We start from the raw sequence: 72,089 nt of genomic DNA, 5'->3' as shown, positions 1-72,089 counted from the left end.
TCGACCTCATTATATCAGTTTGACACATACGCTTCCGACACGACATGGTCACTACGTTTCTTCCGTGCTTTTTTGTTTCGGCCACACGCGCAGCCTCTACACTCGACCGTTGCTCAAATCGTGAGATATTAATTCATAAATTTACATTACTGGTCCAGCTCATGCAGCATTAATATCACGGATACCCTCGATGGAGTCTCATTAATGCGTGGGCGTCCGGTTAGTCAAATAGCCGCGTTTCTTTGCGTTACGCTATCTCGTTACGGGCAGCCGCCGTAGCACGCAATGCGTGATTACCGAGCTTAAGTACCGCGTCATCTTCATAGAGACTTGCCACCGTCACGTGCAACATACCTTAGATTTGGCGCATATTGATAAAGTAGAAAGTTATGCAATCACTTAAAAGCAAAAAAAAGCAATGCGAGGAAAATTCAGCATGTCCTCTCGAAAATGATAAGGTATGAAATCAATCTAGTGTAGTCCAAGTGACTTGCGCCGTTTCTAGGCTCAAAGCGCGGCGATCTGCCTCTAGACACCCCTTGACGACAACTAGCACGGTTCCGAAAATGCCAAGATACACTACCGGAACTGCAGAAGGGCTCTCTGTTTGCAGAGTCTTTGTTCTATAATGTGTGCCGGGGATAGACGGCCGCGGTTGTTTCGAGTCTCCCTATAGCCGCTCCCTGGTCGTGAAAGGCGAGTGCCGGCTGTACCGGAAACGGACTTCTCGGCAGCGCACTCGACGTAGCTAGTCGTGCCCGGCCGTCACTGCAAAACTGTCGACCTGACCCCGGAAGTGGTCCGGGACGCGCAGCCTGCAGTGCAAACGCGGTTCGGCCTGAGGCTGCGGCGCTTCGTGATCGTTACTAGCCCGCGGTAACTTCGCCTGCAACCAAAGGGGCGAGTTTGTCACAGGGCGTGGGCCCACGTGCAGCCCCCCCCCCTTTCTCGCGGATGCGGCAATATCGGTCATGGAGCGTGACAAATGTGTTCACGGCAATTTATACGGCGCCATCTGTTTGCGCAGTGACGGAAAAAAGAGCTCCCGTTTTACTGAGTAAAGACGGTGTGTGCGCAAGAGAAAAAAATTAAAGGATAAATTTGTTCGTAGTTGAGAAATTGTCATAATGTTTTGCGTGGAGCTAACATCCTTAGTAATGCCCTTATTCGTCGACCAAAGGCTATCATCATCATAAACCGGCCACCACGCTTCATGTTCTCTTCTTCATCTCTGCTTCGCTCCTAGAACACGTGCGCCGATTTGGCCGGCGCGGAACAAAATAACTATGATGGGTGAGACAATGAGTACAGAGAGAGAGCAAAAGAAGAAACCGAAAGTGATATCAAAAATGAATAGGCTTGCACTGGCCACGCAAAACTTCAACAGCGAAGCTGGTTAGATCTAATGGCATTTCTGTGTTAGTCCTAGGTTTGAACTTACCTCATTATAGCTAGACATTGGTTATTGCCAGGCTAAAACTTTCGGGGTCTCAACTTTACTAATGTTGAGCCTGCGCATTGCTTACCCTAGGCTTTTTCTTAGTTTATTCTGGTTAACCTCCCTGTCTTCTCCCTTTGTCTGCTTCTTTCCTTCCATATGTCCATTGGATCAACTGGCTTCATTGTTTCAAGTCTCGCACGGCCAGTGCAAGCTTCTTCATGGTATTAAGTTTTACGGAGTTAGGCTCGACCCCACGACGATCGGTCCTCCGTATCTGACCGGCCATGAAAACTGGATTGGTTCGTCGCCGACGGCTACGTTCTCGAACGGTGACACGTTGAGCCTCGCGATAAGCAGCCTCTCTTTCGGGAGTACGGACCGACATCGGGTGGCCCTTGGCCATAACTGCCTCGGCAAGACGAAGCGCTGCTCTTTTGGAGTAATCCATGCGCAGTAACTCACGCTAACGCTATTTATGACGTATTTTGTGACGTACACGGTTGTTAGGCGACCTTAATTTTGAACTTTGCGTGGTCCCTACAGAGCTGCTGAGCTGCGCATGTGCGGGTTGGCGTGACGTCATGACAATGAGACGCAGCTGTGCCAGGTGGTGCGCTGCTGTGGCAGTCGTTATGGCAACAGCATGGCGTAGATTTCTCTGGATGACAGCTGTTTTCATGATTTGACTAATATTTTCGCGCTTAAAAGAGAAATAGAGCAATTCTTAACCTAAAAAAGAAACTGGTGGTATGGTATCATTGAAACTTGCGTGGGCACGACTTCATGGCGAGTGTCGTAATAATTTGGCTAGCCAGGCACGCTAGCAGAGTGGAACAGAAAAGCCGTTGGGCTTTACGGGACTTGTGAAGTAACAAAACTTCGCAAATCTTGGCAATACTCGGAAAACCAAGGAACACTCAGCAAAACTTAAAATAATTTAGCGAAAGCTGGCACCAACTTAGCCAAGCTGGTACTAGCGAGCAGATAACAAGCTCCACTGTCACCTCGCCTTGCGCGACATAGTGGAAGCTGTCTACATTTTTAACACAAATTTTTTTATGCCGAGGTTCACCACGGCTTCTCTACTGACGTATTTCCGTCGCAGATATGACGTTCTAAAACTTATACGAAGAAATTACAAAAAAACGAGAACAAAAGTTTATTAGCAAGGCGGAGAATCAGCGACATCTCGCTCCTCAGCGCGCGGCTCAAAGCACTAGACCAGAACGCGCACATTGCTTAGCTTGTTCACAGCAAGCTATTTATATACATCATGTGCCGTTGGTGGTCCTCAGAGCTCAGTGACTTCAGCCCGTTTTCGTCATCAGTATTGCGAGGGCACGAGAGTCGCTCGCTTTGTGTCGAAAGGTCGAAGCACCGCGCAAACCCATGCGTTGCAATGTGTGCGCGCCTCCACATAGTATGGTCACTGGTCAAAGTCCGTATAGATGTTCTCAGGCGTGGTCACTCTCTCTCACGCGCGCGTATCTCTGAATTTGAGCGGTTCGTACCTCTAGTGTTTTCACCGCAAGTTTGCTTTGGAGTTGCAGTGGTTGAAGAGAGAACGAAGATGACTTCGCTCGCTGCCGCGGCCGCGTTTACAAAAGGAGCGCGCTGCTCACACATAAATATGTAAGAATTGTGACAGTTAACGCTCGTTCAGATGTATACTTGTGTGTTCGGTTTGCGTCTTTCTTTCTATTTGAACAGCGTGCTTTGAGAACCGAGCTGTGACAGTTGTTTGTCCGCGTTCGTCCTGTGTGTGCTCGTTTTGTTTGTGCTCTCTGCTTAACGCGTGCGCTGCAAGTTTCGAGTTTCTTGCCGTTATTAGCGTGACCTTGCAGTTCGTTCCAGTAGCATTCAATCTATTGTCCTTGTGGTGAAACAACGCACAATCAACACTCAGCTACGTATGTGAAGACGTGTTTCACTTTCATGTAATACCAATTCGTTAAGAAAGAAATTAGCCACGTATTTTCAAACATATGAACACAAGTCACCTCGTGCATGCAAAGTAGGTTATTTACTACCTTGCCTGACATGAGTAATTTTAACGTGTGAGAGTTAAGAAAAAGCTGACATCGGCAGCGTTACCTGACGCAAACAAAGAATAAATGTCATGGTCCCAGCAAGAATCCAACCCCAGTGTTTTGCGTGGCTAGACAGTTTTCTACCACAGAGCCACGCCATGTTTCGGAACTAATTTGCAAACAGACCCTAATGTTAGTCAAACGTCAATTGTGGTTGCAGTGCTGGTCATGCATCCAATTTTATAAACATTGCATGTGTGCTCTTATGATACAGCCGTCCCGTCTCATCAGCTTAACGCTAATAGTAGTTAGGCGCCATCCGCTTCAGCTTATTTATGTAGCAGGGTGCAGGGATACCATCCTCGCGAGCACCAAGGCTTCATATCAGCTTACCCCTTTCGGTGTTGCAAATATCCACGTTGCTGTTGGCATCGTTACGCAACTGTAAACAACTGGTTATATAAAACCATATGCGGCTGTTTGACGTGTGCCTGTGAGTGCATTTGTACGTATGTCTTTATAGCACGACTTTGTAACGTTTAGTAAAACAATCACAACAGTAAAACAATCCCAACAGAGTCATCCTCCATCAGCATGCTTCGCATAACATCGATTTCCAGGGTACGTGGGATTTGCCAAATTTTATTTATTTATATACTTATTTATTTCAAAATACTTTAGAGAAATCTAGAGGTATGTAGTCACTTTCACCAGCCCCGCGATGAGATTATTTGATTAAATTGATATGTAGCAACAAACATGTGAGAACTTCGAAGCAATCACGATCTCACTTACGAAAACAGCGATATTGGGATTTTGCGTTAATTTTTAGGTTGACTAAAACGAATAACTCGATATTCACAGGCAACTTTTACCGCCCTTCCCCCCCTCTCTCTCAAAGTAGATTTTAGCAAAACATATTATAAGGCAAAAATTCTTTGAGAGTGGAACGTCCGCCAATATGGCACAAGGTCCAATTAAGTACTTTCCGAGGAGCGCTACAGTACATTTTGATAAATACCGTTCTCAGGTGGTACTGATATGCTTCCTTCTGTGAATATACAGTGCTTGATCTGTTTCTCTCTCAATTTACCATTCCCTTATCACCCTTGTGGAGTTGCAAACCTAACGGTCTTTCAATTACCATTTTAACACGATGACGTTAAAAAGCTCGTTTCGCAGAAATGTCGGCGTCAGCGTATTTGGTTGTAAGTGAAAAATCATCTTGTGCGTGATCAAAAATCGAGAAAGATACAAATAAAATAAAATTCTGGCTCGAAGTGGTGACTGGACCCGGTTAGTTTGCGTTGCAAGTGGTGTTCTACCACACAGCCACGCATATGCTTATGCGTCTAGTGAAAATAACTTCCTCTGCTTCGAAATGCAGTCAAAGTAACTTTCATGCTTCAGAAACACACGCGTCTTGTATACGTGCGTCACAATACAACACAAAATGTTGCAGTAATAATGCATGGTACAAGCGTACATTATCCATGGCCGTCAGAACATGTGATTATCTTCGTGGTTCAAAGCCGGTCACCCACTACACAAAGCACACACGTTACTGCGCCTATTCCCTTAGGGCCGCGTAGCGGGTACATAGCAAGTTGGAAAATATTTCATGCACTAAGCCTTTGAAGTACGCACTGGAGACATGATATCGCTATCGTGGTACACTCTTAAAGGCGAAGAATCTGGATCACCCAATTTTCATTCTCCCTTGCTCTTTGACGCAACTCAGATGAATAACAAGAAAGAAGGAAAGAGAGGTGGGGGGAGGGCGTCTGCCAGGGCCCTACAACTATTCGGCCACTAATGTATAACACTGGCTGAAAGCACAGCCATTTGTTTGGCTGTTTTATTCATGCAACGTTGTAATAGTCGAGTGGTCACAGTAGCAGTTGAGCAGAAAAGGATAATCATTGACAATTGAAGTTTGCTTATATATTCTACGCCAGTACCTGTGAGGGTGGGCGAAGTGAATATATGAATATTGTACACGTATAAGTGACGTCCACGCATGGTTATCCACGTTATCACAGTTTCTTTATCATATTGTTACGGGGAAGAAAGTATATGCGCAGGATATATTTGCGAACGAGTGCGCACAATGCTGCCGCAGTCCACGCGCACTCTGCTCAGCCCCTCGTCTTCGTCATTCTAAGCTACCTTTTCAACCCCTGGCAATATAATATGCTTGTTGGGGCTTCACGTCTCATAACCACGATACGATTATGAGAATCACCGTAGGAAAGGGCTGCAGAAATTTCGCTTTTCGGCCACCTCAGGTTCTTTACGTGCACCTAAATCTAAATACATTGGACTTAAGCATTTCGAATCGAAATACGGCCGCCTCAGCTGGCATGCGATCCGCACTCGATCACTGACGTTATCGTGTAGTTGAAATGTCACAAGAACATTCCTCCCAAAACACTTCGGTCGCATTGCAGAGTAATGGGAGGACGCGGTAATATCAGTTGGTCAGGGGTTTCCTTACTCAGCGAGGCCCTCGAAGACCAGGTGTGGGCCGTCTAGCAGGCCAGGGCCGTCGCCGAGGACCTCGGAAGATGTTCGTCGTACGATGTGTACCAGCAGCCTAGCCCCGGGCACAGCAACAACCATTGGACAAATAAAGTTCATTCAACTCAGCTCAACTCCTGCCTGTGTTTCCTGATTAAATATTTCAAGTTTGTTTTCCATCATAAATAAAGAAAGAAGCAGACGCATTGAAGATATGCATCACTGGTGAGCGCTAGTTCAGAGGATAGAAATTGCGTTTCTGCCGTTTGAGCCTGACTGTAAGGCCAGCCTTGGCGTTCCACCCCTCTTAGTAATGTAACGGGTACAGGTGTCTTCTAAGGCGTTAGTCCCGTGTAGCAACACATCTACGGCGAGTTACAGTTATACGTGACTTGCCATTGATTTGATTGATATGTGGGGTTTAACGTCCTAAAATCACCATATCATTATGATAGACGCCGTAGTGGAGGGCTCCTGGAATTTCGACCACGTGGGGTTCTCTAACGTGCACCCAAATCTGAGCACACGGGCCTACAGCGTTTCCTCCTCCATCGGAAATGGAAACGCATCAGCCGGGATTCGATTTCGCGACCTACGGGTCAACAGCCGAGTACCTTAGCCACTAGACCACCACGTCGGGGCATGACTTGCCATTAAGCGACTGTGGTACAGAGCATATCAAAATTCTTGTAAAATAATTGCAATAGTGGACCTAGTCAAAAGAAAAAGCGGCCATTGATTGGTACGTAGTCCGACTGCTCAGGCATCACAGACCACAGGTATGCGTCACACATTCACACACGCTGTTTCGTATTATTATTATTGTACAATATAACGCCGGTCAACTTTGTCAACTTTATCCCAGAGTAGTGTGGTGCGCATGGTGCTTGTATCGCTGCATTACAACGGCAGGGCAGCGCCCGAAACAGGCCGCACCAGCCCATGGCACAGGCCACTCAGACGCCTATTCCGAGCGCTACCCTTTCGTCATGCATCATCGGCACATCTCGGCGGAGGTCCTGGGACGTTTGCACTTCTGTCAAACATCTTGGCGCGCCGGTCGCCGTCATTCCGTTTCCCTTTTCTTTTGTGTTTCGCCTTGCAGAGGCTGGAGGCGAGTGATGCCGCCACCCGGAAAACGTCACTGGCCGAAACCATGACCTTTCGCCCTAGCTCATCAAGTTCGTTCGGAAGCCGCTGGTGGGCTCCATAGGTGGCTCCCCATTTGCGTCGTGCGTTTATAAGCGGCGAAAAACAAACAGCTAAACGACATCATTTGAAAGTAGTTGCCATTTTTAAGCCGAGGGCAAGCAAGCGAGATATGCTTCGCGCAGACCGACGACCCGGTGACCAAAGAAGGGCGAAACGCTGCGTGCACGTGTAGTTTGAATCTGCCCCTTGCTCGTGCTGCCTCGGTGAGCCAAATCGAGGAACGAGGAAAACAAGCGCCTTCACAAACGAGAGATTCCCCTCCAGACGGTGTGGCCGGAACTGTTGGTGATCCTGCTTGGCAGGATCTTCCGTCTCACTGTAACCACTATGACACTTTCGTGTCGGCGCTGTCGCATTGCGATGCGTTTACACAAGCTGGCAATCAAGTCAGCGGCATGCCATGAACAGGTTCCGTAATCCGGGAGTCACCGAGAGCTGCATATCACATACAATATGCTGCATTTATTTTGAAACTTTACTTTTTCAGACAGAAAACAAGTCTATAGGGACGGTTTTTTTTTTTGCGATGCCTTCTCCTATTCCAATGCCTCTTCCGGTTTTTGCACTTGGCAGTGTTTAGATCGACGGGCCCCCCACGTTATAAACGTGGATGATAATTCATGCAATGTAACATCTTAAGATCACCATATGATAATGAGAGACGCTGTTGTGGATAGCTTTGGGATATTTTGACTATTTGAGGTTCCTTAACGTTCATCTAAATCTAAGTACACGGGCCTCGAACATTTTAGTCTCCATCAAAAATATGGCCACCACGGCCGGGATTCGATCTCACAACCTGCGGGTCAGCAGTTGAGCACCATAAGCACTTTATTCTTTATTTGAAGTATACTTGCAGCGCCCGAAGGCGTTATAGCAGGGGGGTTACAGATTCGAAAAAAACAAATTTTCATTTACAGCAGACTTGACTATCGCTACGGGTCATTATGAAGAATATATGCCGACCGTGACCACTGGATAGGATAAGAATACAATCAATCATAGCACGTATACAAAATACAGGCCCAGATGAGCAAAGGACGACTTATGGGCAGCGTCTTCTCGTCCAGTTTTTTTTTTGCGTTTATTGAATGTTGCATCGAAGCTACACAAGTTGCATAAATAACGATGAAGAGGTTGCGTTGTGTCCTATGATGCTGCACTGCTAATTTGCATGTTCTTCGCAAGACTCTTTTTTAGAAAGCTTCAAATGTCTCATTGAACAAAAAACTGCACGTCCGTCCCCGCAAGACTGCACGGTGATCCTACTGACCACGTCCCCACTTACACGATTACACTATCTAAGCAGGGGAAAAGGAACTCATTCTGGCGCACTTGTGCTACGTGCGGAGCGAGGACATCATCGCTGCGCCACGTCACCCTCGCTCTCAATAGCCTGTGTTATACGCGCGCGCGTTACTTGACCGCGCAAGGCGTTGAAATTTCAACTCGGTGATCCCTGTAAGTAAAATTAGCGTGTGAAAATACAGAATAAACTTGAAAAGAAAATTAGGAAAAAATGTTCGTGGTAGCAAGTTTAGAACTTACGACCCCTCGTTCAAAGCCTCCCAGTGGTGGTCTATAGTGGCTAAGGTATTCGGCTGCTGACCCGCGGGTCGCGGGGTCGAATCCCAGCTGCGGCGGCTGCATTTTTGATGGAGGCGAACATGCTTTAGGCCCGTGTGCTCAAATTTCGGTGCACGGTAAAGAACCTCAGGTGGTCAAAATTTCCGGAGCCCTCCACTACGGCGTCTCTCATAGTCATATGGTAGTTTTGGGACATTGAACCACACTTATCAATCAACCCCTCTTTCAAAAGGTGTGTATCCTGCTCATTAGGCTAAGTATGCGCCTTTTAAATTTCAAGCTTGTGCATTCTACACTATGACATTATGTAATTTGGACCGAAATGTTGATGTCCAGCTTGTCAATGGACATTTCGGTCCAAGTAGCATGTTGTCACAAAGCAGAGTGCACATGCCCGCTATCTAAGAGGCGTTGCATGCGGTCTCTAACCCAGTGGGGCTTTTAGTTGCAGCGCATGCTTGCCGGCCTTCGTTACCTATGCTGCTGACTGGTGCTGCCTCAGTTTGTCGTTGCGCATGACCCCTATGGCATGCGCCGTAGGCACTACAAGCTTATGATGATGCGGCCTACTTGCTTGGGTAATACGCTGCTTGTTGGCTCGGGAATAAAATTACCATTAACATTAACGTAAACCTTTCGCATTCACAACTTATAAGAAGTGCTTAGGTGTCATCGCACATTTATGAGTCGCGTAGCCATTGTTTTGGGTACTTTGGTTCGAGGTACAGTCACTCGACAAGACACTGGTACTATCTCAGGAGACGTAAAATCTCATTAAGAGACCACAAGCCACGAAAGCATCGAGTGCAACCAACTATATAGAGCTAGTGGAGCTTTCGAAGTTAATCAATAGGCGCTAGGTAGCCGACATCAGAAGGCATAATATGGAGATCATTGAGCAGGCTGTAAAAAGCGGCAGTAGCCTAAAAACTGTGAAGGCAAACTTGTGCATAGGCAAAAATCAGATGTATGCATTACGGGATAAAGAAGACAACGTCGGAATCAATATGGATAGGATAGTTGAGGTGGTGGAGGAGTTATACATAGAGTTGTACAGAAGCCGAAGCAACCAGGAGGATATCATCTGAAGCAATAATAGCCCAGATGAATTCGACACCCTACGAGTAACGACCGGGAAGTAAGGAAAGCCCTGAAAATAGTGCAGAGAGGCAAGGCCGATGGTGAGGATAAGGTAACAACGGGACTGCTGAAATATGGAGGAGAAATTGCGTAAGAAAAACTGGACACCTTTTATACAAAGTGTCTCTTGACGGGAAGGGTACCTCAATTTCGGAAGAACACCAACATCATTTTAATTGATAAAAATGAGACGTCCAGGACTTGATAAATTATATGCCGATCAGCTTACTGTTCGATCTTTAAAAACTATTTACAAAAGTAATATCTAATAAAATTAAGGCGACATTAGAGTTGAATCAACCAAAGGACCAAGCAGGATTTTGTACAGGCTACTCCACAATAAACCAAATTCATACTATCAATCAGGTAATAGAGAAATGCGCGGAATACAAGCAACCCATATACATAGCTTTCATAGATTACGAGAAGGCGTTTGACTCCGTCGAGGCATCAGCAATAATGCAGGCACTACGGAATCAAGGCATCAATGAACCCTACATAAACATACTAGAAGAAATAAACAGTGGATCCACAGCCACCATAGTTCTTTATAAAGAAAGCGTCAGAATCCAAATAAATAAAAGTGTAAGGCAGGGAGACACGATCTCTCCACTGCCATTCACAGTGTGTTTGCAGAAGATTTTCAGGGCCATAGATTGGGAAGAGTTAGACATAATAGTTTATGGACAGTATCTTAGTAACCTTCGATTCGTTGATGACATTGCCTTAATGGGTAACTCAAGGAACGAATTCCAGCTCATGATTACTGAACTGGACACGGAAAGCAGATGAGTAGGTCTGAAAATTAATATGTACAAAACTAAAGTAATGTGCAACAGTCTCGGCAGGAAACGGAACATCGCGATAGGTGGAGAGACACTGGAAGTTGTAAAGTAATATGTCTACTTAGAAGAGGTAGGAACCGCGGAGCTGAACCATGAGAGTGAAATAACTAGAAGAATAAGGATGGGGTAGATAACATTAGTCAATCATCCTCAAATAATGAATGGTAGTCTGCCACTAACCGTCAAAAGCATACAACAGCTGCATCATGTCGGTACTTACCTACGAAGCAGAAACCTGGAAGCTTACAAATAGGGTGTTACAAATAAAGAAGGAAGAAGGGGCGGTGGGCACGAGCAAGATCCCCGGGCACTGCCTCGCTTAGTTGTTCTGTTCACCTTAGATGTAGTCAGACGCTCGGGTCTGGTTCTCCTTCTTTGTTTAGGGTTCAGCTTAAATTGAGGACGACGCAGCGAGCAATAGAAAGGAAAATGATAGAAGTTACCTTATTAGACAAGACGAGAGCAGAGTGGGTCAGGGAACATACCGCAGTTAAGGATATCATAGTTGGGATCAAGAAGAAAAAATGAACATGGGCTGGACACGTACCGCGTAGGCAAGATAACCGCTGGTCATCAAGTGTAATTGTATATACATATCCAGAGAAGACAAACGCATGAAGGGAAGACAGAAAGTTAGGTGGGCCGATGAGATTAAAACGTTCGCAGGTATAACGTGGCAACAGCAAGCACAAGACCGGGTTAATTAGCGGATCATGGGAGAGGCCTTTGCCCTGCAGAGGCGTAGTCAGGCTGATGATGATGATGATGATGATGATGATGATGATGACGATGATGATGATTAAAGACAAATAAAACACCTGGATTGTACAGACGCACACGCACACCTCTGTATGTAAATGTGTGCGTAAGCAAGCGTGTTTTTCTTATCATTAATGCATTAAGAAAACATGCTATCTAGACGTTTAGGCATATAATTTGGCATTTAGGCACTTCAGCCGCTTCTAGAAGCAGTCACTAATTTTACGCCACGTTTTCCTCTTCGTTTTACTTTCTTCTCTGTCTTTATTTTATTATAATAATTCTTACTTGGAAATTCCAAAACGACGTCCCCAAGTTTCAAAGAGCAAAACAGGCAACTCATGTGAACCTCGGCTCACTGCAGTTGAAAAGTTTTACAAGTGTTCATTCGGGCATAATCAATTTATTCATTCTATAGTTTTGTCGTACGTATTTCTTCCAAAAATTGTCAACTTCGCTTACTTTTGGCTACTACGACTATAACTTCTTCTTTGTCTGAATTTATTATTTTTAATATTTAATCAGTATTTACGAAACAGAATTGAAAGTGACGAACTAACACCAACGGTAATGAAACTAGTATCACTGCGTGGTAAGCATGGCTGCACAATATCTGCGTATATCAAATAACAGCGCAAATTCAGTCTACACCTCACACCTCTGTCGCTGCCGCGATGTGTTTTCCCCATTGATTGATTCGGGTTAGCTTTCACGTGAAGAAGGGGTGCTGTTGCGTACTTATTATAAGTACGTATTATTATAAGTACAGCACTTATAATAATAGGTCCTTTATTTTTCATCCAAGAAGATGAGGAAGGCGGGGAGAGAATGCTTATGAACAGATTGACTAGCTCCGGCTCCACGAATGTAGACTTCGACGCGTTTTCTTCTAAGAGACATCCATGCATCTCACCCATGGGACTGCGAGAACAGGCAAGAAAATGGCTACAAAATGGTCATAATAGCACTGAGCCTGTCCTTATGGCATCATTGTCTACAATATACATTCGCCGTGCCTTTCTTATTCTCACCTGTCCAATATAATCAAATTCTAAAACCAACATGGGCTGCACATACAGCTGAGGACCAGGGTCAAACGCGCATTTCCCAGGAGGTTGTGGGTTATTAGCACACTCTGGACAACCCGTGCTCCCTAGTTAAATAACAATAAAATATATGAATCACTATCAATACTCTCAGCATCAGCTGAGGTTCAACGGCATGGAAAAGATTTTGTCAAGACGAATGCCCCACGCTATTTGAGCTGGCTCACACCCACTTGTCAGGTGTTATGTCTCACCCACCAAGGAGATGCCGTTGGCGCATGCGCGAAGCTGAACAGCGGCTGAAGCGGACGCAATATAGTACTGGCAGACCTCCAGGCGGGCACCATCTGCGGAGCGGCGCGCGAGTCTCCCTCGCCGGCACCGACCGGTTAGTAACGGTGACCCGGCGTTTATTGCGGACCTACTGAGCTCGGTCAGATCGCCTAACGGCACGAGAAAAAAAAAACAAAAAATGCCGGGCTCTCTGCGAAGTGCTAAAAGGCGGCGCGCTTTTTTTTTTTTTTTGTCTTCCACCAGGAACTGAACGTGCGCACATACCTCAAATGTCCTTGGCTCCGACCAAACAAGGGTTCGCCTTGACCTCCGGGGTTCCGGCGAATGGGTAATGATGCTGCGTGGATGGCCAATTAGTCGACATCCATGTTCGCGATAGCATCGCCGCATTCCACCACGGCTACCTTTGGTATCCCCCCGGATTCGTGCGGCCGCACAAAAGAAGAAGGAAACAAACGAAACGTGCAAGCAGCGAAAACTTCGTGGTTGAACGTGGGCTGATCGACATCGATTCGCGCTTCCGGCGGCCAGTCTGCAAAGCGGCGAGAAGGGCTACAATGCTAGACTACTGCTTTTGTTCGAAGGTGAAACGCGTCGTCGGAATCGGTGGTTTCCTCAATTTATTTCTACTACGGTGTTTGTATTTATGAATATACCTTCGACTCTAAACGGCTAATAGAGTCCTCAAGGTGGGCTCTCGGTGAGATTGTGCAAACACGTTTAGTACCCAGCACGCGTATTCAAAATTTAGGTTGCACGTTACTAGCGAGCTTTATGCGTACCACAAGACTTTAGTTTTAACGTACATTATCATAGCTGTGCGGTACGAACTTCCACAACAACTATTCAAGGCAAACAGAAAAAGAATGGAAGCAAATTTTCAACCCTAACTGTTAGAACTTCAGCCCATCTATTTATCTTGCACTGCGCGGTGGCTCAGTGGCTATAGCATTGAAGAGCCTGCTGGGCGCGAAGTTATGGGCGCAACTTCTTGCTGCCGTGTTTCAATGGAGGCAGAAAACTAGCGTAATACTATACTGTGCTTTGTTTGTCAAAGTTAAGGCGGGACTATTTATTATTGCTACGTGTAGGCTGTCGCAACGCATATTGTCAACACGCGTGCGCGCCCGATGAAGAGGATGAAGGTCGCTTGCTGATCGAGCTCGTAGCCAGACTGTCCAGCGCTGCAACCGCTCTGCAACAATATGCCCGTTCCCTTTGACCAGCTGTGTGGTTTTGGGACATTGACCTCGTTCTTGTTTTGTTTTTTTTTACATGGGAGCTATTTAAGTCCGCGTTAAAGCATTGGGAATCCATCGTCCACACTTTCTAGCTAAGTTCCTAAAGTGATGCCTGACGAGAGGGAGAGCATCGGTAAAGCTGAGGTGATGAGATAAGCCTAGTAGAAAAATGGTAGTGACGTGGAGAGGATGAAGCTGGGTAGAGGTAGCAGAGGGGAGGAGAGCTAGGATGAAGTTATAGCGGAAATGGAGCAGGTGGTGTGAAGAGCAGGAGGGAGCATTAGTTAGTGCGGGTGTTTGAAATTTTTTTGTTGTTTTTTTTTCTTTTGCCACCCCGTGGGGGAGGTGCGCGTACATTTAACACGCAAATTTTTGTAGTAGATCTTAGACTTTCTTTTTTTTCGTAGTGCACGGCTTGAGTTTAGCAATTATCGAGTATAGGGACAATTGGTGTCAGAAAGACATGGCTAAAAAGACTGTAAAGGGTTCGGAATGTGGAGTGGGTTTGAAAGTGGAGCCAAGCGTAGAAGCGGATGGAGAAGAGGCTGAAGCGAAGTGTAGGCAATGTGAGGTTGAGTAAAAAATGGAGAAAATGATGGTTGCCCAAAGTGAACTGCTGGTGAGAATCGATGAGCTCGAGACTGCGTTGGCGACAGAGCATGAGAAAACGAGGGCAATGGGAGAAAGACTGAAGTCCACCGAGAAAGCACTAGCGAAGCTGAACAAAGAAGCGGCCTACGAAGAGAACAGTAGAGAACCGGCAACCAGAACGGTGGAGAAGGAAGAGCAAGCAAGTTTGGAAAAAACAGGTTTAGCCGGTTCAACTGTCGCAAGGCCCAGCTTCAGCGAGGTAGTGGTGGGGCTGGGAGGGGACAAAGCAGCTGGCGTCACAGGTGCAAGTAGCCCCCAGGTGCAGGACGCTCCAACTGAAAAGTCACAGCATGTGATAATCACCGGGGACTCGAATTTAAATCGATGCACAGAAGCCATCAAAGAGAGGGTAAGAGGTGACAAGAGGGTTGCAGTAGGGGCATTTCCAGGACGCAAGCTGGAAGCAGTCATGAGGCAAGCGAGCGCAAAACTCAAAACTACAGCTGATAGACGAAACCTCGTGATAATTTCAGGTGGTTTAAATGATGTCTTAAATGAAGATACAGCAGGACTAGCAGTCACACTGGCGAAAGGCGTCGATGACATGCGCGCCACTTCTCCTAAGGTACAGGTAGTGATATGCACGATACCGGAGGTACCGGTGCGTGATAGCAACCTGCAAAGAGCGGTTGTCAACGCAAACCAAGAGATATGGCGGATGAGTCGAGAGAAAGGGTTGGAGGTGATGGAAATAAACAGAGAGGTGCATAGGTGGTGTGGTTTTCAACGAGACAGAATTCACTTCGATGGGCGGCTAGGTCATGAGGTGGGTTGGCGAATTGCAGGACGCGCAGTAGCTTTTTTGGGGGGCAAGCGAGCTCTTCGGGGTGCAGGATAGCTAGTAACGAGGAAAACAACCAGGGAGACTCTTCGACGGGTGTTATGGATAGATACGATTCCAAAGTGGCACCAATGTCTAAGATAGGTAGAGTCCGGGGCATAAATAGACGTAGCCACGAGCGCCGAGCCCATTCAGACATAGGGTATATTAACATGCAGGGTGGTAGGAACAGGCTGAAGTAGGAAGAGATAGAAGAACAGCTAAGGGAAGAGAGGCCGATGGTATACGGTTTTGTAGAAACACATCTCAGGGGCATGGAACAACCTCCGAACAATCCGGACTACGCGTGGGAATATTGTAATAGAACAGAAGGCAGCAGAAAGGGGGGTGGTATTGGGGCATTCATTCATAAAAGTACAGACTGGCAAAGGGTCAAGCAGGAGTGCAAGGAACATTTATGGCTAAAAGGGAAAGTGGCAGGTCAAATGACACTCCTTGGTTTCGTGTACTTGTGGACGGGAGCAAAGGCCAGAGAGGAAAACAAGGCAATGGTAGAGTGTATATCTAAGGACATTCAGGAGTTAGGAAGAGAGTGCGAGATAATTATACTAGGAGACATGAATGCGCATATAGAAGATATAGATGGGTATACCGACCCGACAGGCCAAATGATCATGGATATGTGTGAAAGGCTTGATTTGATCATTTGCAACAGTACCGAGTAGTGTGAAGGGCAAATAACATGGGAGGTAGGAAGGCTGCATTCGACGATAGATTACGCACTGATGTCACATAGGATGTATGATAAGCTCAGGGGAATGCACATAGATGAAGGTGGCTCCAGAAGTCTGGGTAGTGATCACAAACGTATCAAGCTAAGTTTTGGAAGAGCAGTGAAAGTGGGAAGGAGACAAGATGAGCAACTACAGGAAAATTTTTATTCAGAAAGGCAAAATGAAATAGCCACTAAACAAATTGAGAAAGTAATCACGAAGAATAATAAGACAGTGTGGACATACACGAATCTAATTAGACTCTTTGAGCTAGAGCTTGCTAAGACGCGTGACAAGTCACCCCGGAAAAGAAGTCACAAACCCAAAAGTTGGTGGGATGAGGAAGTCAAGAGAGCTATAGTAAAACGTCAGGAAGCCTCTAGGGAACACAGACATGCTAAGCAGCGGGGTGAACCGACAGATGATGTTGAAAGAAAATGGGAAACCTTTCTAACCTGTAGAAGGGCTGCATCCCTTCTGATCAATGAAAAGATTAGAAGAAAGGGAGCTCAGTGGCTGACAGAAGTACATAAAAAGATAGAAAGGTAGCTGCGAAATTTTGGAGCCATCTAAACTCCCTAAGAAATGAGACGAGCCTAGAGCAGAGTTTTATAACTACAGCCCAAAGTGCCAGGCTAGAAGGGGACGAAGCTATTGAATATATAAGAACAAGGGTGACAGAAAAATTTCGACAAAGAAGTACTTTATGCACCGCAATAGACAAGGACGAATCAAGTGGTGCAATGGCTCGATTTTCACAACGAGAGTGGGAAAGGGCTGAGAAAAGGGCTCCTAGTAGTACATCAACAGGCCCAGATGGCATTCCAATTAGGCTGATAAAGACATTAGGTCCGAAGTCTAAGCAGGCTTTGAGAGAGGCAGTAAGCAAAATAATAATCGATGGTGAAGTTCCCGATGGATGGAAACTTAGCAGGATGAGCATGATCTATAAAGGAAAGGGGGACAAAGCTGACATAAAGAACTACCGTCCTATAACAGTGACATCAGTGGTCTACAGGCTGGCGATGCAGATTATAAAGGAAAGACTGCAGGCATGGATAGAAGATGAGGGGGTGCTGGGGGAACCGCAGAATGGGTTTCGGAAACACAGGAGGTTGGAAGACAATCTGTTCTCACTGACGCAGTGCATCGAAATAGCAGAAAAGGAACACAGGCCCCTGTGGCTAGCATTCTTGGATATCAAGGGAGCGTACGATAGCGTGGCTCAAGAGGAATCGTGGGGAATACTGGACACACTACGCGTCGAACATGTAGTTACTAATCTTTTAAAGGGTATCTATAAAGGTAAAAAGGTAGTTATAAAGTGGGAAAAACAGGTATTCAAGCCTGCAGAGGTAAAACGGGGGCTTAGGCAGGGGTGCCCCCTGTCACCCTTATTATTCATGATGTACCTACAAAGATTAGAGGCAAAATTAGAAGGAAGTGGGCTGGGCTTCAACCTCTCTTTAGTCAAACAAGGAAAACTTATTGATCAGGCACTACCAGCATTAATGTACGCAAATGATATAGTGCTAATCGCCAACAACAAGGAAGATTTGCAGCGATTGATGTACATCTGCGGTAATGAGGGAGATAGGTTAGATTTTAGATTCAGTAAGAAAAAATCAGCAGTCATGATTTTCAATGACAACGAAGGTAGTGAGCTTAGGATACAGGAGGTCACGCTTGAGATAACAGATAAATACAAATATCTGGGCGTATGGATAAGCAATGGGACCGAGTACCTGAGGGAACACGAAATATACATGACGACTAAAGGTAACAGGAATGCAGCAGTGATGAAAAATAGGGCACTGTGGAATTACAATAGGTATGATGTTGTGAGAGGAATATGGAAAGAGGTCATGGTTCCTGGTCTGACGTTCGGCAATGCGGTCTTGTGCATGAGATCAGAAGTTCAAGCAAGATTAGAAATTAAGCAACGTGGAATAGGTAGGCTTGCTTTAGGAGCTCACGGGAATACACCAAATCAGGGAGTACAAGGTGAATTGGGATGGACATCATTTGAGGGCAGGGAAGCTAGCAGCAAGATAAAATTTGAGAAGCGATTGAGAGAAATGAAGGAGGAGCGTTGGGCTAGGAAGGTTTTCACCTACTTGTACATGAAGAATGTCGATACAAAATGGAGGAAGCGAACCAGGAAGTTGACTGGTAAATACTTAGAAAACAGCAGGTGGCCAAACCAAAAAGAACTATCGGTTAAGAAGAAAGTGAAGGAAACGGATATTGAGATGTGAAAAATGGGCATGATTAAGAAGTCCGCACTAGAACTCTATCGAACTTTTAAGCAGGAAATTGCCAAGGAAAGGATCTATGATAATACTCGGGGTAGTTCTCTACTGTTTGAGGCAAGGACGGGAGTACTGCGAACCAAGACATATCGGGCCAAATACGAAGGGGTAGACGCAGTATGCAGTGCGTGTGGAGAGGAAGAAGAAACTGCCGAACACTTGATAATGTTCTCTAAAGGGCTTCACCCTATAGTTCAGGATGATGGCGCAGAGTTTTTCAAAGCACTGGGGTTTAGGGACCGGGAGGGCAAAATAGACTTTAAGCAAGTAGACTTAACTAGAAGGAGGTTATCTGATTGGTGGCTAAAGTCAAGGGACGAGTGAAAATTAAACTCTTCATTGCAAAGTACGAATCCTCAAACCCACTTTTTAAGGAAAAAAATAAATATAGTTTTGGGTTCATTAAGTAGTACGGCTTGGTGGCGCTAGCCACCGCCCGATCTAAAGGGTGCAGCCATATACATCCATCCATCCATCCATCCAGCAGGAGCGCGAGTGGCTGTGCCGGCTAGTGAAACGAGTCGGCCAATGGTAGCGTGCACTCGAGCATTGGTGGTGCTAGTAAGAGAGCAGGAAGGACGTGCCGATGCTTGACTAAAGTGGAGAAAAGGCGGGCTTCTCAACGCAAGTGAGTGGAAGCTGCTCTTATATGTACTTTTTTTACGCGAAAGTGTTTTATGCCGGCGTTCACCAGAACTTCCGTCACGTATTTCCCTCATGGATATTACGTTGCAAAATGAATGGTACCAAAAGAGAAAGAAAAAATTGGCCCCGTATCTGCATATAATCTGCAAATGTCGTCGAATGACGATAGTCTTGCGTGTGGAGAAAGTGAACAAGAGATTCATTTGATGTTCTGCGCAAGAAAATCGGTGAATGGTATTCTGGAGGCGCTGCGTTAGAGTGCCTCGAGCGTGCAGTGGAGGCGAACGAGTGCATCAAGTCACGTCACACGTGAGACATAAGCGCCATCTGGCAGTTGTCTTAGAAAACAAAGCGCGTGCCTCTGAGACGGGTGTGTGCGCCAATCTCAGAGGTGATAAGGTTTAGAACGCAAGGCGACGGTAGGTGCCACCATCGTCTCGTCTTAGCAAAGCGTTGGAAACACTCGCCTTTCTGTGCAAGCGTTTCATGGTCAGCGCGGCGTGATAAGCGCTACGGTCCTTAAAATTACTTATGTATGCTTTTTCCAGTAAAAGACGCACATGCAGAATATATACGTGTTGTTATGGGGCCCCAGACATGCGCAATAATTGATTTTTAATTGACAGTTGCACAAGAATGAACGCTCAACCTTGAGCAACATAGGTGGGCGCTGCGGATGGGTTCGGCCGTTTCAAGTACCCGATGCCGTTAAGAGTAGACAAACAGACAAATGTACAGACAGACAGACAGACAGACAGACAGACAGACAGACCAAAATTTTTGCGTCGAAGGTCCCCAAGAAAGACTATCGTCTTTAAAAAATGCCACAACCTATCGTGAGGAAATGTGAATTCATTTCTTGCGCTGAGAGAGGGTACCGTTGCCGTCAGGCATTCGCCTTCACCGATTTCGGCCATCGCCCAGCCAGCGAACGATTGAGAGTGAGGAGCGAGCGGACTGAACAGTGGGGCGCCAGCGTTCTCGGCTCAGCGTTTGTGTTTCACAGTTCTTAAGCGCCCACCAGCAAATGGTCGAGAGTCAGGTGCGAGCGTACGGGAGAGTGGGCCGCAGAGAGGAGAGAGAGAGCGAACGGCGAGAGAAGGAGCGGCGAAGCACTGCACCTACAATCTCCTACACTCACGCCACATGCTCCGGTGGCTAGGGGCGAGGATAAGCGAGCGCGCCCACAGCTGTTGCAATGAAAGAGGGAGGGAAAGCGGAGAGATAAACCCTGCCAGCGCGCGGACGGCGCAGACACCACCGCGGACAACGCCGGATGCCTGACACAGCCTGGCTAAGAAATGCATTCGCATTTTAAAAAAACATTCGAGAAAAAGCTCTCCCGCCTGGCGTCCAACTTCCTGCTCCATGGGGAACGACGAAAAGCACCCGGTGCTCGACCGACTGAGCTGTTGAGGTGATAGCTGTTTTTCGTACGAACGCGCCTTATATTTTTTTTCACACACCATTAAATAACCCCAGGTGGTCTAAATGTACGGAGCCCTCTACTACGGCATCTCTCATAATCCTATATTGGTTTTGGGACGTTAAACCCCACTTATCAATCAATTATATTTTTCACAGATTTTCTCTCGCTCCGTGTTCTCTGTTGGCGAAGGTCGAAGCGGCGTGGTGCCGCCGTATTTCAGTGCTCAAGAGAAGTAATGCGGCATGACGCAGTTAAAGCATGGCGTGCTAGATTTTGCGCCGGCCACCTGAGTTAGTCGGTGGTGAAACATCGTTGGTGCATGCGGAAGCTGCACGGCTTCACCAACGAGCTGTCATGCGCTAAAATGAAACGAAAGACAAATAACATAACTGCGTCAGTGACTCTCCGAGACTTTTGGGAGGCAAATAACATTATAACTACGTCGGCGACTCTCCGAAGGCTCGGAGAGTCGCCGACGTAGTTATGTTATTTGCCTTTCGCTTTGTGTTAGCGCATGACTGCTCGTTGTTGAAGCCCTGCAGCAAATGCACCAACTATGTTTCACCGCCCACTACGTCAAGTCGGATAGCACCAGCTTATTTAACAAAACAGCCGCAGTAAGCACATCAGCAAGGCAACGGTGTCGACGGACGACTGTCGTGCATTGGTGGAACGAAACTCAGGCCATCAGAACATGGAACGCCGGTGCTCGTTCGTGGCTAGAGCTACGAGCCTGTGTCCCACGTTGCTGAAGCACAGGAGGCGTGAGCGCTGGCATGGATTTCAGGAGCTCACACCATGCTGTTTTTCTCCATAACTGACGATATTTGAAGACGCATATATCAACCCCGGCCGGGTGGTCTAGTGGATAAGGTACTCGGGTGCTGACCCGCAGGTGGCGGGATCGAATCCCGGTTGCACCAGCTGCATTTTCAATGAAGGCGAAAATGCTGCGGGCATATGTGCTCAGATTTGGGCGCACGTTAAAGAACCCCAGGTGGTCGAAATTTCCGGAGTCCTCCACTATGGCGTCTCTCATAATAATGTGGCGGCTTTGGGGCATTAAACCCCACAGATCAATCAAGACGCATTTATCAAGTGGCGGTGTTTAGTGTGTACCTGTTGATCTAATATTTGTGCGCGATTAACGATATCCTGCATTCAGGTATATGTTAAAGCCTCAGTTACCACAACGGTGATATCATGGGTGGTAGGCAACGCGATGAAGACGTGACACAAGGCGTCAACGTGGCTGTGCCTACGTAAAATGGTGCTATAGTTGCGAAACTTCAATAGAAACTATACAAGCTCTCATATATAACTGCACAATAAGCACTACTTTTATGAAGACACGTTTCACTTTCGTGTTACACCGATTCCTATGACGTAGGGTTCAGTCATGTTTTGCTTTTTTTTTAATGCGTGGCATTTCTCGGCGAATCAAAGGTATTTTAACCGTATATCATAGAGATTTCTTCATCATGCCTCCTCCATTATGCGTGAATCAATAAACATATACAAAAAAGGGTCTGACAACTGGATTTGAACTGGGCACATCTTGCACAGCAACATTGTTTTTCAGCCACGATGGCACAGGAAAGGCGCTTGGCACATATTGCACGGCAGTGGTCGTTTACCGAACAGTTAACCTCGTACAAGCCAGCGCGTTTGGGCACTTCGCGTGTTTTCAGAACGCCGTTACTTTATCTTTGGTCTCTTCTTATGCATACACCATCAAAGTGTGACGAGAGCACCATCTCGGGTGCAGCCGAGAACCGTAACCACGGTTACGGCTTTTGGCTGCTTACCCTTTGAAAAACGCGGGCTCAATCACGACGTTAACGGTGACATTTTGATTGGATTGAGATACTAAAAGAGCGGTGTCAGTTCCCGCAAAATAACCCCATTTTGCTGGTGCATAGTTGAAATTTGTAGAGTATCTCACTACACCAGACATACAGGTACTTTGGCAAGTAAAACCTGAGAAATTATTATGCACTTCTATAGATGGCACTGTAGATTGCTCTTTTGAGGTTCTGAAAAAAAATGACTGGAGGACGGGCTTGAACAGTTGGCAGCCCGTGCAAAAAAAGAAAGGTAATAGCGAGTCCTCACCAAAAAATACTGTAAAAAAGTATAGAACGCTGTTTATAAAGAGTTGTTATGTCGTTTGTAAGATTTCTCTTTTTTTATGTGTGTGGACGTTTTTGTGTGGTTCAAAGGGATAGTGTGTTGATTGTCGTGTGGCGGGCTCTCAATAAAAAAGTGAGAAATAACCAATTGTCGTTGAATCGCAGTGAATGCGGCTACCAGCCGCATCAAAGAATGTGTCACAAAATCAAAATACCATGGTGATAGCGCACGCCTGATATATGAACCCTTCCACATCCGCAACAGTGGGGAGGTATGTGTAAGCCTCCTTTAAATTTACCTGATTCTGAAAGAGATATCATTCCTATCAGATTAACTATAGTATTGAACCGCGCACGCTAAACTCGATGACTTTTTGGTGGTCTCCAGTGTTTTTTTTTTTTTTTCAAAAGTGGTTAAGTGTGTGGGCTGCCTGAAAGTCTAAAACACTTCACTGTTGGTCAGTGCAGTGGTCTGTGTTTATTTACCCGCCTAATAGCGCCATCGCCTGCTTATACGGAAATAATAACGTTCAAATAAAATCAAATGAAAACATTAAGTCTGGCTTCATTATCGTCCTAAAAAAAACTGCGAAGCGTGGTTTTATGCGTGCCCGCTACACAAAAGGGCTTATATGACTGTGTAGTCATCATAAATGCTTTTCTTGATAGTTAAGTCACAATAGTGGCCTGAAATTGCTGCCCCTGTGCCGAAATCGCTAAATGATTAATTGTCACAAGTCTATAAACACTACGCATTTTCACTACCAATTGAGAAATTTATTTGATTGATATGTGGGGCTTAACGTCCCAAAACCACCATATGATTATGAGAGACACCGTAGTGGAGGGCTCCGGAAATTTTGACCACCTGTGGTTCTTCAATTGAGAAACTTATACAAACCAACAAGAAATGGCAAAGCAAGAGCGCATGCGCACGCGTTTTGTAGGCCATCAAAATTTAGGACATATTAAGATACTCTTCAAGTTGGTCAGAATTTATGAAACTGTGAATCATGGGTTTTTCATGACAATAATGCCGGCTGATAAACAATTCCTGCGAAAGTAAACCAAACCAAAAGAAAACGAATTTTTATGCTCGAACAACTTCTTCTTGCAAAAACTGAAAAAAATCTGCCAGATACATTGCATAACTGGATATATTAATTTTATATATTCGCCCAAATTTTGGTGCGCAAGTTGGCTTCATGCCGCTACTTTGCAATAAAGTAAGGAAGGCGGCTTCACGGCAATGTCTGGGGTGGGGTAGTTGGGGGAAGCGTTTCAGCTTTTATTTTTTCGCGGTTTGTAGTTTGTGGGTGTGGGCTCCACGCTAGAAAATGCCATATCGACGTAAGCAGCGCATCTCATGAAATACTGCTTTGTACTTTCTGAATACTGCTTGGTACTTCTAAATACTGATTTGTGCTTTGTACTTTCTAAAAAACACCGTGGGTCTATATTGGCGCGAAAGATGCTCCACGATCATGTTGTTGTTGTTTTTTTTTTGTCAAGCAAATGGCAACCACACACGACGAGGTGACAGTCGCGTCGATGAGGAATCCATAGAGAAAGTACGAGATGGTATGCAGTGCCTTCTGCCACGGCCGCTCGATGAAAAACACACTTTTATTGAGCGGCCGTGCCTTCTGCTCATTTCGCGCAGCGTCCTCCTAATCAAACCACTCACTTTCTATGTACATGCAGGAAATGGCCCATTCAGGAAGAAAAGCCAACTTGGAACATTTTGCGAGGCCCAATGAAGAGTTCTGGCTCTCTTCGTTTGGTGTAGCCATATATTTTCCTATGCATTGTGGGTACAAATACAACTGCACGAACACACAAAAAGAAAGTCGGATCCCCTCTCACCAATAGTAAGCGTATGGCTTCGCTCATGGTTTACGGAAGGTGTGCTAGTCAATTAAAAAGTCAGGTTCATCGTAAGGAGATGAATGCGATAGAAATTGGAATGTTACACAAATAACGATAAGGACCTCGATACATGAAGCACGCCGCGGAAGGACACAAAAGGGCGCTCGAAAATAACGCACAGCTATATACAGGACAAGCGTAAAGCAACAACTGACACATTTGTTGCGTCTTTTTCTCCGAGAAACACGCTGCAAGTGTCGACAATGCAAGACCCGACACTTGCGTCTCCTGCCTCACAGTGGCGTTAATACAAGATGTGCCTGGCGTTCTTTTTCCTTCCACATTGCGAGTGGGTACACAAAGGGGACACTTTTTCGTGCGCGTCTCATGGGCAATTTTCAAATTGAAAGAAAATGTAGGAGCGTTGCATGATAGAAAACACGCGTAAGCTCCTCCGAGATCTGCGTACCTCCAGCGGTAGGTGGTGCATATAAATAACCGCTACAACCCACTGAGAAAGTTCGCATCATTGATATCGCCATAAAATGACTGTCTACGTAACTAACTCGAAAACGGGAGAACAATGTGATGGACGAATTCCCTTTCTACATTGTAAATGAACACGTGTTCCATTTATCAAGGTTCACATAATAAAGAAACTGCTATTGCATGCCAGCGTATTATTAGCGGTCAGCATTTGCGTACATGGCAGTCATGCCTCGTAGTGATCCCCCTGGAAACAGCACCCCTATTTCATTGCTGGCCGATTGCGGTCGACATGTACAGAAAAGAAGTTTGGTGTATGGCGGTCTTTACGTGGGACTAGCCGGGTGGCATGGGGTCTCCCCTGCGTCTTCTCTGAACCAAATTAAAGTTTTAATCACCAACATCATCATCATAATCATCATCAGTGTGGTGGCTTTTTAATAATGTAGATTTTAGTACAGCACATAAGCACTTACATATGAGCTCGTATGACTGAACAATCTAAGTCTAATGATGCGCATCCCCGAAAGAATACGTCAACGAATGCTTCTGACGCTTCGTTCTAAAGTGGCATTTGCACTGCAACCTGATTGCCCCCTTAAAGTTACACAATGAGCTGCTCTTTTCACGCCAGCGTAGACAACGTACATGATAAGCTCAGGATGTGCACACTAATCAAATTACACGTGAAATCCTTGATCCACCTCATACGACTTGGCTCAAAGCACGACATGAACTTGCAAAGTTGTTTGCATTAAATTGATTCGCACAATGCGTGCGACCTTTGGAAACTTTTTTACAGTGTTGACATATATAGTTCATTTATAAGCAAAATATATACCTTTCGAATTGGTATGGCAGACACTCCTACATGCGACTACTGCGGAGCTGAAGAGACCATCGAACACGTCCTGTGCAGCTGCGCTTGCTACGACACACAGCGATGCCAGCTCCGGATGGTTTTGAATCGACTTGACCCCGGACCATTTTGTGTGCAGAAGATACTAGGACCTTGGGCATCTGCCTCAGTTGCGCAGAAAGCAACTAAAGCACTGCTACTTTACCTTAAGTCCACAAACCTGAGCGACCGCCTGTAGACTGTGTGTGTTCCCCGAGTGTGCTCGGGATTGTGTGTACCTTCTCATCTTTCTGCAACCTCTTTTCTCCCCTTTATCCCTTCCCCAGTGCAGGGTAGCAAACCGGATGTGCGTCTGGTTAACTTCCCTGCCTTTCCTTGCATCTTTATCTCTCTCTCTCTCTCTCTCTCTCTCTCTCTCTCTCTCTCTATAAGCAAAAAATATTGTGAAAGTGAAAGTCCATTAGCATTTAAAACGATTAAAAAAGGCCACAGTTTGTCGGGATGAAGATAAATATTCCAGGTGCATTTAGTTCCACACTTGAATGGAAATGTGAACTCAATATCACAAATTTTCTCTTGTAGAAACTCTTTGCTATACAGGGTGTTTCAAGAAGTGCGTCCTGTATTATTAGAAAATTACATACAAGGCCGAAATAACTTTTTAACCAGTGTATATAAGCGGTCAAATCACAAGAGAGAATCGAAGTCCTTCTTGCTCATAGTCTATAGCCACTTCAATATTTTCAAAAGGCGGCCAAAGGTAATCAATGCGGGGTGATCAAATCTGGCCAAGTTAGCTGGCGAAACCGAAACCAACGCACCTCGCCGCAGTGGTCTAGTGGCGAAGCTACTCGGCTGCTGACCCGAAGGTCGTGGGAACGAATCCCGGCGGCGGCGGCTGCATTTTTAATAGAGGCGAAAATGCTATAGGCCCATATGCTCAAATTTGGGTGCACTTTAAAGAACCCCAGCTGGTTGAAATTTCTGGAGCCCTCCACTACGGCGTCTCTCATAATCGTATGGTGGTTTGGGGACGTTAAATTCCACATATCAATCAATCAACCGACGCACCAAACAGCCCATCTACCATTCACTTCGAAAACGCCCTCAAGGACGACACTGTTTCTCTCACATCAGGGGAGGAGGATAAGCGAGCGTCAATAAGCGGCCAAGAAGCGAAGCGTCTAGATTGATGGTTGATAACGGCGAGGAAAACAGTGTCGTGATTGAGGGCGTTTTCGAAACGAATGATAGATGCACTGTTTAGTGCGTCGGTGTCAACTTCGCCAGCTAAATTGGCCATATTTCACTGCCCCGCAGTGATTACCTTTGCCTGCCTTTTATAAATATCAAAGTGGCTATTCGCAGGAAGGACTTGAAATCACCCATTGGACTCTATCGGCTATTTACACTGTTTCAAAAGTTGATTGTTTTCGTTTTTACAATCCTGCAGTATATAATGTTTGTGTGCATCTCCAGATGCCTTCTTCCAGATTAAAGCGAACGCCGCAGGTGTAGCATGTGGATGCCTTCTTTCTGAAATTTTTAAATAATATTGAACACATTTCTTGAAACACCCTGCATACTCGTGATGGCTGAATATAGAATTCCGAGAAAGCCCAATATAGGAAATATGAAAAATGAGCTCTTTTGCTTCTCCATTGTCATTTCTTCTTATTTACCAACAGTGAAGACCTGGTCACAATGGGAAACTTTACTGTTTACGTACTTGCACAAAAGTTCACTTGTTCTTAAACTTTGGACAACGCCTTTCTGAAATACTAACGTACTTAGTATTTGCTTTCTCTGCTTGCACTTTCGACTACCTTATACCTGGTTGAAAAATTTCTTTATCTGTTCACCTTCTTCAAGTCCACGCTATAATAAAAACATGCGTTTTTGCAACTTTTCGCCCATTTTTTCCACCCATTTTTTTTTAGGGGCGAAGCTCCTTATGGTCTAGGGCGATCCCGCGTCCCTCCGGTGGCGTCGCCGGCTCGGCATATCCACAGACAGACAGACAAACAGACAGACAGGTGAATGGACGGAAAGACAGATGAATGGAGGGACGGATGGAAGGACGTTTCGCCCCATTCATCATCATTCACTTCGTGGATATGCTGTGATTGTCTTTATCAAGTATTTCTTCAAAATAAGTTTTGCTCTACGATCCCTTAATAAACTATTTTGTAGTTGCATTCTCATTTGGAACGAATCACAACCCATAACGCCCTACATATGCCTCTCGTGTTTTTGTTGTTTTTGTTTATTTATTTAGGCGACCATTGCATTCAGCCAGCCGACTTTGGACTAACTTCCAACCCCGAGAGAAAAGCCAAGTGTATTCGCGAACGTAGGCTCTGGTATCATTACTCCTTTATGATTTACACACACCCAATCACAGCTGTTGCAATCACAATCACAATGTGCCACGTTTTTTTTTTTGCTTTTTTTACAATACCCTGGTAGATTTCCGCGCAGGTTTTTCCTTCCTTGGTATACGCATGTAGTACCTAAGTACGTTGATGTGTGACTGCCGCGATGGCTTCCAAAATGATTTAAATCACATCAGTACTCATTTTGTGGATTTGAAAGCATATTTGTTTATATATTTATGTTGAAAAAGAAGATCCAATGTGTTGCCTTATTGCCTTACGCATTCGCCAATACATGTAAGTTACATGCGTTTTCCACTGGTAAATCCAGCGAAACTACGTCGTCCACGTGTGTCAGTCCAAGAATTATCTGCTTCACCCCTTACCCTCTACGTATGTGAGTAACTGAAACCCTAAGCTATCGTTCTCCCATCATTGTTCTAAACTATTACCATATAACGTGAGACACAGTGGATATAAGGGGCATCGTTGCTTGAATGTTCAATAAATATGCACAAATTCATTTCATTTGCAGATTTCTCAAATAAGTTCTACCTGGTTATCGCTCTCTTTCTCAGCAGCTCCTCGATATCGTCATGTAAGCCCTCCTGCTTCAGAATATTCAATAGCTTTAGTTATTCCTCGTTGTTGCAGGCACCCTTGATATTTAGAAATGTCATCAATAAAGGCCTATTCGGATCCTCTGAAATTTTCATATGCACTGAGTACGTACAAAGGTTCCGTAAACGTTCTCTTGGGCCCGTTCTGTAAGTTGTACGATATAACATGCCACACCTCATGAAACGCCAAAATTTACCGGCGTCCTTTGTGATTGTCCCCCATCGGTGGCGTAAACTCGAGTGACGCAAAAATTTATCAGCACGTGATGACACAATCAAGTTACGTCAAATTGCGTCACATACCGCCCAAATGTGTGGCGTTATTATGACGCCGTTTTCATGTTATTGACGTAAGATCATAATATGACGTCATCACATATCATTGTAACTTGGTCAAAGGTGGGCCGATGACAAAAACTGTGCAGTAGCACGTGAGGTGCTTTCAATCCAGAAGGAAATCTAAAACCACGTTAGCTGCGAGAACTTTTCGTAAGGCGGCTAGGCTGAATAATTACGTCAACCGAGAAGAAAAAGAAGATGGTTTTGGCCTTCTAGTCGTCTTAGGTGAGTGCATAAAATACACTGCGAGTTTTTTCAGAAATTTCGACAGGTCTAGTTTTACGGCTTCCATGATCATTTTGTATATCGCCGGCATTACTGCAACTAAGGTCCACTAGTTTTGTCTAATTTGAATGTCTTTTTCATTTTGAAATTATATTTTTTTTTCATGGCATTCCCCCTGAAATAGAGAAAGAGCCTTATTTCTAAGAGCATATGTGCACGTGTGTGAGCGTGAAATTTCAGTTTTCTAAAGTATTTGATGAAGCAAAAGCTTAAAACTGGCTAAACGCTAATGTTGCCAATCCCACAACATACGTGTGAAATACGACTTAGAACTAAAAAGCCACAGTTTCACCAAAAGGGCGAAGGAATGAATGCGATAGGAACATATTCGAATTTTTTACGAAGCAAAACTACCATACGATCACACGTATGACAATACAAAACGCTGGTGTAACGGCACATTTATGCTAGAGCGACACGACACTGACACGACCGCGACGAAGACACGAGACAGACGCAGACCATCGGCCGACGAGTCACCCGCTGAACAAGTCGCCAGACCCCATGGTCACATTAGGCCGCTGACGACGACGACACCTCCAAAGACAGCATGTCGTCGTAGTGTAACATAATGCCAGACCGAAAACACCAGCAAAACGCATCGGTAGACCTGTCGTCGGCGTGTCGTTGGGAGATCGGCGGCTCAGCGAAAATACGCCCATGTCGTTGCTTCAAACGACCACGAAGTGGGAAATCTTAGGGGAGATAACAATGCTCTCTCGGAGGCTTCTACGGCTTTTGAATAGGAGCCTTGCGCACCCCACAGAAGTCTTTCCTTCGCTTCCTTTTTGTGTTTCCCCACTCCCGTCCCTCGGCGCCGTAGATTATGGCGGGGGCTGCGCTGCGCATAGAATAGCCGAAGAAGGACAATGACAGAGCAGGGAGCATGGCTGAAAATGAGGTGCAAGTGTGCATGTCTAGTCGGTGTCGCTTCGTGTGCCTCCAGTGTGACTACAGAATTGGCCAAAGAAAGGCTGTGAGCACGACAAGACACGGACGGAGTCTTCCAGAGACCATGGGTGGACTGTTTGTGTCGTTGTAGTGTAAATACGACGACGACAAGACGAAAGACACTCCCAAAGACAGTCGGCAAACCAAAATTAGTATCACTCTAGCGAAAACGCGCCTTAAGAAAACACGGCTGCTCCAGGTATTCTTTTGGCACTGTTTCTTTTGTGTTGAGAACGGAGCCCGTAGAAGCTCTCGCTTGCTGTCCCCCCCCCCCCCCCCCCCCTTGTTCGCTCACGAGATAAGTGCGCGTGCAGACGACCCCGGCCGAAAAGATTTGATAGATTGATATATGCGGTTTAACGTCCTAAAACCACCATATGATTATGAGAGACGCCGTAGTGGAGGACTCCGGTAATTTCGACCACCTGGGGTTCTTTAACGTGCACCCAAATCTGGGCACACGGACCTACAGCATTGTCGCCTGTATCCAAAATGCAGCCGCTGCTGCCGGGATTCGATCCCGTCACCTGCGGGTCAGCAGCCGAGTACCTTAGCCACTAGACCACCGCGGCGGGGCAACCCGGCCGAAAAGACAATGTTCGCTTTCCACGTACATCTATACATACATATACATATGCGTGTATGACGGCGGCGGCGACGACGACGGCAAAAACCAGCCGAGACTGCCCATATGATAGCTATCGCAATAAAACAATAATCACGCGAAATAGAAGGTACCGATTTTGAGTGGCTAAGCCCTTCATCACTGCAGGGCGAACGAGATATTCTCGTGCTTTTATCTATCTATCTATATACACATCATATACACATATACATATACACATATATATCTATCATATGGGCAGTGAGACTGCCCATATGATAGCTATCACAATAAAACAATAATCACGCGAAATAGAAGGTACCGATTTTCAGTGGCTAAGCCCTTCATCACTGCAGGGCGAACGAGATATTCCCGTGCTTCTATCTATCTATCTATCTATCTATCTATCTATCTATCTATCTATCTATCTATCTATCTATCTATCTATCTATCTATCTATCTATTTATCTATTGATTATTTTGCCCTTCGGAAAGTGTACCACCAATGAATTCGTTCACTGGTACACGTGCTGAATCGCCTACGACGTATTGGCAAGCCTCAGAAAATGCTTACGAGGAAAACCTGAAACGCTAGTCACTCTGGGCGCATGCAGGAGGCAAAGGCGATGGCATAGGTCAACGCCGACTGCATTGCGACCATGATCTTTTCACACGTAGCACGAACGGTGCAGCAACGATACAGCTACGGTGCAGCATCCATGCAGGAGGAGCACCTGTCATCGTCATGGAGAGAGTCTGGTTGCGCCGGCACGCGATCACGGCACGCCATGCATACAGGCCGATTTGCACGCAATCGACCGGACACCACACATTCTAGACGCAAAACCTTGAAGATGCCCCTACAGGAGCGTATTAAGCGCTCAGACATCATTCGCGCGTGGGCATGAGTGGAATGACAAGCGCATGTGTCAAATACACAGCGTGTGGAACCAACCAACCAGAAGGAGGAAACCCAAGACACGGACAGAGACCCAGTTCCTGCATCTGTTGACGTCATTGTTTTAGCAGCGTATTAGCGTTCCTCCGACGTCATTCCTCAAAGTGAAAACATTATTCATCAGCGTTTATATAGAGTTTTGTTTCATTATTCTTCCTATCATAAATGACTATGTATAGGAATTGAGTTCTACATATTGTGTGGATGTTCAGCAATAGAGTTAACATTTGTATTATTTGTAACAATTATCATAATTACAAAAAGCCAGACTTCCATCAGCTGAGTTTTTTTTAATGTATTTTATCAAACCGTGTCAAAAGGCCCTCTTTTAATAACGTAATTTTTACAGGTATTGATAAAACAAAGATCCACTGGTTGCAGCGTGGTGAAAACTGCAGTTTTAAGTAATTTCTGCTTGCTTGATTACCAAAGGAGTGGGTGTCCCCCGCACATATGTGGAACATAAGGATCACTTCTTATTGGGTATTTGAGGGTCGTTACTCGTGCATCTGGCTTGATTTGCCCCTCTGTCTGACTTTTTGTTCATGCTTCCGTGCATGCACTCATGTGTATATAGGAAGCCTTCCTTCTGAATAAAAAGTTGTGAGTGTAGCGCTGGTCTTTCTTTCGTCTCCTTCCTCTCCTTCTGCTTTCTTTCTTTTTCAAATTTTGCGCCACTAAGGTATGTTGAGAACGGGATTTCTGCTTTTATCTTCAAATCCACATTTTCTTGTGCGCTTTCTCTCTCTCTAGCAGCGCGATGACGAAAGAACCAAAGGAAAGCTCGCCGATAATTACAGCACTTCAATTATCGTCGTTGTCCCTTCAGAATTTAGTAGCCTTGCAAAGCAAAAAAACTTGTTGACCTTGAATACCGAAGTCGAAGATCAAACGTAATAGTTTATGGTACTATGGAAAAGAGGGGGGAAAACGACGCTTCTTTAAGAAATGACGTTGGTGGTGATATTTTTGAAAAAAAAAAACTTGGAGTCAAATGCGAATCTATGGCTCCTATTCACCGCCTTAGTCCCCATACAGGCCGACGCCCAGTTATAGCCTGTTTTCAAGATTACAATGAAAAGCAGGCTGTCATTAACAATACGAACAAACTTAAAGGAACAACATATTTGTATTCAAAATAATTACAGTCATGAAACACTGCGCGTGCGTAAGCTTCTTTGGGATAGCGCCAGAGATGATCGAGTAAATAAAAAGCGCGTATCTTTTTTACATGATAAGTTGAAAATTGATGGCACACAATTTGTATGGGATGATGCCAGAAATGAACGTGTACCACTTCCAAAGCAGCGTGATGCGACACGTTGACGTAAACCGTGTAAAGAGACAAAACATTTAAGGATGCTAAATTTTAATGCTCGGAGCCTTGTTAATAAAATTGGCAAACTTGGACTGCTACTTCTTGAAGATGATCCACACATAACAATAATTACGGAAACCTAGCTAACTGACAGAGTTTGTGATTCTGTTTAGTACCTCCAAACTATCGCATGTTCCGTTGTGATCGCCAAAGTAGTGGTGGCGTGGCCATTTTTTTACGGCATCCATTGTCTGGTGTTGTTGTAGACCGAATTGATGGTCACAAAAGCTTATTTCTAAGAGTAAACTGACCCGCCGTGGTGGTCTAGTGGCTAAGGTACTCGGCTGCTGACCCGCAGGTCGCGGGTTCAAATCCCGGCTGCGGCGGCTGCATTTCCGATGGAGGCGGAAATGTTGTAGGCCCGTGTGCTCAGATTTGGGTGCACGTTAAAGAACCCCAGGTGGTCGAAATTTCCGGAGCCCTCCACTACGGCGTCTCTCATAATTATATGGTGGTTTTGGGACGTTAAACCCCACATAACAACAACAACAACTAAGAGTAAACTGCTGGAACCTATTCTTTATTGTAAGGGCTGTGTACAGGCCTACATCGGCTCCCCTGAATACATTTCCAAACTGCGTGATCATACGGCTGCATTTTCGAACATAGGGTGATACTTGCCGGTGATTTTAATATTCCTTGCATTGATTGGCGTAACCATGTTTCTTTTTTTCTATGTGGACATAAACTTTATTGTTTATATTATGATCATGTGTGACCTAAAACCAACGGTTACCGAGTACACCAGAGAAGCAGGAAATGCCCACTCAGTAATAGATTTACTTTTTATTAGTAATGACATTTCCATACTCTGTAGATGTGGTTGATGGTGTCTCGGATCGTAAGGCAGTGTGCTTTCCTTTCCGCTTGTTGATACAACGAAGCATAAAAAATAAGAAAAAAATTAAGAATTTCGCCAGAACTAATGACCATACAATACTTGACTGATTGAGGGAATGGTGTAATAACATGCCAGGCCGCGCCTTGACCCTCTGGCATGCTCTGAAAGACACTATTCATTATTGCATTGAAAGGTTTGTCCCTTCAAAATTTGTTCGCACTAACATAAACAACCCATGGATGACAAGAGAAATCATTCATCTAACACCGTAAGCTAAAACGAGCCAAAAACATTAAAAACCCGATAGTGAAATATCCCAATGAAAAGTCAGCCTTGCTTCCAAACTCTACACGTATTTCACTCATTCATTGCCTGAATTTTTGACAAAAAAAGTCCTGAAAATTTGTGGCGATATTTAGAACAAACGAATGCTGCACCCAGTCAAATAATTGTTGATCGTTCCATCGTAAATGATGGGTCAATTGTCGCTCATGATTTAAACAGATACTTCTGTTCCGTATTTTCTGTTCCCCAGCATGAATCATCGCATGAAATGTTCTTCCAGTGATATCTTCTGATTTCATAGCTTATGAGGGTATATTTTCTTTGCTACTGAACCTCGGAGCCAAAGCTTCAGCTGGTCCAGATAATATCCCTAACATATTCTTGGTTAGGTATGCCAAACCCGTTGCGCACATTTTAACAAATGTTTTTCACCTCTACTTTGAAAATTCCCTCGTTCCTGATGATTGGCGTACGGCACATGCAGTCACGGTGTTTAAGAGAGGGGATCGTCTCAACGTAGCTAACTGCAGGCCTATTTCCTTAACGTGTACGTCATGTAAGCTAGTGTAACACACAGCCATACATTACATTACCACATTTCTTGAGGAAAATAGTTTTCTGTTGCCATCACAGCACGGATTTAGAAGAAAATTATAGACCACAACGCAACTAGTCACAACAATTCACGAGTTCACGTCGTTGCTTGATATGGGGAATAAAACTGATGCTATTTTTTTTACATTTCAGTAAAGCATTTGATTTGGTCACGCATAGCAAACTCATTTCTAAATTGCATAATCTAGGCCTACATGTTAACCTCATTGATTGGATCCGTTCTTCCCTTCATAATCCCAAGCAGTACGTTAAAGTAAATGACTGCATGTCTGCTATTCCGCCACTATCGTCTTGTGTCCCTCAATGCATTGTTTTGGGACCTGTTCATTTTTAGTTTACATAAATGATATTGTTAAATCAGTAGACACATCTCAAATACACATAAAAATTTCTGCAGATGATTGCATACTTTTTTTAAAACCATTACTACTCCAGATGACCAGAAATTCCTGCAATCCAAGGTGTGTGAAGAATGGTCAATGAAATAAATAGTGATAAGTGAGTTGTCATGCAAATACCAAATAAGAAACATCGTTTTAATTATATGTAACATCTTAGCAACTGTCCCTTGACTGAGGTTGAAGAATATAAACACTTAGGTGTCACAATTACAAACCGTTTAACATGGTTAAGTCACATAAGTAAAACACGTTCATCTGCTTCTAGAAAGCTTAGTTTTTTGAAGCATAAACTAAAAATAGCACCCTCAGAAATAAAACTATTGACCTACGATGCTTTTATAAGACCGAAGTTGGGCTATGGTAACGTTGTTTGCGACCCACATTTAAATAAAGATATTAGGAAACTTGAGATGGTGCAGCGTAAAGCAGTTCGCTTTATATTTAATGCTTACCACAGAAATGACTCGCCAACAACAATCATGGCCATCAATAACATCCCTACTCTACAACACCGAAGGACAGTTGCCCGACTGAAATTTCTACACTTGCTTTATTTTCGTAAATTTAACATTTGTCCAAAAACTTACATAAAAAATCGAATTTCAAAACCAACTAGGCACACACATGCTTACACTCGTGAGCCTTACTTCGCACGTACAAATCTCTTCATGTTTTTTTTTTTCTCTCGGACTATCAATGAGTGGAACGAATTACCTTTTGAAGCGTTCTCTGTAATGATTATGTGGACGTTGACAACTATGCATCTTTCTCTTTTCAATAATACAGCACAAGGTCTCGACTGTTTCAAAGTGCACTTGATTTACATTCTGTACCTGCGATTTAGATTGCCTTGCTGTCATCCAAATTCATTTATTTTGGTTCTACTACAGTTTTACCATGTTTTATTGCTTCAAATTTCTTTGTATTAGAGTGAAACTGTGAGATACTTTTTTATGATGTCCCCTGCTTGGTCATTCGAGCGCAGAATGCTGTAAATAAAGTCACGCAAGATGCATGGAGAAAGTGCCAATCGAAAATTTTACGGCTGATTATGTGCTCCTACATAGCGTACGTACCTATAGTGGTTTGCGTTAGACGCATGCGCAGTGACATCAAGTGCTAACACAACTTAACACAAAGCTCTGAGAACGTTATTCTAAAAGTGCCTATTTTTACTACAGCGCAAGAAATTTTATCCTAGACAAAAGCACTACTTACGTCGGCAGTATTTTTGCTTGAATCTCAGTAGTTCTGATTTTGAAGGAGTCATGCACTACGTGTTTATATATTAGCCAAGAGCTTTTCGCATTCAGTGATATCATATAAACGTCATCCTGGCCATCACACTCGTGGCTACTGTTGCCAATGGTTACTACCCTTGGCTCAAGTTAGCTACTTTTTCGGTAGTTTTTCCAACGTTTCCGCTATTTTTTTTTTCAACCTGAGAACTGGTGACAAGTGCAGCGAAAAGAGTTTGCATGCTCAGTGACATACCTGGCTGCCAATTACGAGACAAGCTTGCCTGTGTGGTATGTACATGGCACGGCGAGGGGTATCCTTAAGGCAGACGGCCTTGAACCTTCAACATTAGGTCTACATTGTTGGGTGTACTGCTTTGGCAACGCTAACAGCAGACTTTTCCTTTCTGATAGCGAAGTTGTTGAAGCCGTAAAAACGTTAGGGCACTCAACGCTATCATGAACGGGTATGTGCCACAGAAATTGTGCAAATTCCGCTACTCCCCACTTGTTCACTAAAAATTTACAAGGCAGCAAACTGGTGGCAAACACCAATTCAAATATCTGCAGAAATAACCGGTAAGTGAGAAAAGCTTTAATAAACTCTCAGAATTAACCATGCCACATGTTTCAGCTCTGCTTGAACATGTCTACGAAGTGCTTCAGCGGCACGTACGACAGAATATTATGGAACTTTTCCGTTTCTTAACTCTTTCGTAACCACGCCTATTCAAATCGATCACTGGTGATGGCCGCTTTAGATTGTTTCAATTGTCAATTTTGGCGTGTTGAATATGTTCCTCGTGCAGTCAGCGCTTTCTAGTTGTTAGTCCGACCCCTCAACTTTCACAATCAACTTGTATTGGCCCGTTTTGGCACCATAGCGATTTTTCACAGACCTTTGCGCGAACCAATGTGCGTGTGTTGTTGGAAGAATGCACTAGGTTGGCGAACTTGACAAAATTGTGTGCCCCTCGTGATAACGCTACGGTAACTTCAAGTCAAGTTCTGTAATGTAAAGAGACATTGCAAGCCAAATATCGAATTAAAGGGTGGGCTTCGCGGTTTGAAAGTGTTGAGTAGTATTGATTGCCGGAAACTTATGCCAGATATAATCAATAGAGAGCTGTTACTAGGAGCCTCGAAAACTTTATTCAGCAAAAATTATTTCCCAAGGTCCGCCACATGCATAAAGTGTGGAGGTGGCCTTCTGAGCCAGTTCCCAGCAGCTTTGGGTACGCTTGTGAAGATATATCAAACACAGGGCCTCATCTAGTACCTAGTCGTTCCTGCGGCGAAGGCGTCACGCGCGCATTGGTGTATACGCTAGCAATGCATGAAACACGCACTGCTCGAAACTGTCTTTTAACCCCACCTGAATGGAGTGAAGACCACCTGAATGGAGTGAAGACCACCTGAATGGAGTGAAGACCACCTGAATGGAGTGAAGACCACCTGAATGGAGTGAAGACCACCTGAATGGAGTGAAGACCATCTGAACTGAGTGAAGACCACCTGAATTGAGTGAAGACCACCTGAATTGAGTGAAGACCACCTGAACTGAGTGAAGACGAGCTTAGAGCTTGAGGACTACAGCACCTCTGCTTCAAGTTTTATGGCGAAGATTTTTTTTTTTCGTGAGCCTTACACATCCACAGCCGTTCATGGGTTTGTTTTGTTTACAGCCTCAAGTTGTCTCTTCCGCTCCACCGCAAGTGCGCAGCTGCGGACGTTCGCACACAACCGTATAGCTACTTTGGTTAGGTATGAGGTACACACTTCGCTGGGGCATGTTGTGCTGGCGCCGGCTGCAGAGCTAACCACAAGGCCACCGGACCACATCTTGGCCTCGACTACGGAGCTGCGCGATACGATTTAGAACTGCGCACGATATTCTTTTTTAATACGATGTGCAAAATGCTGAGAAATATGCTTGGGTGCATATGCAGGGTGTCCCACGTAACTTTAGCAAGCAAGAGTTTAAAACGACACGCTTTCCTCGAACCGGTTTATGACAGCGATAAGCAGTCACAGTGGTTATCGCTTTTGTGGCCGATAGCAAAACAGGTTCATCGTAAAGCCGCCACCACCATCGTTGCGGCCCTGTCGGGACGCCACAATGGGCCAAATTCTACGGTCGTTCGTACGCGAAACGTTTCAAAGCACTAGGATTATTGTGCGCACTGGCCCACTAGCGGGTTTGTCACGTATTTTAAAGACGATAGTCTTTCTTGGGGACCTTCGACGCAAAAATTTTGGTCTGTCTGCCTGTCTGTACATTTGTCTGTTTGTCCACTCTTACCGGCATCGAGTACTTGAAACGGCTGACCCCATCCGCAGCGACCACCAATGTTGCTTAAGGTTGAGCGTTCATGCTTGTGCAACATTAAATTAAAAAGCAATTATTGCGCATGTCTGAGGCACCATAACACGCATATATTCTACATGTGCATCTCTTGTTATAACACGCGTACATAAGTAATTTTAAGGACCGTGGTGCTTATCACGCTGCGCTTATCATGCAACGCTTGCACGGAACGGGGAGTGTTTCCAACGCTTTGCTAAGGCGAGATGGTGGTGGCACCTACCCGTCGCCTCGCGTTCTACACCTTATAACCTCTGAAACAGGCGCGCACGGCCACGCGCTTTGTTTTCGAAAAGAAACTGCCAGATGGCGCTCATGTCTGACGTGTGACGTGACTTGATGCGTTCGTTCGCCTCCACTGCACGCTCGAGGCACTCTAACGCAGCGCCTCCAGAATACCATTCACCGATTTTCTTGTGCATAACATCAAATAAATGTTTTGTTCACTCTCTCCACACGCAGGGCTATCGTCTTTCGACGACATTTTTTTTTGTATTTCGCGCGTACTTGTAATTAGCAGAAAAATACTAATACCTAACTGATATAAAGTTCAAAACTGTCTAATCGGACGTTTTGCAAACTGACCTACAAATTTTTCAATGAATTTTTTATTTATCTTCGTTTCTTAAAAAGTTAGTCAAACATATTTAATTAAACAATATCTGAGAACACAAAAAATAGTATGACTCGCTCCAGAAAACAGTGAGCAACATTCATTTGGTCGTGTCGTAATCGCGTGTGCCGGCCTATTTTTAAACTGTGGCTAAAGTTACCTGGGACACCCTGTAAATATGAACACAAACATGTGACGCTAAATGAAGTAGCAAAGTTCATTGGATATTCAATTTATACAGGGATTATTCATATCAAGGGCATCCATCTACATTAAAACACCTGGAGGCTGTTATCGCAGCAAAATTACACAGAAAAATAGACGAGTCCACTCATGCCATGTGGTAGCATTGCTTGCTTGCTTGCTTTTTCGCGAGACACGAACAACGAAGCAACACCTCGGTCTTTTTTTCTTTGTGTATGACAATAGAAGCGTTTTGTAAAGCATTCGTTTTTTTAGGCTGCTCCTGTGTCATTTATCTTCAAAATTAATATTTTGAATTTTCTTTGTTTTGGATGTTTTGTATATATGGTATTTTTGTTACACTGTTTACCACCTGGCAACCGAAAATGGCCCACTTCCCATTTTATTCATTCCTAAATATTTTTGTCGCTCTACAAAATATACATTTTTTAAAGAGCATGCCACTGGGGGAAATTCGGTATGCTGCAATGCGTGCTGAAGTACTTTTTAAACTGGCAAAAACTACCTTCCCGGGGTATATGAAAAATGACCATTTTCATGCAGTAACGTAAGAGTTAATATTTGGGTGGCTGTGAGAATATCCCGAAGCGATGAAAGCCCTGCGCGAACGACGGTGTGCCCGTTCATCTACGCAAGATGCGAGCGCTCGGCTTCAACGGGAGTTGCTCAGAAGAGTTCGGACATCCGTGTTGTGTCCCTGCGGTTTCACTCGCACCTCTCTAGCTAGGTGATGCTAGGTTGCTTCTCAGCGCAAAGCTCAGCAACAACATAAACGCAACCAGATTAGATTTCACGATCTTGCAGCTTCGCCGTTTCAAGCCATGCGGGGATTCAGTGAAAGCTTCGTCTTTTTTTTCTTTTATGTCGCCAACAACAAGCGACACTTTCTCAAGGAGCACAACAGCGAATTTGTCCTCGGACAACCAGTCGTGTAGCATTGGCTCGAATGTTAGTGTAATAACAGTTGAATATGCTGAAATAGTTTATAAGCCCGTTTTCTTGCGTATCAGTTTCTATGATGATCGTTGTTATGCAGTGTGAAGTCGCGAACACCAATTAGTCCAACACGACCTCCTCAATGCAGGCAGTTGCAACATAATGCAAACGCGGATACGCACTTCAACCCCGCATTATAGGAGAGAATCACTTTTGGCAAATCATCGACGGCAACCAAGTTTCGGCAGCCCACTCGTTTAAGATATCCCTCCCCTACGCTTTTTAGCACTGCAATATTCCATACCATGGCCGTTCGATTATAGAGTGTAAGTGTGAGGCCGTGCCCTTACACTTATACCGGTGTCACACTGTGCACTGCTGATCGCGATTAAGCCCCTCCCCCCCTCAGGAAAAACTTTTCAACACACACTTTTCGATTTGGGTAGCACGAACTCCACTCAATGAGGAAAGTAATTTCTTTGTCACTTTATTTAAACAGTATAACACCTTCACAAAACAAGAAATAAAACAGTGGTTACAGAGATGCGCGCTGGTTAGTTTGAGTAACGGGCGCAACGTGCTTTCCTTTGTGCGGAAGAGTTTCTTTAACACAGTTGTACGCAAAACAAATTGTGCCCGCACTTTACGCCCCAGCGGACAAGGAAGATCTTCGCGGGACCATGGCCCAGCCTACATGGTGTCGCGATGTCCTTGCTTATATTAAATACCCCGTGTTTAAAAGTCGTCTTGTTAAAAGATTAAAAGTGAAAGTCGTTAAAATTTATGCGTTAGGTGCTAGTGCTGCCTTGCACCTGCGTCAAAACAAAATCATGCACGAATGAATTCGGCCAGGCTACGCGTCAAGATGGCGCGTGCAAACCAAGGCTGGAGAAGCAGCTCTTCAAGAAACCATCGCTGCCAGTCACGGCCGATGGAGGATACCACAATGTAATGACCGGTAGAGCGGTCGGCACCGCGCCGGATGCGAACCTCCTTAACACCGGACCAAGAGCAGAGCAGGCCCGCCACTTCGTCTTGGCTGTGAACCAGCATGTCCCACAACGCCGGGTTGGACACCTGCGCAAAGAAATTGAGCCGTACGTAAGGCTCGAAATTCGCTGCCGACGTATGTTGCGCAATATTTGACCACCACCATCCACAACTAGCGCACCCAGTAAATGCGTGTTGGCATTGCACAAACATTCACAGTATCAACGTTACGCGAATGGCGAGCTCATCGTAGCACACTGTTTCCAGATCGGAGCAAATCGCTTGTCATCGTTCAGCGCTGAATAAGCGTAACAAGCAGTGGCGATGACTCAGCGATGCACTTTTAAGCTGTCCGATACGCAAGCACTATCGACGGGCACCACATACCTCATGGCAGAGGCTACCTACAACCCTAAGGGTTACCCCAGTTGCCCAACATCAAACACGGCAGCTTTGGACAGTGATTTTCAATTTACAATGCTCATGCAGAAAACCACGGCAACAAATTTAAATTAAGTGCTGGAGAGGTAGCGATCGTTACCCATAAATGTGCTAATACGAAATACTAACGTGAGGTAAGCTCATAATATTAGGGTACTATTATTACACATAAGATACATATGTGAACGACTCTTTGCTTGTCAACTTGCATGACGGCAGGTGGCAAACAATTGCACATGTGTACCTGAACCATGCTCACTGTCACTACAAGGTGCTGCCTACAAGGTGCTGCCTGTCGAAGCCATATGTGCCTCAAACTCGCAAATGACCATCGGCGTCCCCCGAAGGCGGCGTCAACACGTGTTAAATGTCACGGGATGACGTCACGATATTACGAGGTTATGGTTACGAGGTTATGAGGTCGATATGGTCAAATGTGACGTCGTCATGATCTCGGACTGCACCACATGGCATCGCCACTTGATCAAAAGGCCGGTCGATCACGGAGACAGCAAAACCAGGCAAAGTGCAGGAAGCTTACAATACGGCCTATCGTGAAAGTGGTGCGAAACCTCCGAGTGTGGGGTAGGGTCAATACATCGACTGAGAAACAGAAGATTGCTTTCGCCTTTCAGTCGTCTAGGGCTAATGCGTGAGGAACCCCGTGAGGTTTTTATTATTATGCAATGGTCACTAATGACACCCTCATACATGTGTTCGCTGCTCTGAAGGCTACAAAACAGGCGACAATGAACTAACCATGGACAATGTTATGGAAATTCAAAACGTGCAGATGTCTGGAGGTGCCGTCAACCATCAATATCGGTGACACTGTCGCGGCTATCGGCATATTGACGCCCACAAGAGTCCTCCTGAATGGGGACATGCAAGCTCGTGGTAGATGGTGTATACGCCCACATGTCGTGCGGTGCCATGGCGAGATGTGGAACAGAAATAAGAGCATGACGCCATGCTACTTCCTGCACACCTTGCAGTTGCGAACAAGTTTGTGACTGAAGCGTTGGCAGAAGAGACAGCACCACCTATTTTCACAAGTCGCCCCTGTGCCGCACCGCATGTGCAGTCAGAGGCCATCCTAACCTCACGTGTGAACGACTCCGCGTGCTGGGTAATTTCATGAATTCATGGCGTGCGACTTTTGCGGACACCACACGAAGTGAAAATGGTACCCCCCCCCCCCCGAGTCTGGCAGCAGCATAAGGCCGAATCACGCCTCTGAACAGTTCAGAGATAATTACATTTAAATACTGCATATTATGCGTGGTTAGTGTGCTTAGGTGCCACGAAAACACCGTAAATTGTATGTCATGAACAATGGTCGAATAAACATGTTCCGGGGAAAGCTGTGACGTGTCTATCGATATGCTAACGGGAAACTAGTTTGTTCTCGCGTGTTATTCGTTGCACACTGTTCAGATGGAACACCAAGGTTTGGGAATTTGGTCATTTATATAGGGGTCCTTACCCCACACGTGGGTAACACGAAGGAAGAGAGGGGCAAGGAGAGGGATGGAAGTCCACCGAACGCACGTCCGCCATAGCAACAGGACCTTATTCAGAAGCGAAAACTCACATATTGTGGTCGCATGCTTACATGGCATAGGAACCAAGCAGGAAAAGAATAAGCCAGCGCAGCAGGGTATATATCTAAATGAGAGCGGCGCAAATTTGGAACATACTAACAACACAGTTTGGATTGTCACATGGTGCTGTCTTGCCGTGCAGTTTGCATAAGCGCACCACGGTGCAATAAATTCCGGTGCGACAGAAGGATAGAAAAATGTCATTCAGAGCCGGTATCGACTGCCACGCGGAATGCCTCCATGGGTTCAAGTGTGCAGCCACAAAACCAGTGCTTGAAGCAGTTTACGAGGAACTCCGTAATGAAGTACCACGCAAGCGTCAACTCTAGATGTGTTTATCACATTGTTACAAAAACCAATAGTAAACATTACATACCAACTCCTGCGACTCGCCAGGCTATGGTCAATCACTTCACAACACGTAAGAATACGGCAAAAATGAGTTCTTACGATACGCACATCATCGCATCGCAGCGTACATGCGATTTTAATAAAACTGACATGTGCGCTCTAAAGGCGAGTACTGTCGCTAAGTCGGACCACATGATACTCCTTGGGCGTCGCTGTAGTCGACATCCCTATAAAGTCCACAAGAGTTGAAAAATTGGCGAGTTGGTTCGTCGTCCTTAAACTGGTATAGCACATTGCGGTGAAGAAGAAATAACAGAGCAGACCGGCATGAGAGGACAGAGGTCTGTCCTCTTGCGTCGGTCTGCTCGGCCATTTCTGGGCTCTTTCCTAGCATGGGTGCTCTCCAGATCGACACAAGAGGACGGAGCGCTGTTCTCTCGTCTCGCTCTGCTCGGACATTTCTTCTTTACCGCAATGCGCTATACCAATTGATATGTGTGGTTTACCATCCCGAAACCACCATATGATTGTGAGAGGCACCGTAGTGGAGGGCTCCAGAAATTTCGACCACCTGGGGTTCTTTAACGTGCACCCAAATCTGAGCACAAAGGCCTACAGCACCTTCTTGGAAAATGCCTTCTTGGAAAATGCAGCCTCTGCGCTTTATCAGTTCAAGTCCCTAATAAACCAGTGATGAAACCCATAGCCGGGAGAGGAGCTCCTTCCTTTCTTTTATGCGATTGCTTCTTTAAATTGGTATTTTCCTGAAAATTGGTGCATTCCTGTACTAATCAAGTGCTTAGGCAAGTGTCGCTGCACCCTCCAAAAAAAATCCTTGCTACGCGCCTGCCAGCGATACACCCATCTCCAAGTGCGAAAAGAAGACTAAACTCGCAACGCTCGATTAAAATTTATGAAAATGCGGTATAGGCCACCACTCGCGTACTGCTCCGCATGTCATTAACTCAACTCGATGAATTACTAAAGTCTGCCGACTTTTATTAAATATACAATATTTAGCATTCTACAAAAGCACCGACTACGTCACGAACACCTGGTAACATTTAGAGTGCACTTCGGTGCTTCTTCAGTATGGGAACACTGACCAGCACCTTAAAGGACATCCTGGACAAACTATCGTAACTTCCGTGGTGTGAAATACTGAAGACGGACTGGCAACAGTACTTTACCAGCTCCTGTTCACGAGAGTAAAGAAATACCAAGGAAAGCATGGCCCAAGACAAAATGCAGGTGCCCTGCTACGTGTAGGCTGGAAATCCATCAGATTGTTAAAAATACTCTTAGAAACTTGCATGCCCATATTCCTACAGAAGCTTGAAAGTATGTGTGGCGTGTGATCAAGAGGCGAAGAAATGACCAGTGAACGCATTAGCGAAGAGACCATTAACTCAGTAATCTACAGTTTCATTTAAGTGAATAATTTAGAGGGATTTTGCTACATCCCACCAACGTTCGTTCAAGTTGAATTAGAGGAATGAACGAAGTTTGAAGTGGCAAAAATATAAAGCGCTAAAACAACAGATTCGGTAAAAGAAATGGTCACTGCACAATACTTCCTCCAATTCCTGGACAATTTCAGCGTATGAACAGCTACGCACCTATGACAACTGCGACTGGTTATACAACTATTGTGAAGAGATGTAAACAAGCTTCTATAGCTAACTCCACGGAAACTTGACTAAACTTCTTCGAATGTTTACACTATTCATAAATTTATATTTTCTGAGGGTGTGAGAGGAAGTTCGAGACAGCTTACCTTAATGCGGACAGAGTTTCCTTCTTTTATCTCCTGGATGGGTTCGTGGAGACTTTCGTCACAGGGCAGGCCTAGATGGCAGAGATCGCACAAGATGGACAACATGCTGTAAGTCCTCAGTGCTGCCATTGTCAGGGTGTGCATCTGGGATGACTGGCTGCAGGCATCACATTCAGGGAAGACAACTGAGGAACTGCTCACGTAACGCAGAAATGAAGTGACGTAATAACCGGTGGAAGGTGGCTGCCTGTTCTCGGGGTCATTTTTGGCATGCTCGCGTTCCACTGCAAGCGCACTTTTGGCAAAGAGCATTTGTAGACAATTTTCGCAAATGCGAGCACAGTTCACGGCTGCTGTCTTCAATATCAAGTCTTCTTTATCGGCCCACTTCAACACCACTTCTAGCGCCACTATCTTGGCAGAGTGTCGAGATGCAGAAGCCGCCAGCTGATTGTCCAGGCGGTATACGAGAAGATTCTTGCTCGTGCGCTCAAGCATAGAAGAACTTTCCTCCATGACGAGAATAATAACGTCCGCGAAAGACCAGGGGAAGCTGGAATAGGTCTTCTTTGCGTTGTAGTACGTCACCATAAAGCACGCGGATGCCATTCTCAGAAGAATCTGCTTTTTATCCGCTTCCGACAGGGCATTTTCCATGCGACACGCATAATCAACTTCTTCGAAGAATCGCTGCCGTGTCGACTCCACGATCACTCGGTACTGCTTCGCGACAAGAACTTCGACGTTGCTCTTCTCGTAGTGCCCCTTGTTGGAGGCAGAGACGTCGTTGATGTAGCCAGACACGATCTCCGCTTCACTTTTTATGCCGTACTGCTTGAGTATGCGGTCCATGTCAGACTCGTGCGCAGCCAACAGCTCTTCGACAATGAGCTGGTAGCGTTTCCAGCCATGCAATTCAAGCAGTTTGATATTGCTTCCGCTATCAATGAGGTGACTGTTGAAGTTAGAGCTGACGACCGACTCTAGAAACCTTTGAAATCTGTACAGGTGGCCGAGAACTCGAGCAGAACGGTACGCGTTTTTGTGACCACCTTTGTCCATAAAATCTGGGTACTCTTCGGGTTTCTCATTCCTTTCCAAAAGAGCGGGAACGCCAGTCTTCGCGAAGTCGAGACATGTCGAGATTTTCTTGGCCACAGAGAGACATGGCTTTGAGAACACTCCGTCTTCAAGCTTGTCAGCCAGGGCTAGGTGGGCGTTGGACATGACACCAACATTGTCGTTCAGGATGTAATTAGAGATGAACACCGCCATACTATCCACCTGGAATAAGTGCGAAAAGAAAAAAATATCTCGTAGACAGTTTCAAAGTGTTCTATGGCGCTGCGTGAAATGTTCAAAATTGTATTCACTGCACATGCATGCTTTTGCCTTTCTATTTGAATTTTATTCAATCATAAATCGGTTACCGAGGACAGTGTGGACATGTATAGGGCAGAGTTGGCAAAAAAGGCAAGTTAATGCTTGACACGGTGCTGTAACCCGTCCCAGCCAATAAGGCGCACAAGAAGCAATATTCGGTCACACAAAGCTGCCAAATGCTCCCATGTAAACATCGTCTACAAGCCGGTCAACGTTTCGAGGGTGTTTTTACAACATCGACTCTAGTGTACGGCTATAGACAGCAAAAGTTAGTTTTACCGTAAAGTACAAGCAAGTAATACAATAACGGCCAATTAGAATGTCTCACGAAGAACGGCTACAACATACTTGCAACACGCCGCCGAACGGTACGGACTCGTGCAGTGACCCCACGACAACGCGTGCAGTGACCTTTCGACGTGTGCTACCGCGCGGTGGTGGGACGCATTATTTCCACAGCGTTCCACATCGTGAATGGGCACAGTAATAGGCCAGATTTAAAGTGCGCCTCTCAGGGGCAGTTTTGCAATGAAGCAAAATCTAGGAGCGTTGCTGTAAAGCGCACCCTTCGTTCAATCTAGCAGTTGATACCGCACCTCCAAGCACTGCGAGCCGCAAGCAGTAAGGTATGTATACAAATAGCACGCAGTTGGAATTCTAGATAAATAGCGCCTCATCATGCTGTCTAAAGCGGCAAGCCTGGGTGCGAGGGGTCGCAGGTTCGAATCCCGGTGGCAATCTTCGAATTTTTTTATTTGGTTGTATTTTTCTTTGCGGCAAAAACCAGCCGAATGTCAACATAATTGCTATCGCAATAATTACATTGTTATGCACCACAGATACAGTGCCAGAGCTCTCCATGGCGTGCGCGCAAGCGGCAGTGTTGTGGCGAAAAAAAGTTGACCTCACGATGTTCCCATTTACGTTATTTCTGCATTCATGATGCTTCCCGTCAAGAACAATGGCACTGCTCGAAGTCGCTTTAGAAGCACACAGAAAAGATACACTGGGAGTAAATGGAGGCACTTCAACTAAATTGTGCGAATTAAACTGAGCGTAATGGACGAGTTGCTCTGTCATCACGAAAACTAAACCAATGACGGGTTGTAAGCACAAAGGAAACGACCCCAAAAGAAAAAAATTTTCTCTCGCAGTTCACTGTTCCCTACACTACCTAACCCCCCCCCCCCCCCCCTTTTTCCTTCTTTGCCGGAGCTCCGTTGAAATCCTGAGAGCCGGATGTCTCCATAACCCGTCCCAAATCGATGCGTTCCGTCAGGCAATAATCTCGGTGGTTACGACTACTCTGCCCCAAAATATTTTCTCACCGACATCAGTGCTTCTTCAGCCGGACTGAAGTCAATTATACAGTTCAAGTCACACTTAAGGTTAATGCATGTCTCGGCAGTAGCGTCTTTATGAAGACCATAATTACCAGATTAGGCTCGGATTGCTGCAAAACTAGCTTTTGTCCGTACACCATGGGCTCTCTGTTGGGCCCCGGGAAGAAAAAATTTTCGTCCCAGATGACAATATACTCGTCTCCATCCAAGTCAGAACCTGCGAGGAAAGGGGTCGTTAAAGATCTCCGTTGGATGAGCGATTATGAACGGACTGGTATAAAAGACCACAACGTATTAGCGTTCGTCGACAGCAGTAACATGCCAAAAGCTTATACCTATTACTGCAGCGATGGTATCGCAAGCTGCGCGGTTACTGCAGTGGATACGAAGGACTAGCATCACGGCACAATAGAAGTACAAAGCATCTGAATACGGGTTGGGTATGTGCGAGAATGGCATGGTCGAAATGAAGTGAACTTTGTTTGGTCAATTCGCAGTTTATTATTTACAGAACAGTAATAAATGCCTTGTCTCTTAAAGTTACACCTATCATTTCCTTTCCATTGCTCGCTGCGTCGTCCTCAATCGAAGCTGAATCCTCTTTGTAACCCTCCAGATTTCTGCTCCATAGGCAAGTATATACCTTCCTCTTGAGGGATAGTGGCAATCTACCAGTCATTATTTGAGAGTGCTTGCCAAATGTGCTCCACCCCATTCTTGTTCTTATAGTTAGTTGAATCTCGTGGTTCGTAAGCAAAAAACGGGGAAGCAGAGTGGATCAGGGAACAAACCGGGGTTAAGGATATCATAGCCGACATCAAAAAGAAATGGTCATGGGCAGGGCATGTGCCGCGTAGGCAGGATAACAGCTGGTCATTAAGGATAGCCGACTAGATTCCCAGAGAAAGCAAGCGGGTTAGGGAGAGACAAAGTTAGGTGGGCAGATGAGATTGGGAAGTTGGCGGGTATAAAATGGCAACAGCAAGCGCAGGACCAAGTTGACAGGTTCGATATGGGAGAGGCCTTTGTCCTGCAATGGACGTAGTCAAGCTCGTGATTATGATGAACTCTAGAATCCTCTAGAGAAGCATTTATTCAAGTTATCCTGCAGAAATTATGGTAATGCCAATGGGGTATATAATAATATTCTACGAACACTGGCATAACATACCACCTTAGGAAACCCCAGCGTGAATGGTTCTTTTAGATGAGGTGGTCTTTACATTGACTTACGAACTCCAATGCGAACTCTGCCAGTGGAACAGCTCCACTGAAATAGCGGTTTCAGGAAAAACATGCTGTATTCATATTTTTCAAAGGTGTGGGCAGGTGTCCCCGATTGATGCATGCACATATTGTAGGCAGGTATACATGACTGATAAACTGCATCGTCCCCACATGAAACACCACGAAAACCAGCTGCAATTGAACACCTTTTGTGAACCTAGCTGAACCAGCCAAAGTCAAATACGAAGACTACGGGGGAACTGTGTCCATCCTACGAGACCACCGGACTTTAATCTGATCCATGTTCCTAATCGTCAAACCCGGATCATGTATATTGGTGAAGTGACTGCTTCAGACTGGCAAATTAACGAAATATTAAGTTTAAGGCCATCAAAGTCACCACAGGAAATCCATGGAGTTGAAACGAGAGTTACGAGTGTTCAAGCTTAGTAATGGAACATATACAACCTACACATTATCTCCATATTAACAAAGCTCATTACATCAGCACACATCTTGAAACAGGGTCTTTATGAACTTACCTGCCATTTCATCAGGATGTGGCCTGTGCCCATTCGCTGGGAAAACAATGCAGTCTTTTATGTGATGAAGTGAAGTTACATTGACCGCATTGAACTTCCTCACGTCACCGGGATGAAGACAAGGGCACTTCGTAACCAGTACTGTTCCTGTGAAAATAAGCATTACTTTATAACTGAGCCATACTGCGACTTTTCTGTTTATGATAAAAAATAAAGTGGATTCTGATGCAGCACAACAATTACAGCGCTATTATGTACAAAAGCTCGAGATTATACGATCATGAGCGATGTCGTGGCGGAGGGCTCCTGAAATTTGAACTACCCGAGGTTCTTTAATGTGCATCTACATGGAAGTAGACGAAGCTCTAGCATTTCGTCGCTGTCATAATGATGCTATGCATATTGGAGGACGCATGCGAATAGTAAGACACTTCACTATGCACCTAACGTCGATACGGACCAAGCGAGTAAATGTTCTCGGGGACGATGAATGCATTGTTGCTACCCTGAGCTTTATCGGCAGTGGTTTTCTGTTCATCTAAACACAGATTTTACACTTCTATTCGCTTACAAAATTCAAGTATGCTTCCTAGTGATCCAAAGTGTGTACAAATGAGGAGATATTGTAGAGAAAACGCGATAGAGAAATAGGGAAAGATGACGAAACGCAACGACAGACAAGTGCCGACTGTGCTGCTCCTTTCGTCTTTCTCAGCTTTTGCTTTTGCTTTGTGCGCATATACTCTGCTCTGAGTGGAGCCATGATGACTAGGAGGAGCGATGGTGTTAGATGGGATGTGTTCAAAAATGCATTAAAGTCCAAAGGAACAGTTCTGTCTTGAATACAAGACTCAACATTACGAGCCTTGAACGCTTCTGTCATGGATGAGCTTCTTTACAAGTACAGCGATTCTGAGAAACTGCATGACCTTTATCGAAATATTTGGTCTATAGAGCTTCTACATATGAACCAAGTAGAATGATAGCTTGCGAAGGCAGTGATGGACAACACTGATGCTTAGCGACTTTCCAAGCTTACGAACTGTGCGAGTAGTGTTCACTGCACTTCAAGATACCTGTTAGCACTGTAGTCTCGGGTCCATCATCTTGGGGGCCTTTTGGAGTCAGGGAAGTGTACTGCACGAAAACTTCGCCATACTGCAACGTCCGGGTTTCGTCCAGCACGCCGAACATGTTGCGTCCCAAATTGTGCGGCACAGCTATGCGGGACTTTGACAACAGAGACTCTGCAACAAACGAAACAGTGTTCTTGAAACTATACCTAGTAAGCACCGCTGCTGTCATTCGGGCATGTGCGCAGTCACAGCAAGCCGATTGCACGGGTGGCATTTACGAACAAGTATGCCGTCAAAGAACTCAATTTTCATTAGAACCACACACGCGCTTAGCACTAAAGTCCTAAGGAATAAAAATCGATCAATCGATAGTTTAACATGCCCAGGAACAACCATAAGGTCTCTGCACAGGCGCACGCAAAAATCAAATGATCTAAACAATGCATTCTACAGTAAAAAAAAACAAGAAGAGCGCAAACAGAAAAAGAAATCGGCGCGAAATAGGAAAAATAAAAGACGGAACGAAAATCATGAAACGGTCGTGAAAAATATAGGAAATTATACGCAACTATGTGGAAGGTTTACAAGAAAACGGGAAAGGAAACAATCTGTACACTATGAAAAACTATCTTAAGACTGTGCAAAGCTGAGATAAAAACAATGAAAGTGGACTATGATTGATATGTAGGGTTTAACGTCCCAAAACCACCACTGTATGATTATGAGAGATGTCGTAGTGGAGGGCTCCGCTAATTTCAACCACATGGGATTCTTTAACGGGCCCCCAAATATGAGCACACTGGCCTACAGCATTTTCACCTCCATCAAAAATGTAGCCACTGCAGCCGGGATTTAATCCCGCGACCTGGGGAGTAGCAGCCGAGTACCTTAGTTATATACCACTGTGGTGGAGCAAAGTGGACTGTGAAGAACATCAAGATTACGAAAGTTAACATTACATAGACTGTATTCTGTGAGCGATAAAGTATTGAAAGAATTTGGCAGGTACATGAAATGGTCGATTCTCTCTGGTTAATTTACGCGGAATACAAATATTTACACAAATTAGAAGCAAAGGGCGAAATATCATACCGTGAACTAGCTTGTAAAGAATCAAGAGGTCAGCGCAATTTCTTTGTGAGGGAAGTGAAGGCAATGATAATGTGGCAGTGTAAGAACGAGATCCAGAGTCATTTATAGGACAACGATAGTTGTAAACCTCCAATATTTGTTTTTAAAAGAGGACTACACGGGCTTTTGTCATCACTTGTCAGCCGCTGATTGGCCCCAGGTTACTGACAATTAACCAACCGTTGATGACCAAGTTGAGCAGTTTACGGTGATTTTATTAAACAGCATGCGTAAGTTTATACTACAATATATACCTAAACACCGTAAATATCCCCACTGGTCTTCCCCTGAACCTGTAAGTGCACTGAAGCATGAAGATCACACGTGCAAGAATTCTCTATTCAGCAAGTGGAAGGAAATATTCAGCTTCTTTCGAACACTCTCTAAACGCCCACACAAACGGGACCACAGTTCATATATTGCATTAGAAAAAAAATCTGACGGGGAAGCTGAGTATTGGAAGTATTTACGCAAATGGTCTAGCAAACGTGGGGAGTCCTTCGAGCTACTGGACTCTAAGGGTGTCGAAGCGCATGCCGTCACTCCTGTTTTGCCACGCATTTTTCAGCCGTTTTAAAGGCATCTGACGAAGACCGATACTGCAACAGCACAATACAGATAGCACACCTAGTGGTCTATAGCTGGATGAAAAGCTAATCTGCTCATGCATTAAGCGCTAGATACCATCTTTATCGTGTAGCCTAGGTGGCATCCCTTTCGCCATACTGAAGGCTTAAGGTAGCATAAAATAATATTATCATCTACAAAGGTTGCCATGTACCCAAGTTTTGCCGCCACATACGTTCTCGGCGGTTGCTTGATTAGAGTACTGTAGGCTGCGTAGTTACCGTAGCCGCCGTGACATGCCGCCACGTTCCCGTGATCCCATTTAAGCAAGCCGCGGGTGTCAAGATAAACAAAAGGGCATCAGTCATGACTAGTGCTGACGAACGTACAAATCTCGCCCTCTTGTAATCCCCCTCTCTCTGCGTAGAGTTCAACCCGCTCGCTGGCACGAAATTAGAGAAAGCGCTCGAAGCGTACGACGAATACCTGCTACTCCACTCGTACTAGACATATTCCAAAATTTAAAGCGGCATGCTATAGAGAATTTCATCATAACTCGGAAAAGTGTTGCAGGGCCTCTTTAAAGCAGAGCACCGACAGCTTCGCTGTAAAGAACGCGAGATACCTGCTTTCAAGGGGAACTGCATACACGTTATCACAAAGGCACACTTAACCGTTTCACTTGTTAACTTGCGGGGTTTTCTGGCGGCACGCACGAAACAGTGGCATGTGGCTCGTCTTCTGAGCAAATTGCAATCAAACTGCATCTAATGAGCTTTGCAGGGCTTTTCATGGAAACTGTGGCACGTTCCAAATTTATTGCTACAGTTCTGTTTGCACCGTTTAGGGACCACTGGTAATTGCTATGCAAATTGAAAACCAAGAGAGAACTGAATGAAGTCACTTCAGGACAGATCGCTGTGATGGCTCGTGGTATCGCTCACCCATGGATGTCCTGTACACCGCGAAGAGCATCGAGCGCACGAAGGGGTCCCGAGTAAGAGAGAAGCCGTGTCGTGCCAGCTGATTAAACGGGAGCGCAGAGCCCACGTAGGTGTCGAGGACCTGGAGCGCGCTCGTGTCACAGACGAGGGATTCTGTGAGGAGCGTGACCATGTGCTGCTGGAGGCAGAAGAACATGCGGCTTGGCACCCCGAGCTGTTCCAGGAGTGTGATCAGCTGCCGGTTGAGGAAGACCACTCCTGCGATGAAAAGATTCAGTTGCACAAGCGATTGCACGCAGTGCCACGTGGAGAAAAGAGCAGTGCGCCACACTACGCGATCACTATACAGCTGCCGGTCCTATCCAGAACAGCACTGGCAAGGGCTAGTAGTTCATGATTGTTAGGTTTTAACGTCCCAAACACCACGATATTATGAGAAACGCCGTAAAGGAGGGCTCCGGAAATTTATATCACCTGGGGTTCTTTAAAGGCCAACTCTGACAATTTTTCCAGGTCAGCAGATCTGAATGAACTTCACTAGGTGCGTTCATTTTCACGTTTGTGCTATTCATGCCAAATTGCAGGGTTGAGAGTTCCTCAGATTCTTTTGAAATGAATTTTGAATCTTGCTTCGAAACGCTCACATCACTTGCCAAAATTAACGTCACACTCGCTTGGTTGCCATTGAGTTTCGTCGGGCGGAAGTGACGAACTGATGTGGCACTTCAGCATCTGCTTGTTTTCTATGGATTGTGTGGGTTTTGCCGGCGCTTCCTTGGTTGAGCAGGTGATTTTCTGTTCGGCGTTGGTGGGCGTGCGATAGGCGCCAAGTAGTGTTGCGTTGTGAGCCACACACGATTCGCCATATATTCACCATAAAGCGTAAGAGTTTTAGCCGATCGCCATGGATGGCGTGGACAGGTAATTTCATCTGGCAGGCATTATGTGTAATCGAGCACGTTCCGGCAGCGTCAGGCAAATTTTTACGTCACACGTAGAAGAGCACTCGCTTGGGTTTGGGTATTGCGGTTTTTCGGTAGTTAAAAATTATTTAGAAATTTTTTGAGCATTTCAGTTTTCGGACACGTGAGAAGAGTGTCTAAGGAACGTAAAAGCACTATTATCCTGACATGGTAAAAAAAACGCCGGACTTGGCCTTTGACGTGCACCTAAATGTAAGCACACAGGCCACGAGTATTTTCGCCACATTCAAAAATGCAGCAGCCGAGTGCCCCAGCTACTAGACCACCGTGGTGGGTCAAGGGCTGGTAGTTAATGACAAAAATCGACAGAGGAAAGAGCACGGGGGCTACGATAATGGGACATTAAGTACGGAGGCACACGAGAGTAAGCATATTCTTTAGCATTCGATACTACACTTTCGTATATGGAACTTCAATTATCCAGAGTAGAGATTGCCACTTAGCGAGCGAGACCATTGCCAGACAATTAAAGGGCGCCTCAAACTTAACACTGAGGCATAGCATATTCCGACGCCTTCCTACCGAGTTAAGTCATGCCGCTGCTAGTCATTAATTAGATGGGCATCATGTTGCGAACATATTACCTGTGTTTTCACGTCACAAAACCATGATATGATTATTATACTCCGCAGTGGAGGGCTCTGGAAATTTTCACCATCTTGCTCCTTAGCGTGCACTGCCATCGCACAGTATGAGTTACTCTTGCATTTATCCATCAAAATGCGACCGCCGCCATGATGCGAATACCAAGACATGTTTTGTAACAAAAACTATTCTTGTTGGCTGGCCCCTGGTTCACGTTCGCGAAAACAATAACGAATGGCTTCTGCTCCGAGACGCTCGCCTGCCTCACCTGGCAGAAACACCACGTTCCCCGCTTACGCTCGTCCCGCGTGAAATGTCACAGACGGACCTGGGGGAGCAAGATGGGGTGGGGGGGGGGGGGGGGCAAGAGATGTGTCGCGCTTTTTTCTGGCCTGGTAGAGAGATTTCAAGCACCAAAATTGATAGAAAGAAAGGAGTGAGGCAGAGAGGTAGGAGAGTTTGAAACGATGCATATTTGGGAAATTAACGCAAAGACGACGTAGACACGACACGAGGATGTGGTAGGAGTGCTGCAACAGTTGAGTTCATAAAAATGACTGTTAATTGCATATTTAAATATTCTGTTTGCTATATTTCTATGTACGCACGCTCATCAACTTGATTCACGTGACCTAGACAACGACAAAGCAATTGTGGAGAAGGACGGGCAGGGCGGTTAAGCATCCCAGGATAACCGGTTCGCTACCCTACATGGAAGAACAGGGTCGGGTTCACGTGGCCTGAAATTGACGTGCACGCATGGTTCGGTTTCGTTACTGTAAAACTTCACTTGTTGGACACCGCTCGTATTGTGCCCTCCTCCGGTATTCACGCCATTTTCAAAGAAATAAAGATAAAAAGGCAGAAAATAAGAGAAAAACAAAAGAAACAAGGAAAGCCGCGCATCTCCGCTGTTAGCGCAGCCCTTCGACACTAGTGCAAGCTGCACCAATTTATTTTTACCTCTATATAAGATATTAACAATTTAAAACAACAGCTGAGCTAGTTGACCGTATGCATTTTTCCTGACAATGGGACAAGAAGGTACGTCTATTCGTACGCATGTCTTGATATTGAGCCTTCTGTTTTCTTCCAACGCGTGGGCTTACACTCAGTGCGATTGCAAATGAGTGCGCAAGCACCTAGTGGGGGTCGCGATAACTATGCAGCGCACGATGCAAAAGTCAGCCAACGGCCGTAGACTATGATGGGTCATTTGGGTTTTGGGCATCCTTCGTCAAGAGAAGAGCGATTTCTAGCTTACTATGAATTGCTACTTCCGGCCACGTACTTGTAGGGTTAGCCCAGATTTTGCAGGACTGTCCCAACTTTTCTTGCAGAGTCCCGAGCCCCGGCCGCGCCACCCCTGTCGGGACAGCTGGATGTCTCGTATTGGCTCTGAACCATTCAGTTAGAAATTTCATGTGGTATAACACTGCCCAATAACGCGCGTCGCGCTACATAACAAGAGGTCAGCGCAAATCGCATGCCAGAAGCAATGTTGTGGTGGCTGCAAGGGGCTGTAACTCCTCTGGCTGAACTTCCGCGTGGAAAGCGACAACTTTAAGAGTGGATTTTCCAGCGAGGAACCGCGCACAGTGAGTTGAACCGCACCCCCCCCCCCCTTCGTACAGACTTCCTTCATTGAAGAGTTAGTAACTCTACGCGTGCTGCACTATAATGTTTGGCTCACTTGCAGTTCGGAGGCTTGACTACCACTCAGGAGAGTTTTCCGACGACGCTGAAAAAGTGTGGCAGGACCCCTCTAAAGGGGCCCTGCAACACTTTCTGACTATGGTCGGAAAACGCTGCGGATCAGTAGTAGAGGCTCCCGAGAACACGTGAGCCAAATTTTACAATGCAGCTCGTGGCCTTGAATTGACGAGAAATTATCAAAGGCAGCTGAAAATTGCTTTCTCTCTCTCCTCGACGAATGACGGAACACGCTCAAAAATCGCTCGTAGAAGGTCATCTATCAGCCATTGGCGGATTCAAACATGGCGTGCTCGGTCGTTACAGAGATCGTCGTGTGAGGCCGCGACTGTCCACGAGTGCACACGAGATCGCACTGAAAACGTCGCTTATTCAAAGAAAGCTCAAGGTCACGAAGCACGTCACGCGCGTATTTTCTTTGCCCCTGCCATCCCCCTCTGCTTAGCTTCGAGAGCTTTCGTCGGGACGAGGAGAGATAATGCGATTGTAGCATGCACCAAATCTTTGTAACTCTCCTCGTACTGGGCGGATTCTTAAAAACTTTTGCGGCGTTTTATTTGTGAGGCAATAAGCTGTTCCAGTGAATTCATTCCATGGTTACTCAGAAATGTTTCAGGGCCCCTTTAAACCAGTGTCGCCGCAACCTAGTGGTATACCGCATGCACAAAATTTAGAGTTGCGCTACGACACCGACTGCATGAATAACTTGCATATGTTTGCATGTAATGTTAGAACGTTTCAAGAAATGTCAGAAATTGCGTATCTGTATAGTTCACAAGTTCTTGATTCTATTGGTTGTTATATTAGGGTGAGATTCCATAACAATTGGACGATGAGTACAATACTTTTTGAGGGAGGGGGCTAAGAGCAATTATCTTTAGCCATACGCGCCAGTACATCCTATAGGATCCAAGTCTGAACAAAAAATATGAAAGAAAGGATGACCAACTATTTTGTATCGCAGCGTTGGTAAGCCATCTAAGAACCACAAGTGAACCAAACTTATGTTTGTGAAGGGTAAACTTACTGCAACTTTAAAAACATTGTTGCAGTGTTCCCACGAGTTAACAGAGCAACAAATTAAATTAGCACTGGGAGCTTACGAGGAGCGGAAATTTTGATCACTTCGATGTTCTCGGAGTTGACGCAGTTGAACTTGCGCATGCTCTTCCGGAGAACCAACTGGCGACCAGGGAGCGAAGGATTGAGGCAAAGCATACCCTTGTATCCGGCGTAGCGTATCTGAATGGCTGACGGCGTCTCAAGAAGCTTCAGCTTCTTTTGCACCTATCAAAGAAACAAGATCACTTGTCACGTTCTAGCAACTATGCAACTTGCTCAACACTTTCTTCAGAATTTGGCCTTAACACTACACCCCCTACGCGACCACTGAAAGCTGTAGTTTACGACGGCTTTTTCGGTGCGGTACTGACTAGACTTATTGAACACCTACTCATGCTACAGTATGGAAGGCTAAAGAAATGCGTTAATGGTCAATAGCAGGAGAGAGAAACGAAAATTGCACAATGGCTGCAAGTGCAATTTTAAGGCACTAACATGCAGTACATTCTACACTCGCTCACGGAAAAGTGAACAGTGTAAGGGTTTTCATTGTTTCTTCAAAAGGAAGAGGATCCACTGCAAATGTACGCACCTCTTTAAGCAGTTCTGATGAAATCATACCGATGCCATCTGAGAAAATATACTGTTCATTTGTCACAGAGTTTTCCCCTCCAAGAACATCAGGAACTTCCAGTACAGAGTCACTGAGCAGGGAAACTATCACGGATTCTTCAGTGGACGAGAAACACTGGCCCATGCGTGCCATCTTCTTCGCAGTGCTTGAGATGCCACTGAAGTCGCCCATCCAGTAGCGGATCATATCGGTGGAGTAACCCTTTCCATCCTAGACGCACATGAAGAACAAAATACGAAAACTGCGTGGAAAGAAACAGCATGCGTGCACTTACAGCAAGTAAGGTGGCGCAGCACACCTCAGCCAGTCCCCACACAACAGAACGACAATCCGTATTCCCAGCAGGCAGGCCCCTCTACTTACTGCTACAACTCCGAATAAGGCGACACTTTAGATGGCTCGTCACTACCGACCTTGTCTGGCACTTCAAATCAGAAAGTTATACCTTGAAAAAAACGTGGCTAATTCATCTTATTTAGGAATCGGTATAACACGGGAGCGAAACGTGTCCTTGCAGAGGTAGCGGAGCGTTCATTGTTTGAATGCCGCAGTAACAAATTGCAATGTCACGCGAAGAATGGTAAGCAGCTCTAAACTTGAAGCGCACACCTCAAGCAGAAAGCACGCAAGAAATGAGCATAGACAGCACGAGCGCGGACTAACTACTGTCCAAGCTCGACACTTAAAGCACGCTGCCCAAACAAAGAGACTCAAGAAATGAAAGCACAGGTACACACAGGAAGAGCGCGAACAACTCGCGCAACTCTTACTATTTTGTGTGTGAGCAGCGCGTTCCTTTCGTAAACGTGGCACAAAAAAAAAAACAATAGCTACAGTGTCAATTTTTATGAAAGGGAACACGGGAGCACGTGGCCTGCGGACTCCGGCAGTTGCTGCGCGTTCAAGTGGAAGTGAGAGCAACCACATTCGCTCTTCGCAGCATCTCCCGGCGAGCAAAACAAGCAGTGATTGATATGGAACCACTCTCAAGATTGCAACCACTGCGCCCTTCAAGGCGATTACTGGCCTCTAGCGTAATGGCCTCGAAGGGCGAGGAGTTGCAATTTTGCCAGCGGTTCTATATTATCAATGACTGCTTTCTATAATTACGTATATTGTAAGCGCATGTACCACATTTACAAATCTCGCCGCCAGTTAGCGCCGTGCGGCCCGCCAGCCACGTGCTCGCGTACTGTACAACTTGGATCATCAAGGCTGATTAAAAGCAATTTACGCGACCGCGACAAATACGTTGCAAGACCAGCCCATAATTTGATGTTCGACAAAAGTTACTCCGCCCATGCGGGAAGGTGGTGGGCGCGTTACGACATTGGATTATAAAAACTTACTTGCCGAGCCACTTACCGTAGCGTAGAACCATGCTCCATGATCTCGCAGTTGGCTGCACGAAGAAGCCAGAAGCTTGAATTGCCTGTCTCCTACTGTCAAGCCGTGCCGAAGAGTGTCGGTGACGACCCTTTCGATTGCCATATGCCGACAGGAGCCAGACATGAGTGAATAGGACAAGTGTTGTAAATTGTCATCACGAAAGGACACTCGTAGCGAGTACTCCGAGTCGAATTTACGGAGGATCCTGTTCTCGTTGTGAAGCTGAGGAGGGAGCAAAAGCACTTTGGATGGAGTGACTATGGAACGTCGAACCAAGCGCGTTCCGCTGGGCGTCTTGGGGAGGTGAAAAGCAACTCGGCAGAATTTGGCATATAGCTTCGGCAGACAGTGAATGATATCGACAACCTCGTGTTCTTCGATCGCACTGCGAATAGCAAAAAGAGCAGCCTCGAGGGCAGAACTATTATTCAGGGCAAAGCTAACCAAGTCCTCTTCGAACTGTTCCAACTTGTCGCGAGCGAGCAAAGCCATTTGAGAATATGCATCATTTCCTTGCTGTAGAACCGCACTCAAGGCGTAACAAGCGGAGAAACCAAGACGCGGCTTAACCTTCATGTTGCAACGCTTTTTAATCTGTTTCAGCTGCGAACTAATTTTGCAAGTCGTCATCGGAGAGTACTGAAAAGTTGTTTCCCGCTTGCAACGAGCCGTTAGGCAACTGATGGCTTGTCTTTCTTTCAGCTTGTTCTTAAGACTCAACTTTATGACAGAGCTTGCGCCAATCTCACAGCTCCGCATCAACCAAAAGCAAGGACATCCCAGCTGGAACACTCTGTTGAACCATGCGCTGTCGGTGCTAGCATTGGGCGTGTCCCAGTTGCCGGGATTTCTTGATCGCAGATACAACAGTGGTGTGGTAGTGAGCTGAAGGTAGATGCCTATGATCTCTTGGTTTCTCTCTACCTCGTTGACAACAACTCTAAAGATGCTGCCGTATGGTATCTCCAGCTTGAACGCACTGGAAGCTTGCCTGCATCCGTGACTGTGGTTCAACAAGAGCAGCACTTGCAGTAATCTCTCGTCATGTTTGAAAGCGCAAGAGAGCGAGTAGGCTGGAGGGCCTTCGTCACTATAAATCACGTGGCTTTGAGCGAACACGCAAAGGTCAGCAAACGTACCGAAAGCGAGATACTCCAGAGGAGTGTGCGTTTCGTACGGAGTTGTCTCGCGCCAGAAACCACGTTCGCGGTCAGGAATCAGCCACTGAAGATGTCCCTTGAACGGAACTACCTTGCCCAGAAAACACCACTGATGAGCTATGCTGGAGCATATGGAGGATAGCTCGCTATCGGAGGCTGAATGGTCCAGCAGCTTAATCGTGCACACAGCCTGGAACAGGTTCTCTTCAGAGTGCGTACTCGATTGCACCACAACATCACTCATGTGAAAACGCACTCTTTGGGATACGTTCACTGTAGTGAAGAATCGCCTATACCGCGAAATGTAGTCTTGACGCTCGCCGCCTTGATGTTTCCACATGACGAGAAAAGACAGGCGGTTTGCCATGTCTCAGGCTGCTCCTGAAACAGGGAAATAGGAATAATTTTGTAGGCATTCGCATGCGAACAGCGGCCTCTGCATAACGTGGAAGCGAGTCACACACACCGGACGTTCTAACATTTATGCAGCTATATGGAAGCCACGTTGGCGACTATCCGTGGATTGAACGTATATGTCAGCCTCTAGACTTCGCAGTTAATTTAGTAGGGCATCGGCGCTATGAACGACTCACTGATTTATGGTCGGTCATCTTTGCTTATGACAGAAAGCGAGTGCACCCGTTTCCGAGGTGGAAGCACCAGCTCCACTAGCCGTTCCGTACCCTTAAATTCCGTACCCTTAAAAACAAACGCATAAATATTATGAATCAAAGTTCAATGGTTGTCTGAAAACCTGATGGTGCCCATTTGGTACTCCTGATTTTTTTCAAGTCTAAGATTGAGTGCAACAAAAATATCGTACCAAAATGATGATCAATATGATCAACGGGGTGTCTACAGCTTAAGTAATGTGCTGTAGACGTTGGTGACACTACAACTAAGAAAAAAAGCCTCTACTTATTACGAGGACGCAGCTGAGCGCTCGTGCAGTACCAAATCATTTTCGTTCGCTCCTTTTTGCGAATATGACCAGACACACGGCACCACTTCTCAGAACTTCGTGAAAGCAACTCATCTTTATATTGCCAAGACAAATTTGGACACGCAGATATCGAATAGTGGTGGTCTGTGGCCTTTAAAACAACGGTACCCAATAGGGTACTCGGAGACTGAGAAGAATAATACTCAAATGCATAATTAAAAATGATTCAGAGCGATTAACGCATGTTCAGCAGATTGCAAATAAACCTTTTATATTCATGTTTAGTATAAAGAACAACGTTGGGCGAGTTTGTCCAAGCCTAGACAATAAGATGCAATGGCGCAATGTGAACCACCATTTTACAAACAAGGAGAGGAAGAATGAGACAGGCTATATTACAGCATTCCAAAGAACCTTTTATTTAAATAAGAATAAATAAAGCTGTAGTATTTGTCATGTCTCGGCAACGGCTATTCCTTTTGACTTAGAAATAAAAATTTCAGAAAATACTTAACTTCAAGTTTTTTGTTTAAACACAGCCACTAATATTTTGCCTACATAAGCACAATGCACATACGCTGTGTAGCCAAGTCAGTTATCGTAAACAGGGGTATTCAAAAAGTGTTGAACTAGTGACTTCATGGTGGGCCTTTGATGTCCATGAGCGTAGTCTTATTTGTGGCATGTTAATATCAGAAACTTAAGAATAGCCCATGAAGACAAGTTCCCGTTTCTTCCCAGTTGACCGTTTCTATATATTAATCACCAAATGTTACGCTCTACTAGTTTTGCGTTCAGGTACATGAATCTCGGCCCAGCGTCAAGCAGCAAGCAAATGTGCAATGTAAGAAGGAAAAAAATGTTCAGCTGTTGTCAGTTGAACTCGGGGTGATACCAGAAAGATTTCAATTCAATATTTGTTAAAAATAACACTAGCACTAGTGCTAATTTGAAGCAAGCTGAAGAGACATCATCTGTGGGTAAGAAACTCAAAATCCAGAGCCGACGAAGTGCCCTATGTAGGTTTTCCTTTTCTTTCAAGTGACCATGTGTTTTGCAATGATCGCTTTCATACATAGATAATTGCTTCGCGTCATGTGAGGATTTGAGAAAGAGTGCAGTCGAGACACGCCACCAACGGCCAGGATTACAATTGCGCTAATATGAAAATTTCGCCATAGTAGCCGTATACTATTTACCATTATCACGGAATTCATAGCCAAGTGGAACAAAAGCGGTATTATTAAGTTTATACATTCGTACAGCAAATGTGGGTCTGAATATGCAAAAACACAGATTTGGGCGCACCTCAAAGAACCGCAGGTGATTGAAATTTCCGGAGTCCTCCACTACGGCGTCTCATCATATGGTAAATTAAGGACGTCAAACCCCACATATCTATCAATCAATATGCAAAAACAAAAATAAGGGCATAATATTTCGAGCTGCCTCAGTATTGAAGCTACAATTGAGTTGCAAAAGTTAATTTATTATTGATTTAATTATTTACCGCCAGGCCGAGGAGCGCGAAAAAAAAAACGAAGTATGGAATAGGGCGGGTAAAAAAAAAACGTGAATTGACTCCCAACACATTTGTTCAATGGCGATTAGTAGAGGCCAGATTCAGAGGTGCTAAAAAAGCCAGGTTTGAGGGGTAAAAAATAGGCGGGCAATATACTGTTTCAGGCCCCCAAATCGTAAATATGGGCACAATAATCTTTAAAAAAAAGTGTGAATTTTGAGTTTAATGTGCGGGACTTGTCTCAATGACGGGGAAGCAAACAGATATGTTAAGTTTATGGCGGTACAAAGGCGCCAATGGTTTAGCATATCCAGAATTTTTTCCCCACAGAGCTTGCAGAATACGGTCTCTCCTTTTCTAGTCTAGCATAGCGAGCCAACTGTCCACCGTCGAATAAACAAGCTCCTGGGTCTCTCTTTTCGACATGGCTGAGAACGGCAACACGGGAGCAAATAGCCAGAGTAGTAATTAGTCAGAAGGGTCTCTTGCCTCGAATTCAATTGGGCTAATCGCCAAGGGCCAATTTCTTTTCTCTCTGTAGAAACTCGAGAGCGGAATAGAGAATTTCAGGCAGGCAATAGAAATGCATACGGCGCTCACAATTTCATCTGCCAAGATTTCCAATGCTACGCGGCCGGGAAAGAGACAACGCCGCTTGACTTTCATCTCACGGGCATGCGCCCTATGGGGGAGGTGACGTATACAACGAGAAATGGGCCTGCGTGTCACATAACTACGTGACACAATTATTCGAGGTGAAGTGTGCAACGTTTGCAATATATTGCCTGAATAGAAGTATTAAGGCTGACAGAAATATTAAAACATACAAACAGAATCTATGCACTATATATTTTTTTAACTCCGTATCGAGCGATATGAAAGACTAAGCTGCCTCCATTACGTTTGCATTGATGTTATTGCCGCTCTCGCATCAAGCCGGTGCCATCATTCACAACTCTTGGCTTGTTTTTGGTGCATCGTCCCTTGAAGCATTTCCAACCTTTCGCGCATAGAGGGATTCATCCCACATAAACAGGCAGTACAATACAGAGAACGTCGAAACAACAATACCACTTGCGTATAGGACCTGGAATGGGCATGTCCTACGAATGTAACCTTACGAAACTAACAGAGTTGATCCGATACTGAAAAGGCAAGGGAAGGAATTTGGCTTGTGAAGTCTACACCGGGCGAGTGGCAAAAGTTAAGCTCACCTCCTCGCATGATGCTTTCGCAGCTTTAAATGAACCAAATCCAATAAAAAATTCTAGTGGTGCAACGTTTTTTTATCGGGCACGCAACAACTTCCAGTGCCTAAGTAAAATTTCTCATGTCACCCAGTGAAGCACTGTAAGAATTACAAAAAAAGTAGAAAGAAAAGCCACATGATCTTTTTTTAATCTACATAACTTTTCCCTGATGACATTCCACGATCTCGCATTCTTTCTCCATCGTCCTGCGGCTGCACAGAAGCACCTATTGTTTCCTATGCATGCGAGCAGACGCCAGGGAGATGCCAAGCAGACGACGCGACACGGTTGAATACATGTGTAGAGTCTAAATAATCAGCCTTAATTCCTATTAGCTAAGAGGCCTTGGGTAAGGAACGCATGAGGTGGTTGCTCCCACAGATGAGATGGTTGCCCCTCGTAGAGCTCCGAAGTCTCAATTTTGCCTGGTAACATTAATACCAGTATTCAACTGTACTTGAAAGCAAAGCGAGATTAAATAGCGTTCATATAGGCACCAATTTTGAAAATAGGCATTTGTAGGCACTTATAAGAATTGAGGCACAAATGCCAAAAAAGGCATTTATAGGCAGTATAAAAGCCCTTCTTAACCTCCAATTCATGGTCATATATTAAAGTGGCGTGACAGGAACACCAGAAACAAAATAGGCATTTGCCTATAATCAGGTCTCTAGTGATTAGTGCCTCCCGAAAACGATTATTGGTAAGGATTGTGATTGCATACGTTTGCTGCGAGTGGTAGAAAAGCTTCAGGTTTCACCAAAAGGCCTGCCTACATCATAGTGGGAACCAAAGTGATGGGACGTATAGAGCGGCGACTAAATATGTTGTGAAAATCGCTACAGTGTGTATACTCTATCAAATAAGTTGAAGTGGCAAAAAAATCGATGCACCGTAAGATACGAAGGGCTGGATTTCGAGGCTGTTATGCTAGCAATGTGCAGTTCAGTCCACTTGTATATAGTTTATTCAGGACAGTAATTCGGCACATTCAAGCCAACAATCCAGTGGAATTAGCCATTGAAAATGGAAGCAGATTTTTTTTCTTAAAGCCACAAACCGAAACCGATTACTATATGTAACATAATAACATACCCTCTTCGTTTAGATGCGAATCTTTGCTTTTTTGTAATTCGTACGGTAACACGGGTTGCGCTATCAGCATTAAAAAAAATTGACGTCAGAATGGATAGCGGGTAGCGCGAGCACAGCGTTAGCCACGCGATTGCAGACATGCACGAAAATTCGTCTTCGTCTTTGCGGGTGCCCCGTGCGTTACTTATCTACGTATAGGTGGCTCAGTGCGCATCATCCAGCTGCAATGGCGACAACACGTGTTGTCTTAAAGCTTGCTTGTTTATTTACCTGCAAATTATTTTGGAAATTGGCTACTAAATGCACCCCTCCGAAATTTCAAGTAGCCAAAAAGTACCCATGGCACCAACCGAAAATTTTCGTAGCCAAACTGAGTCCTGAAGTAGCCAACTTGGGGCAAAGTAGCCATTAACTGTACAGCGCGGGGAAGGGTTGTTTTAAGAAATTGTTTAAAACAACGTGTGTGGCAGCATTATCGAACGTCGGGTAATCGCAATTCCCTGGATAGACGAAGCTGATTGTTAACAAGTACAACTTATGAACGCCCCATACATCTTAAATAATTTTGGCATGACTTTTTCGTGGAGACCGGGTTTCACCATGTAAAACAAGACATTACTGGGCGTGGGCTGGGTGCGATTTTATGGGAACCTTCTCGAACAATTGCAAATGTTTTTCTCGCGCACGAAGCGTATGGATGAGTCTGGAACTTGCGCGAGCACCGGAGAAGATAGAATGCAAAGGTGCCCCGAAAAGTAAAAAAAAAAAAAGAGTGCCGCCTGCATCTTCCCACTAGGGGAGCTCGGGTAAGTGCGTTGCCGAGTGGTGAGGGTATCGCTTGAATGTTGCTTAAATGGGTATGGTATGAAAATGCTTTATGGTTATTTCGTCTTTATTATTCTTATTATTGAATTAAGGAGAAGCGTTGCCTTCAATGTGAAGCGAAAGCCAAGTAAAGACACCCTTGACGTAATTCCGAGAGCGCGATCCAGTCGCTACGTATACGCGGTGGCCAGTCAACGGTTGTGCAGCATGACCAGTCTTTTTTACTAGCAGACGCTGCCTGCGTCGGCCTTGCGAGGCGAGAAAGGGAGAGGGGAGCGACAGTTTTGCGGCTGTCATCCTGGGTTGGCACGAGACTCGATCATGCACAGTTAGGGTGTGGACGGCGCCACCACCAACGCAGAAGCGCGACATCAGCGAGACGAAGAAATGATGCGCATTTAAAAGAAAGCCCGAACGGCTGCGTCTCTCTGCGTTAAAGGGTCCGTAAACCACCTCAGATATTGTTATTCAAACGTTTAGAGTAAACGCACGCATCGTGTGCAGAATGGCGTCGCAATCAATGATTCTACACGTGGCAGCGCTACGAGCTGCCGGTGCGCCACAAGTTCCAGAAAGCAATCTTTCCTTTAAGGGCCTGCGCGTGACGCGCCAAGCCAAGTATGTTGCGATTGGTCGAGCAAGAGCCTACGACTCTCGGTCAGTCTACAAGCAGCTGTCCGCGCCGCTTGCTGTTGTTCGTCGTGTTGCCCGCGTGCGTGTAACACGTGCGGGGCACGGCATGTCCCCGTACGGGTCCATCGCGTTGACGATCCATTGAAGGCGTGCGAACAACGCAGGGTTCATACCGGCGCGTTTACGGTAGCCATGGTTCGCTAACAAGCACGCAACTAGGAGGCAACAAACGAAGTCGATGGTTGAGGTCGCGGCAACCGGAAGTAGACGGTATTTCAAGCAGCGCGTCAGCGATATGACATATGCCACGCGAGATTGGGGGGGGGGGGGGGGGGGGGGGGCATGGGTCAACATTTTTTAAAAGCTCGCTATCTAGGGGAGTGTTGCATGGGTGGGGCGCTCGACGAGAGCGCAAAGTGGCTTGGGAGAGGTAACCAGCGGAGGGGAGCACGGGAGAGCGAAAGGAGTGAATTTCTGCACCGTTTCGAAAAATTGTGGCTCCGTGTTCGTTGTACACTCGTGCACAATCTCCCCACCACAACTTCATTTCGACCTCTGGGTGGCTTACGGGCACTTCACCAGCGGCACCGCGAGCTCCATTTCTTGTGCAAAATAATATCCGATGTGAATTTCGATGCGTTTTTCGATATTCTGCCTGATGAACGGCTCAAGCAAAGATGCGCTACTTCCAACAGTGGACGGAGAGACGTTAATGCATTCGCAGCAACCATTTTTTTTTTAGTTTCGATGGCGTGAGCACTGTTCGCCTGCGCCCTGATCCTCAACTTCTTCAAAAAAAGTAAAAAAAAAAAGAAGCGCGCCATGGCCGTGAAGGCAATAATCGCGTCGCTAAAGAAAACATCGGGCAGCGACAGCGTGTATCAAACAAACGATTCATGCAGGCTCTTTTTGACGCTTATATTTTGTTAATCTCAGACACCTCCCTTACGTAGCGTCGACAGTTTCAAGAAGCGCTCCTTCGCCAGAGCAGCTGATAAGGCGGACGCTTATCGCATCATGCCACAATCCAAGTGTGAGCATCCAATATTGTAGTACGTACTACTGTCGTTTGTAGTAGCGTGGACATGGTTCGGCCACCGCTCACACTTTTCCTTAAGTTCACCGATGCCCCGATTATTGCCGACCACTCTGAGCCGCAATCACTGTATACTCTAGGCGCTTCATTTTGGTGGGAACAGGTTAGCCCAGTAAGTAGTTAAACTTTTATAAGCTTGATTATTTGATTTCACAGCCACGTGACGGTATTATTAACGTTCTATAATTACGGTTAATTTCATGACTGAATTACCTGCAAAAGCACGGCGTGTGACAGCACACACATCTTTTGTTACACTAGAGCTACTACGTATAGTCGTCTTAAGCATTATTATGAGCCTCGACCGGTGTTCACGTTTATACTCACGTCTATACTCACAGGTATTTCAAAGCAGTGTCGATCATATACAGTTATATTTTTTAAGCCCCGCTGCGGTGGTCTAGTGGCTAAAGTACTCTGCTACTGACCCGCAGATCATGGGATCGAATTCCGGCTGCGGCGGCTTCATTTCCGATGGAGGCGGAAGTGCTGTAGGCCCATGTGCTCAAATTTTGGTGCACGTTAAAGAACCCCAGGTGGCAGAAATTTCCGGAGCCTTCCACTACAGCGTCTCTCATAATCACAGTGGTTTTTGGGACGTTTAACCCCAGATATCAATCAATCAATATTTATTAATTATTGGCGTCAATTACGTTGGAGAAGTCTTCCAGGGAATTTCTTGATTATATCTTATGCTTTCATCTCTTCCAATTAAAATTACTTAACTTATTTGAAAGCAGTCAGAACTCTTTTTCGAAGAAACTATGTCAAATGGAACCAAGAAGAGCACTGATTATACGAGATATTGATGGTAAAGAGCATCGACATCATGGTCGAAGAAGCTAATTATAGCCTGCCAGATTCGCGAGTCGACTCATGCAGACTGAGATCGAACCGTGTGTCTGGGTGAGTAATGTTTTGGTGCGCGAGTCTGAGTTAGTCCGGCTGAAGGAAATTTTCGTGAGTGTGGGTCTAATGCTCGTAATATACTTCATGAGTGAATGAGTGAGCTCCGCAAGTTTTGCCGACCTATGGACTAGACTTAAAGCTCTCAGTTAAATCGAACTGAATACCGAGTCTCGGCACAGCCTTTTGCGTTTCTATGGGATAAAACTTCCGAAAGTTCAAACGCGTTGGTATTCAAAATGATTAATTCAAACTGTGGGAGCCCCCTGGCTTTCCTCGCTCCTCGCGGAAGTCGACATGGAATGATTACAATGTGTTGCAAAAGCAAATCAAATTGACTTGAGATCCAGACAACGAAACGGCAATTCACAGCAGATGATAATTCGGACACTACGCTGGAGCTCTTGGTGAAGCTGCAAATTATGCAGCTTGGTCAAGCTGCATGGTCAAGCTGCAGACGATTTGTGACGGAAGAAACGCAAGTGAACGCAAAATTGCGATTAATTCTAATGAGTATTACGTTCAACCGTAATGTAAATAAACGTGTTTTAGGGCATAAATAGCGTCTCGTATTTCGACATGAAGGCTTACTACTCGCATATATGTATGTCTGCTTTGTTCTGGCGTATCTGATCCCTTCTGTTCGCTGGTATAGAGCTTGATGAACGTAATTTATGAAATCAACTGTCACAAACGTGTATAGCTCGCGATAACGAGTCAAGAGGCGCCTTTCTTTAGTTCTGTCCGTGCAGTGTGGCGCGATATCTATTCATTCTACCACCCACCCACTAATTCGAACTCTGCTTAACTACGACCACTTTATAGTCCCCTTCGGATTCAAATTAACGAGCTTTTATTGTAGTACTATAACCAAGAGGTCGAAGACTGTATGCACGAGTGCGCAGTATTAATTTCGAATCAGTCTGCTTTCACTACGACCACCGGGAGCAGCACACACGCCCTGGTTGTTATGCACGGCAAACCCTGTCGCGAATTATCAGAAATAGGAAGGCCACAGTTAAATGTGAAATCAGTGCCAAGACGAAGAATGAGGGGGGAAACACATGTCACCGATTATAACCCTTGGATGTTTACCGGGCCTCGTTGACACTTCACTACGGAGGCAAAATGAAAGGGTGGGGTGCAGCACGGTACGCAATTCTCGGCACATGTTCCTTGTTCTGTCAGAGGCAACTCATAGCACCGCGAGAAGACTGATGCACCGATCCTTGAAATGTGCCTAAACTTAATGCAGCGACCAAGCGTACCATTAACGGGTGCATTTCAGTCGCATCGTACTCCTTTTACGTATAGACAACGCCCACACATCGAAATCTGCACCTTGGACAGTGAACTGAATTAACGTTACCCATATGATGTTCATAAACACCCCCTTACGCGAAAAAGAACTGCCTTTCCGACTTTTTCACTGCCCCGACATGCGCGACCAAAAAATTCAAATCCGAAGCGGCTCGTACTTACATGTGTGGTTGCTAGTCCTTACGCCGTTGAGCGCCAAATGAAAGTCGAAAGTGGCCGGGAGAGCCAATATATACCGTCTCGATATGACGTCATTGCAACCACTGTGCTTTTCAGCACGTGGGAAAAGAATTCGCACAGATCTGGGTGCTCACCACGCATAAGATTCGTCACTCTTGCCTGGATTCCTTCTTTAATAGCGAGCGTAGCGAAAAGTGTATCCGTACCACGAAGAGCGCCTTAAGAGCATCACGTGACCTGTGCAGTAACGTGAAGGATTGAGCCTCAACAGCGCTGAAAATCTCAATGAAACGGAAATCTTCAGCCTGGTGTTGCTTAATTAAGTATCGCTGTCTCGTCAATGGTTGACCCGAGTCA

General features: G+C 45.4%; 1 protein-coding gene across 2 annotated transcripts; it reads right to left on the bottom strand.

The window, feature by feature from the left end:
• Nucleotides 1–41,531: 41,531 nt before the first annotated feature.
• LOC119177164 (uncharacterized) lies at nt 41,532–71,861 on the bottom strand. 2 transcript variants are annotated; one of them, XM_075878225.1, is made up of 10 exons: nt 71,715–71,861; nt 60,779–62,343; nt 59,372–59,654; nt 58,821–59,004; nt 54,437–54,694; nt 51,795–51,965; nt 50,719–50,865; nt 49,042–49,166; nt 46,224–47,507; nt 41,532–42,137 (listed from the first exon to the last, which is right to left on the bottom strand). In XM_075878225.1, exons 3-10 carry the CDS (start codon nt 59,597–59,599, stop codon nt 41,889–41,891), a joined length of 2,646 nt encoding a protein of 881 aa, XP_075734340.1. In that variant the 5' UTR covers nt 59,600–59,654; nt 60,779–62,343; nt 71,715–71,861; the 3' UTR covers nt 41,532–41,888. The 2 variants fall into 2 exon arrangements, with proteins under 2 accessions (XP_075734340.1, XP_037284461.2); XM_037428564.2 differs by having other exon boundaries at nt 59,372–59,623.
• Between the last annotated feature and the right edge of the window lie 228 nt (nt 71,862–72,089).

This window comes from Rhipicephalus microplus, chromosome X, assembly GCF_043290135.1.
Source record: "Rhipicephalus microplus isolate Deutch F79 chromosome X, USDA_Rmic, whole genome shotgun sequence".
Taxonomy (NCBI): domain Eukaryota; kingdom Metazoa; phylum Arthropoda; class Arachnida; order Ixodida; family Ixodidae; genus Rhipicephalus; species Rhipicephalus microplus.
Note: the sequence above shows the minus strand (reverse complement) of the source record. Positions and strands in the feature narration are given on the sequence as shown.

Bases quoted from the DNA above. Each gene is read 5' to 3' on its own strand.
- LOC119177164 (XM_037428564.2), bottom strand. From the start codon at position 62,329: ATGGCAAACCGCCTGTCTTTTCTCGTCATGTGGAAACATCAAGGCGGC. The intron at 50,866-51,794 runs GTATCTTGAAGT...TTATTTTCACAG, and splicing joins CGAGACTACAGTGCTAACAG to GAACAGTACTGGTTACGAAG. The intron at 49,167-50,718 runs GTAAGTTCATAA...CTTTCCTCGCAG, and splicing joins ACATCCTGATGAAATGGCAG to GTTCTGACTTGGATGGAGAC.